This window comes from Empidonax traillii, unplaced genomic scaffold, assembly GCF_003031625.1.
Source record: "Empidonax traillii isolate 1590-97213 ecotype Southwest subspecies unplaced genomic scaffold, ASM303162v1 scaffold126:size1624879, whole genome shotgun sequence".
NCBI lineage: Eukaryota > Metazoa > Chordata > Aves > Passeriformes > Tyrannidae > Empidonax > Empidonax traillii.
The window spans coordinates 451,706-518,027 of NW_020955319.1; the positions used below are offsets into that span (position 1 = coordinate 451,706).

Consider the following 66,322-nt stretch of genomic DNA (forward strand, 5'->3'; position numbering starts at 1 on the left):
GCTGGATTCAAGCCCCATTTCCCTCTCCAAACCTGACAAGAAATATAGACCTAAGTTCCCCAGGGGGTCCTGTCTTTTAGGGACTGACCCCAAATTCTTGCTATATTAAGCACCCGAATAAGATTCTGACCTTAGAATTGCTGCTCAGGCTCTTCTTTTCCTTAATTGCTTGATTCCCCCAGATTTTAGTTAATTAATTTTGAAGTCACTTGCACAAATGGTCTCATAATGTGAGCCCATGGATTTTGTCCTGGTATAGCCAGCAATTCCAAGGAAAACCGGATGTGCATGTGCATGAGCTGAGGGGTAAGGGAGCCTGATGCCAGTGGGGTGCCCTGGGTCAGGAGACATTCCTCCCAGGTGTCCTCCTGGCACACAGCGTGGGAGGGGGAAGCTTGAATCTGAGAGAGCGTAAGACAGAAAACTAGACTTCTCAGGAAGAATTAGTTTCCACTCAAAACTGACCCCTATTAAAAGAAGAACGCAGGTGCTACGCACCGGGTGAAACACCGGTGCCTGCGTGCAGCTATGATGGCCCTTGAGAAAGGCTGATTCTACTGAACATGCAGTCCTTGGTGCTATCTCTAAGAGCTGAACAATAAACAAACAAACAAAAAATTTAAATAGTTTTTACATCCTACATCAAAGATGCCACTACAAAAACACAATAGCATCACACATTAATTAGTACAGTCTTAAAAATGCAAACCAACGCTGATAAGACTCCCATACATTCTGCATATCATATGTACAGAAGATAATAGCTTCTCAAGAGGAGAGGACAGTCATAGGGAGATAATCTGTTTTCTGAGTACGTTGCATAATACAAATACATTATCAGCATAAGAAAACTTTAACACTAAGAGTTCAAGAAAGGTCCTAACTGGAAGCTAATAGCAGGGGGAACCGTGCACGTGCTGGGGGGCACAAAACATACACAACCCTCCACCAAATTCTGCACCTCCTTCGGTGGCCTGATCATCTACTTCCATTTTACCAGGTAGGTTTCATATGTTGCTCTGCAGGCACAGAATCCCAAAGCATACAGCAGCACAGGGCCATATCCCCAAAAGCTGCCCCTGGTATGCCTGAAGGCCGCTCACCTCTGCACGTCCTTTCATGGGCTTTGCCTGGCGAAGAACTAGCTGGAGACTTGGAATACCATCAGATAAGCTTACAACAGAACCAGGGGGAAAAATTAACACATCACGATACCTATAGGCAACTACACGCAGGACACTAGCAATTCTAGACAGCCATAAGAAAAATATGCGGACCAAATTAATTTAATTCATAGTTGTCCCTCTCCTTTCTGAGTGGTAAAAGTCTTCCTTAGGATATGTAGGTTTGCTTACAAAGCATTCTTCTAGAGAGGTATCTAATTTTGCCAAGACACAGGATATGCTGAACTCCATGCTGCTGCAGTTAGTCTGCCCATGGTAGATTATTTAAAGTTTCATTTGGTATTTCTGTGCTGCAATGAGGCAACAGCCTGAGGGAACAGAGATGAGAAGCCTCTCCCAGTGGAATGGTCAGAGATTTAAATAGGAACTGTACACTTTGATCTATTCAGTTTTTGGCCACGGTTTGTCTCAATTTATTAGTTTTTACAGCATCAAAAGTATCTGCCCAAATTTAAACAAACAAATTGTTGTGGTTTAACCCCAGCTGGCAACTAAGTCCCACAGAGCAACTCCCTCCCTCCCAGTGGGATGGGGAGAAGAATTGGAAGGGTAAAAGTGTGAAAATTCATGGGTTGAGATAAAGACAGTTTAATAGGGAAAGAAAAAGCCCCATGCACAAACAAAACAAAACAAGGTATTCACTCCCCAGTTCCCATGGGCAGGAAGATGTTCAGCTATCCCCAGGAAAGCAGGGCTCTATCATGCATAATGGTGACTTGCAAAGACAAATGCCATCACTCTGAAAGTCCCTCTTTTCCTCCTTCTTCCCCCCTACATCTTTGCTTACTGACCAAGACACCATATGGTCTGGGATATCCCTGAGGTCACTTGGGGTCAGCTGTCCCGGCTGTGTTCCCTCCCATCTCCTTGTGCATCCCCAGCCCCCTTGCTGATGGAGTGGGGTGAGAAGCACAAAAGTCCTTGTCACTGCTCCACTGTAATGAAAACATCCCTTTGTTATTAACACTGTTTCCCGCACAAATCCAAAACTTAGCCCCATTCTAGCAACTGTGAGGAAAATTAACTCTACCACAGCCAAAGCCAGGACACAAATGTGTAACTATTTACTTTTGCATCCATCACATCATTCACTTGGCAATATTTAAAAATCAAAAGATATGAAGTACTTCTGTCAGAAGAGGAAAGTATCGGTCAAGGTTCAAGTGTGAAATAGAGATGAATAAACAAATATTAACTACAAAACTGCTTGGATGGAATTGAAACATTGGAAGAGCTAAACATATTGACGTGCAGCTCTGTTTCCTTGCAGCAAGTGTACAGACAAAAATAACCCCGAACGTAATTAAGCACTTTGCTTTTACCAGGCACGGTGAGCCCACCTTGGTAGGAATAGCTCAGACAGCTCTGCTCTTGGAATCATTGGGACTTTTGCATAAGAGCTGAAGGACCAATGGGGCTAAATATAAGAGGATCCAAGATAATGACAGGAATCCCAAACACACCTCAAACAGAAATAAGAAAATTAAACACAAAATACCAAAGAAACATGATCTTGCAGAGTATTTGTATGACTAACATGGAGCACGATGTCTTTAGTAATGTTCCTTAGATCCTTATCAGATTGAAACTCTGGTTTTGTTTTTTTGTTTTTCTTCCAGATACTAATAAAAAATATTTGGTTGCCCTGGAAATGGGAACAAGATAATGACAGGAAATAAAAAAGTGATGGTGGCAAGTTCTCCCCCAGACAACCACACTGGACCCATTAATCTTTCCTCTGAGGGCAGCCAATGAGCAGCACAAACAAAGTGTAGAATCTAAGAGGATTTTCTCAGGTGGGTTTACTAATCACCATCATCCCATCACCCTGTTTGATGGGGAAACATGAGGCCAACCCTGAAAACTGGTGAAACTCCTGTCCCCAGGGAGGAAAAAACCAGAGGTCACACCCTCAACGTGTTTTTGACAGATGGCATAAAGAGTTTCATCTGATATTACTGTGCCAGAATTATCTCCTGGTCCAGAGCATCTGGGTGCTCCAGGAAGGATTGGGGCACTACACGTTGAATGGTGATGCACAGGAGAATGTTGCTCCGGCCTGGAAGAAATCTCTCTGGAGCAAACCATGGAAGTGGAGAATGAGCACCAGTCAGGTTCAGTCTGCCGTGCCTCAACACACACATACATGATAATGAAAACCATGTTGTTCCAGTGTGCCCTTGAAATGTTTAATACTGCTATTACTTAATAATGGGAAGTAAACAGCATGGTTGGCAAGGTACATGCAGGTGGTTCAAAGGCTGGGAATCAAATCAGAAACTGTTCCATCCAACTGCATCAAACTTGGCTCCTCCAGATGTCAAGGGCTGGTGTATATTCACACAGACGCTAGGGATGGCAACTGGGAGGTGGGTGCAAAGACTCAAAGAGCCAGACACCCTGAGTGCATGCCCTGGGAAGGTGAGAACATCTTTGGTATAAGGTCAGGGCAAGAAGGGAATATCTAAAACATGTCTCAGCTGCACAGTAAGTGAACACTAGGGAGAGGGTGGCTGTTGTGTGCTTTGAAATCTAGGAAGCCCTCAGCAGGCCCAATAAGCTCAGCTGACCATCTCTGTGGCAGGACCCAAAGTCCCCATTCTCAGCACATGGGGACGTGGGGATGAAGCAGCCCAGGAGGTCCCTTGTGCTGGGCTGGTGCAGAGGAGCTATTCTGTGCTGACAGGATTTCACCTTGCAAATTCAAACACAGGACGAAAGGCAGTGATGTCTTTTACAGTTTTTCATTTATGTAGTCTTTTTGCATTGTGCACTATAACCCAAGCTTTTTTTTTTTTGGTCTTGCTTATTGTGCAATAATCAGCATTTTACATGTAATAGCTTAATCCCAACTGTGCATAAAAATAACGTGACCTGTGGGAACAATGAGGAAATCAAACCTGTACATGGCAAGAAGCCCCTCACACCTGGCCTTTCCAGCTGTTACTTGTTAAGAAACGGAAAATCCTCACCCCTAAAACAATTTCTCAGTATGGATGACTGGAAGAAACAGCAGCAAAAGCCAGGCTGGAATAAGAGGTGCTGCTGACTGAGACTCCCATAGCAGACAGGGATTGTTTCTGCAAGGGGCAAGGAGATTGACTTTACATCCAGCTGATCATTCTACCGCTCTGAAGGCCACAGGCACCTCATGACTTCTGCAGCTCTTCAGTGTTGGTCCCGGTTTCTAGTGGCACTACTCTCCACGACAATTTACAGTTCCCCCCATGTGCTTCAAACACAGCCATTCTCCCACCTTCCCCAGCCTGCAAAATGACACCTGGGCTTTGAGAGTCAACTGGAGCATTCCATTCTTTTCTATCATGACTGGGAAAAATGCTCCTGCAGGCAATGTTTTACCCTCAGTTACACTTAGGGAAAGCCCTATATTCATCCTGGGAGCTGTTTGTTCAACTCCTGCCAGGGCATAATGAACAGCTCTGCTGCTTGTAGGTAAGGAAGAGCAGAGTTATTCTACTCCTCCAGCTGCATGTTCATGCTGGAGGTATTTGAGAGTGTATTTTGTCAGTGCCTATGATGGAATACGCAGCAACAGAGCTGCTCAGATGGAAGGTGCCATTTCTGGTCTGGCCCTATCTCAGAGCACATCACACCACAAGTCTGATGTATCACTGCCTTGCATCTTATCTGCCTACTGCACAGTCAGTGGAAAACTCTGCATGCAGCCCTGAGCACTGCTCAGCTGTCTGGTGTTTGCCAAGTTTCTCTGAATTTCGAAGCACAAGTTCTGCCTGTGATACCAAGGAAACCAACTTCCCCCACTTTAAGACTCCTACGTGAGATCCCGCTCAGTTAAGATACAGAGCAAAGAACGCATCCAAATGCCTGTGTGAAGGGCAGGTGAAATATTCTTCTCCACTAGTCTTGCACCAAGTACCTCGCATCTAACTCCTGAGCCCAAGGACTGCCTTGCCAGGAAACAGGGAGCACCACGAGAAAGATAAAAGGAGGTGCTGGTGTAGTGGGTGTTCAGGAAGACTTGTCCAGCCCTCCCCTCTGATTGTTTCACTTGGCACTTGTACATTAAGCTTCAAAAGGAAACTCTTCTGCAGGATGCCTCCTTGACCCTGACACGCTATATTGCTATCACGTTGCATCTTGCTAAGAGACAAAAGAGAGTTTTAAAAGAAGGAGGCACCTCAGCTCAGGGCATTTGTTCAGAGGCAGGAGATTCCCTTCTCACTGCCACGTGTCTCTAGCGACCTGCCAGTTGTCACCGTGTACCCTGGTTCACATGTACTGAGACGTGTGGCCAAGGCCATCTTCTCATCTCGGTTTAGTCTGCAGATTAGAGCTTAACATCAAGTTACCACAGTTCACCAAGTTTCCATGAGTCAGCTGAGATGAGGTTCTGCCCACAACAGCTGAAAGGTAATGTGATTTAACCTGGTCTGCAGTGAAAGAAAATTAAGCTAAGCCGCATTATTGCACTTTTGCCATCAGTGAAGAGAGCACATGCTGAAAAGTCCTGGGGCACAGCCCCCAGGGGGAGTGTTCAAGTCACGTGTGACCACCTCTTATGCTGGTGTGCAATACCTCTGCACACAGACCTCATCCAGTTACAGAATTTACACACTTTTGGCTTGCTGTTTTAAGCAGCAGAAAATGTGGAGGTCGTGCCTCGTAGTACAGAACAACAAAATGCCCCAGCAATAAGAAAAATCCTACAAGCCTCTAAGAACAGCAAAAGGAATAGCACAGATCTGGGTACCTCAGGAACATCCACTAGTGGACTGACAGGGCTTCAAATAATGTTGAAACAAAAATATTTCTTCAGTCCCTCTCAAACTCTAAGTGCTCACAAAAACATGTGTGTTGGTTTTACAGGGGTAAACCAACCCTTTTCCCTTCCCAAAGTATCCTAAAACAAAGACAGTCTGCTGCAAAAGTCACAAACCATAGTCCTCACTTCATATCTTCTGGCACAGAGTTTGGCCAGCTGACTGGGAATGTTGGATAAATGGGACTGGCATTTTCCAGGGATTCGGTCTACATGTGGGATGTACTAGTTAATTCTTTTGGACAACATGTGAGGGAAGGTTGCCTCTTGCTCATGCAACTAAAACTGGCGAATGCATCCACAAAATTGAGAGGTGATATGAAACAGTATGTGCGGTCTGCCATCCTTCCTATATGACGACAGTGCTAAAGGATCACTTGAAAGTGACTTGTTGTGCTATTTCATGCAGGATATGCCACTTCACCTTCAAAAGCTTTATGAAGGCAGTTATGATTGCAAATGCAAATGGCAGCAAAGCAGAAAATTCCAATCTGAGGTACAGCATACCACTGCTGTCCTGCTGATCTGAGGTCTGCGGATGCTCCTATCAGAGTTCCAGCTATGGATCACTCTTTAAGTACATGCAGAGGCAGAGAAAGAAAGGTATAGTTAATAATTTAAAACAGTACCAACCAGTGGTAGTCAGGTAAAAGAATAACCTTAGTTCACTCTGCAAATATTTATACAATACTCTTATCTCCAGCTCTGTTCTCTGCAGCTGTAGCCTAATTCTTATTGTTCCAAATTTTGTGAACTGTGGCAAGAATTACATCTCCACTGGCCTGGGGTCATAGCGCAGGTTGTATTTTCAAACACATGTTGTATGGTAGTAACATATGAAATAAGCCTGGCCCCAGAACCCCAAAAACTTCTGAGCGAAAACAAACTGAGAGATTAGGTTCTGGGCTGGAAATATCCTGTAAAATGAAAAAGAGGTGGAATGTCGTTGCTTAAATTAAAGGCAATGTTTTAAAAGTTTCAGTCACATGCAAGTGCTTTTACAGCATCAAGAAGACGGAACCGTAGAAGGAATCCGAGTTCACCTTCAGTAAATGCCAGCTTCCATAGGTCTGGGCTGATTTTGGATGTGGGTGCCTGCACTGAGCTGGGAGATTAGAAGTTCAGCAGGGATCCTCTGGCGTCACCTTGTCCTGCTGCCCATGCTGGAGTGGTGATGGAGCACCCCAGGAGCAGCTGAGGCGGCGGGACTCGTCATTCCCGTCTGGAAGAGGGGGCTGTTGATCAGTGCATGCCCCCGACCTTCCTGCAGCAATCCCCAGCAGTCTGGCCAAGTTTCTCCTGCTGAAAAACAACCCTCAAAGCACTCAAGAGGGAACATAACTTTCACTATCCATGAGGTGATGGATATGGGAGAGAGGACCTCTCCAGATAAAGCAGAAAATTACCTTGAAGAAAGTAGGCATAGGCTCTCCTTTGAAGGGTTAGATTTGTGCACAGGATGTCTAATGAAGATTTGGGAGAAAGAGATAGGGAACATTTCCATCAGCCATAAGAATTGGTGCAAAACTTGTCAGTGATGCTCATAACAGCTGAAAGCACTGGGATTGAAATCTGTTTGCATCTGTGTTTGGGCCTCTTTTGCTTTCTCATTTTCCCCCACTCATCTCTGCTCAGTATTTTGATTAATGTGAGGGGAATATATCATCAACCAGATTTCTGTGGTTGTTTGAGACAAAGGTGTGTTCTTGAAGACGTTTATTGAGTGTAATTAGCCACTCATAATAATTTTAGTACAACCAATTAACAATGTTATTTTCAATTTATTTTTATTGTCTTTTAACATGCTTTGCACTTCACACCTGGCAAAGCAAAGGTATGAAAAAATCAAGTCTAGGATTGTTTCTGTCAGTTATTGTACATACTATCTAGTGTTCCACATAAAATTATTCATACTCAGCTACTTATTCATGACTTCTAATTAGTACTTAGCTAATCATCATCTGCAAAGCAGACTCATTTTACTTAGTTTATTTTAAATTAAGGCTACTGGGGATTAGCAACTAGAAGGTCACTTGACAAAACGCCAACCTTGCCTGTCAGACAAAGGTTACTCTAATGAGCTCATGAATTCCCAACACTGTGCGCTGCCTGCATGGGTACCTCTCCAACAGGATCATAGAGCAGACTTTAGCCAATGATTGGTTAATGCCAATTTACTCAGCAGAATGCCTCCTGTTGCTAAAGCTTTTCCACTGCAACAGTGCTTGTAAAGTCCCTAAGAAATCCTAGCATGTGTACTAGCTTTGCATACAGCAACTTTGACCAAAGGATAAAGTTTTGCAGCAGCAAATTTCAGAACTCCTGCATCTAGGCGAAAAGATAAACATTCAACATTTCTCTCAAGAGCTGATCTTTTTTTGTTTTAATTTTTATATATATAAATATATCATAAAGCGTACCATTTCCTCATTTCAGTACAGACTTTTTTTGAACTTTACTAAAATAAATGAAATATAAATGCTACAATTTTATGTTTAAAATGAGTTTTGATGAAAGCCTCCCCCTAAGAGCAGGCCCAGAAACTCTGTTAGCTATGTGGAGAGAGACAAAAACACCCCCAAAAATTTCCTCCTATGCAAGAGCATTCAGAATAGCAGATGTGCCTCAGCTGGAGATGCTTGCAGGTGTCTGTGAGTTTCTCACGTGAATGCCCACTCTCCTTAGTAGCAACTGCTTTATTACTAACCTGAAAATTTCACATTCAACATGTATCTCCCTTAAATTCATTGTCAAGACCCAGTTTTTCATATCTGTGTCTGCCTTTGCTGATCAGGATTGCAAATTGCTGAATTTTCAGATAAAGCCATGTGAATCCAACCACTGTAAACCTAGTAAAAAAATGTCAACCTCTGTTTTGTCCCTTCTCCTTCACAACCTGGAAAACGTTCACAGCATTGAAATAAGGAGGCATAGGAGTGGACAATATACCCCATACATTTTGCACTTTTGTACTTTTTCCCAATCTTGTCTTTGACCTTAACTGGTGCCTCCTGGACAGGTTCTAGCTGAATCTCATCCACCCATCACAACCCCTTTGGTTCAGCCTCTACAACACTTTCAGGTCCTGCAGGTGAATACTTAACAACTAAAGCAGCAATCTAAAATCTGTCAGTGTGTTTTGCTGCCAAGGGTTTTGTTGTTGGCTCACTCTTCCTCAACACCTACTTTCCAAAACCAGACACATTAAAACAAACAAACAAACAAAAAAACCCAAATAAAATTTTAAAACAATGATAACACCACAATATCTGTTTAAAACAGTACTGCCCATGCTCTGGACAAATTGATAAGAGCAATTCAGCATTCTTATAATTAATCCACAACAAAAGAAGCTATAAGATGCCACAAATAAAGGCATAATTGGCCATACAGAGGCAACACTACCATGAATGTTGTTTGGCAAGGAAAAAAAAAGCAGATACATAATTCATCCAAAGAATGGGTTCAGAACTGCCCGGCACTGCTGGGATCACACTGCAGGAGACGGACTATGGATGGATCACTCTTGGCGCCTCGGATGAACTCTTCCAGAGAGAGCTTTCCTAGAAAAGAAATGTGTTTACTTAGTGCATGCAGTGGGTCACAGCATACCTGACAAGCCTCTGGACAAACATAGTATGAGGAAGCAGGGGGAGCCCAAGGAAAATCCCTGGGAAATCAACCCTGCAAGGTAAAGTCCTGCCTGGCTGCACCCTGCTGGCCTTGTATGGTGGTGGCTTTGCAGGATTGTCCTGTGTGGGCGGGACACCCCAGCCACCCCCCCTGAAGGGTGCCTACCATCACGGTTGGTGTCCATCTGACGGAAGATCTTCTCTGTCCTCTTCTCTGGTGTTGACTCATCTTCTGGCATCTTCATTACAGATGAAACCATCTTATAGATTGCCTGTGTGATAGACAGGAGCAAAGAGCTGGTAAGAAACACATTATCTTAATGCAAGGGTATGATTACAGATATAGGCAGAAAATATCCTGGAAACATTGGCTGGAACCTGTTCTGGGATGCTGGAGGGCATTGGGTGGCACCAGTACACGCAGCTTCCCTCTTCAGTGAGACACTCATTTATGAAATACTGTGTTTCTTCATTTAGTCACGGTTGAACACCATCTGGATTTGGACTGAGGTTACATTTTTCCTTATTAAAACAGTCTTTGGATGAATTTAGCATTTGTGCAGCAAGTTAGGCATTGGCAGCTCCCAGAGCCTGGGGGAACAGTAAGACCACCGAGGTCATGTCCCATGCTGTGGTGTGTCTCTCTGCTTTGGCCTTCCAGGTTTTATCCTCGCTACATCTGCCTCCTCACCCTGCCTTTGCTTCTCCCCCATCTCCTTTCTCTCCCTCCCTGTGGCAGGGAGGGCAGTGACTCACTCCCTGCATTTGCTGTGTCTCCCAGATAACAAAGACTGGACCATCAAAGAGCTGGCCTTTTCCTTGGGGGTTGGTGTGCGAACACAACTCAAAATCCCATTCACAATTCGTTCTGGTCCCACAGAGCACTGGCACCACCCATAGCTATTCTCTGCACAGACAAATTCATTAGTCATGTTTGGTACTAGCTCCCCCGAAAGAGAGGTAATTTAATTTTAAAACAAGGATGAGGATCTGTCTCTGAAGTCCTTATCCAAACGTTGTCTGCAAACATGAGCACGCAGCACCGATAAACAAGTGGGTTTTGTGTTAGGTATCTTTACAGCGCCACAGCTGGGACAACAGCAGCAACCAGACAGCTTCAGGATGGTGGCCTTGGGTGATCTTCACGGCCACTTGGAGGGGCAGCACATCCCAGCCCAAGGCAGCACTGCCCAGGTCTAACCAGCTCCTTCTGCTTCCCACTGCAGCTCGTTGGCGCTGCACCGGGCATCACCTTGCCTGGCAGCTCTGTAGATGTGGATCACTTTCTCCCACAGATTCAAATGCTTGTTTTCACCCAATATGGTTTCTCCAGTGGACAGTTAACAAGTTAGTGAAGATGTGATTGCTTCAGTTAGGGAGCTGGGGGAAGGAGGCAACAGAGGAAGAGAAAAAAAGGAGAGGGTGGACATTAGAATTTACACCTTCCTCATCCTCATCAGCATGCAAGGCTCGCAAGGGTCAGAGCAAAGATGAGGCTTATAAATCTGCCAGTGTTTAAGCATCTGAAGCAGTCTGGCTTTTGTCTGGGGTAGGAAGAGAGGTGGAGGGGTCATTCCCCCACTATGGGTGAGAAGACAGCAAAGCAGAGAATCTGTATTGAAAGTGTGGGAGGAATGCGCCAGCCCGGGAGTGCAGGGGTGTTTACCCTGATCAAAGTAACCATAGTAAGAATATGCAGATTTTTAGGACAAAAAAAAGCGCTTCAGGATGACTTCATCCTACAGGGTCCTTTTCACAGAGGCGTGTGAAGGGAATAACAGATGAGATATTCTAGGAAAGCCAGATGGGAATAACATAGTAAGCGTTCCTTTCATGCTGAAAATGGTTACTCTGGACAAATTCTTATGTCCTTACTCAGAAGTTTAGTGGGAAGTTTTCCCAAAATAAAGGCCAGTTAAAGCTGATTAAGAATCTTGAGACTTGCCCCATATTAATTCAATGCAGCTACACAGAGCTTTTTATTGTGTTTGAAAGAGCAAGCTCTGAAAGGAAGTTGGTTTCATGCAATGATTATGTGGAGTTGGGCTGTACTAACCCCATGCTGGGACCTGGGACTGAAAGGCTGCAGGAACTCCACCCCACATGGAATGTGACTCCTCAGCTTCCCAGCACCTGGGCTGAAAACCATCAGTGGCACTCAGAAGGAGAAAGTTTGGAGGTTGCTGTATATCAGCAGCCTCATGAGTCAGGGTACCTTTCTTAGGTGAACTTCTGTCAGGAGCGCTCCTTACAGCTCCCTGGCACCCCTGAATGCCACCAAGAAGTGCCTCCAGAACCCTGTGTACGTCACTGGAGCAAGCACAGGCTCCAGCTTCATCTGCTGCCCTGCTGCACTCTCCCCTTTGATTTTCCAGCTGCCTGTGGATGAGCAGCAGTGGGTGATTTAGGGAAAATCTCATCCTATTCCCTGTACGCACTGGTTTTGCTCCCAGTCACTGGCTGCCACTGCTGCACTCAGGCCAGAAGCCTTGGTGAGAGCTGCATTTCCCTGTATACCGAGCAAACTGTCAAAAACCTCCTTACAGTGATGGCAGCAATGACAATATGAGTTTTCAGTCAATACTTTTTGCTCTGTTCAAATAAATTTTGACAGCTAAAAGTCTCATGAGGTGAAAAATCAGCCTGAAAAAAAATTGCTTTCCTCTCAATCTCATGGAGATTTTTGACACTGTCTTTACAGAGTCATATTAGCTTCTGCTTCTTCCCATATCAGCTTCTGTTTCTTCCTGGCTTGAAAATAAGATAGCCCAGCAAGCGAAACTTGTGTGCTCTGTTTTTATTAAACTGAAAGTGTTATTCTTGTCTCTCTGCTCAGTATTCTTAAGATGGCTTTTGACTCCATACAGTGAAAAAATGTATCCTTAGAAAAAGGTTTCCATCTCTTATTTGAACTCTTATTTTAAGAGACTGTAGCCAAATATGTCCTGTTTCAGCAAGGGGAACAAACGCAAACCTTCCAGCTGGTTTGCAGCTATTTTTGAGTAGACTGGGCTATTTAGATTATAGGTAAACATATGGGAGACATGAAAAGCTCGAGACATGAATTTAAGAGGAACTGTGGCAAGGTCTGTCAAGAGGGCAGGCGATGAAGCATCTTCCCACAGTACTTTGCAGATGTGCCGTGCCTGATAAGTGTAACAGTATCCCATGGACATTCTCTCTTTAGGCTCTACCACTGTCAGTCCACCACTGAAGTCCTTCAAGCTATATGAACCTCCACACTGTACAGTTGGCTTCTTGTGGGTCTCTAGGCAAGGCTTTTTGGAGGGATTCTCCTGGGCAGGTGTGGTGAGTCAGCACTGGGCTATGCCTACATGGTTAACTGCATTACGATAAATGGAGCTTAAGGGAATGCAGGTGCTTTGCCATCCAGCACATCACTTTGCAAAGAAAACAGGCTTCAAAGAGCTGTTAGGGACCATTCATGTTCATCTCCTTGGCAGCTGGTCAGTCACTAGGGCTCCTGTGGGGCATCTTAACCAGTAGTCCTGCTGTTTCAGTGCTGCTGCTGCTACCACTGTTACCTCAAGCTCCTTATTGCAACACTGAGCAAGAGTGCAATGATTGCATTGCATTAGTTTAGGCCAGAGCAATGGAAGGGAAATGCAAAGAACCATCTGCCTAACAGTGAAAATCACTGAGAGAGGGCTCTCAAAGCACAGAGAAAAGCAGACAAAAAGAAGAAAAGTGTGCCTTCTCCTATATTATTTAAGATACAGTAATCCCACAGTAACAGGGACAGTATTTATCTTTGAAACTAAGACTTTTAGTTTGATGGTGTCTCTTTTAGCATTCATTTTGATGTATTGTCTTATGCAAAAATCCAGTGAAATCATAATCCTGCTCTATCGATATGCAAATTTATACTAGATAAGGGATTTGTAATAGGTTCCTTTGAGACATATATCAGAGTTACAACAGAGTTCTGGTTTTCACTATCAGATTGTGACAGCTGAGGGCCCCCAGGAAGACATGTGATACAGAATCCTGTCATTCCATATTAAAAAATAATCATCTTTCATAAATGAAAGTGATAGTTGTTTGCTGGCTTTTTGTATCTAACCACTCTACATCAAAGAAACCTCTCAACAAAACAGGAAAATATGCTCATCTACTTCAGTTTTCAGATATCAGCTGTACACGGTTCCAGAGACTATACAACAAATCCTACCCCACTGGGAGGAGCTGTGGATGACCAGTGCAATATAGGGAGATCAATGCATCCAAAAAAACCTGAAAGAAGAGAACAGGGTGAGATCTACAAGCACATTGCCTCATGGAAGCTCCATCACAGAAAGGTCAGCTTTCCTGACTGGAAAACCGCTGATGTTCCATGGTACAGAAATAACTGTTGCTCAGGCTAATTGGGCTGTTCACTTCAATAATTGCTTTTTGGGTGATCCCCCAAAATTGAATCCCTCAAAATGAGGAGGGATTATATGAGAGAAAGCACCATGTGGTTGAGTTTCAGGTTCAATCTGAGAAGAGGAGAGAGCCAAACCTCCCAAGAAGTGCCGTGGAAGGGCTGGAGTGCCAGGCTGAGGGCTGTGCATAGCCAAAGTGCTGCTTGGGGTTGGATACACACATTAACAGAATGTCACCCTAGGCTGATCCCTAAGCTGCAATTTTGTTTGATGGCTGTAAAGGACAATGCTACTATTTGGTACCATCATGAATATGAAGAGAAGGCAGAGTGTTTCAGCCTCTAAACATGCTGGCAAGCAGATCTGGGATAACTGGAAAAAGCTGCCGGCTTTGCCTGTCCTTGTTTGGCTCACTACAGAAAATCCAGCCACCAATGTTTTCATTAAATTTGACATGAACAAGTTTGTGGCCTTGTTGTCCCTGTTTGTAAATCTCCTGGCCTGGGGTGTTTGTGCTGCCTCTCAGCTCACTGCCTTCCCGGGCTCCCTGACAGCAGCGAGGGGTCCTGCAGCACCTGGGGTGTCTCTTCCTCCTGAGGAGCAGGTGGTCACTTGGGTTTGGCTCCTTGTGTTTGCTGTGTGCTACGTTAGTTCTTTTGGGATTCTTTTTGTTTTCTCATGAGGAGAAATACAGCTAGAAAAACAATAATTGACAGGCTGTTTATCCTGCCTGGGGGAGAGGAAGATTTGTAAGGAACAGAGAATTGTCTAATGCAAATATTCCACGGGGTTTGTCATGGCACAGAGACAGGGAGGTCTCTGGATCTGAAAGCAGTTCTGCTCCTCAGCTCAGACACAGGAACACAAAACAGACTAAGTGAAAGACAACAAAGCAACCCCAGACTTGCAGCTGAGCTTTGTGTCTGGTCTTGCTGAAGCAGTGCAAGTGCTGGCATTGGCCGCTGTTCGGAGGGCGTGAGAAGAGCCCTGGTAGACACACAGGAGTACCACGTGTTAGGCTGACTCCCTACATGCAGCTTGCCACCACAGCCTGAAATTTGTGTGCATTCCTTTCCCTTGATTTCCAATACAAATATAAGTCTGAATAATACAGTACATTGTTAGCACATCAAAATTTCCAGGGAAAGGAAAGGATCTTGATAACAGCCTTTTCTTTTTTTTTTTTTTTTAACAGCGCTGCATTATACAGATTCAAGCTGTGTAAATACACTACAATATAAAAAATGTTTAAAATATTTCAGTAGAGTGATGTGCCTCAAGGGCAAAAACAAGTTAGAGAAAGCCAAAGTGAGGTCGGACTCCTCCCAACATCACAAGAAAACACAACCAATGGGGCTGTATGCGGAATCATCATCTACCCAGACAAGATTTATCTATACTGGCAACCTAATATGAAGACAGCTAGTATGATTTTAAGTACACAGACCTCACTGGAATTAAACACATAGACATCTTTAAAATATGTGAGCTGGTTCTTCATAATAACATGAAGTAAACATCAGTAACAAATCAAAGCACATGTTTCTTATTGTGGAGGAAGCCTGCCTTCCTTACAAATACACGGCCTGGTTGTTCTAATATACCTACTTTGTTCAACTGTAATTAATCATAATTAATTGAGGGTGATTACCCAGAGGAGAGAATCACATGTATCAGCAGGTTAGTTGCTGTGTTCCAGCCCAACAGAAATGCCCATGCAGCTTGTTGCTCAGGAAAAACTTGCAGTGGGTATCAAATGCTGTAGTTTGAATTGTGACACGATCTTTGCCAAATAAAATAGCATTTTGTATCCAAGCAGCTACACAAGATCATAAACTAATATTGCCATTTTTTAATTCAGTGTCTCATTGCAACATTTCTTCACAATTTGCTGGGGAGGAGGGAGGCCAAGGGGCGCCTCTGAGCAGCACATACCTGCACAATTTCCAGCATCTCTGACTTACTGATGTAGCCGTTCCCATCGAGGTCGTACATGCTGAATGCCCACTTCAGCTTCTGCTCCAGTTTACCTCTCGACGTTACGCTCAAGGCTATGATGAATTCTCTGAAATCTATTGTTCCGTCTCCATTGGCGTCAAAAGTGCGGAATACATGTTCCGCAAACTTAGAAGCGTCCCCATAAGGGAAAAAGTTTCCATATATTTTTTTAAACTCCTCCATAGATAAATGTCCGCTTGGACAGTCTCTCAAAAAGCCTTTGTACCACTCCTGGATCTCATGTTCTGTAAAGTCTGTACTTTCTAGCAAATCTTGCATGACTTCAGGGCGTAGTTTGCTGTTTTGCTTTCCCATATTGGAGTTAAAATATTACCTGCAGAGCAAAAACAAATGCATATGAATTATTATTAATACTGACTAGATTGGAGGCTGCAGACAGGACGCTATATTCTGAATTTTCTGATGACAGTTCACTCTTGGGAATCATTTGAAACTTTGGACAATGTTTACCACTACAGATATACTCTGAAAAATCAACAAGCCTAATTTACATGTTGATTACATAGTCTTGACAGTTTGGAGAACTTTGATTACATTGAAATTTTGCCATCCTACTTTGACCTTGAAAGCAGGAGCATGTTGCAAGGTGCAGCTGACCAGTAGCTGGGTGTTGCAGCACACCCTCCATCCCAGTCACCCAACTGTGTCGAGGACCTGGACTAATGAGAAATATTTTTTTGTACCTCTGGTGGAAGAAACCAGGCAGGTACAAAGGGCTATAATCCCTTGGTCTTGCTTCAAAATGGGATCAAGGTGCAACTGCTGTGTATGCTGAAATCAGGAGCTCCAAAGACCTTCTAGTAATATCTTTATAGTCAGAATCAAACAGAGCAACCCAGAAATTGCTTCTGTTATTTGGCATGGACCAGTTCCCATTTTACTTCAAAATGAAGATAAAATCTGAAGAGATTTTCTCAGTGGTGGATTCACCTCCCTCAAACTATTACTGTGTTTTTTAATTTTCCTTGTAACCAAAAACTGGATCTATTACTAAGTAATAGTAAACCAGGTGGTCACAGCTATTTGAAAATGACTCTTAAAAAAAAAAAAGGGGGGGGGAAGAAAAGTACCCAGATAACTGGAAATTCATTTCCCTTAAATTAACCATTAAGAAATATTTATTGGATACAGGCTCTGTCAAATCATCTTAATTATATCTAATTTAAGGCAAGTTGCTACATATCATATTGTACAGAAGATTTACTAATGACTAATGCCTTTGGGTTTCAAGTTTTGGAGCAGGAGTATGTTGGCTCCAAAAGGCAACATCAGTGTCATTGGAAGCTTACCATTATACCTGATTTGTGGAAAGCCATTCTCTACCGACAGAAACCTGCTTGAGAATTTGTCATGCAAACAACAGTCACAACTAAGATCCGATACATGGATAACTTAAGTGGAATTGCAAAATAATTTAAACAGGACTTTCACACTGTTGTCGGAATGAAGTCTCTGGGCCAGAAATGTATTTATGAACAATGACTGGAGAGGTTATTGAGCATTCAATAAAATGTCCTTTCTAAACCAAGGTTTAAATCATTTTTAAAAATTGAAGAAGAATACATTATTGATACATGTCACAAGCAGCTACTGAGAAATGTACCAGCATTTGAAGCTAATCTACTGTTTGGCACTTGGAAGATGAAATTGAGGCTAATTTTTTTTTTTTTTTTTGTGATGAGAAGCTCCCCTTCTCCTGAAGGAATTTGAACTCACCAAAGCAGCTAGAGGGCTGACTCCTTCATTTCCTGTGTTCTTGGATCACAATGACCAAAAAGCTTTATTTCTCAAGGGGAAAATTATGGGATCCATCCTAGATCCACCTGTGCCTCCACAAGTTCCACTGATGGCTGTCTAGTAACTAGATATCTAGTCTGGGAACTACCTGTCCTGTCTAAACTCATTGCCTACACAGTTCATGGAGAATAGGCTCCCCTGTTAACAGAGAGGAGGCTGGAAAGGGTGACAAGTCCTGCCTGACGGGAGCTTCTTCATCTCCTCACCATTTCAGGTCAGGAAGTGACCTGGCTGAGTTCCTTGATCCAAACAATACCTTTTCCGCCAAAGTGTCTCCAAAACACCTGAAAAGTGGAAGATACCATCTCAAAGGCAATTTTTTCTGCTGCCTTTCCTCCTTTTACGATGATCAAAACACACCACTGTACAGTTTTTAAGTAATCCAAGCTCTTAATGTCCTGAAAATAGCATATAGTCCCTGTTTTATAGGCCCAGTCCAACAGCTGCCGAGGCAGCTGAAGGTTGCGTGGCCTTCTGCAGGTGTTGGACGGGGCCCACAATAAACAACCTGGGAATTAGCTGAGCAAACAGATTACATTAGGGCAGCCAGAGGGCTTTATGTCAGGCAAAACAAAACTGTCAGGGTCTGCCAGTGGGATGGAAAAGCAACTGGACAAGTGAAGTGGCTAGGCTTAGTTTAGAGTGGCATCAGTTTGACACAAAAACCCCCAGTATAATCCCCAGAGTAGGTGGCAGCTGCCCACAGCCCCGGTCGGCAGCTCTTCTGCAGCCCTAAGGGCAGCACAATTTCCTGACCACTAGAGTAGGGAGGGAAGACTCCTGACAAAGGTGCAAGCCAACTCTGGTAGGAGTGAGCTGGCATTAGCCATATAATTCCCTCCTGCTTTTTAATGACTTGAACATTTGAAAATGGAAAACTCTACTTGCACATTTCCAGTCCAGAGTCTTCTCAAAAATAAAATAGTGAGGTAAGCTGCAGGCAGTGTCCTTCAAGAGGTGGCAAATAAGATTGTGTTTCAGTCCAAAAAATAATGCCTTCATAGCCACACAAAGTTGTAGGTGCAGCATATTTTTACCAAATAATAAAAAATACAGAAGAGCAGAATGCACTGCCTTGCAGAACATCACAACCAGAAAAATGTGTGTTCTCCAGGCAGAAATGGAGAGCTAACAACTCGTGACTTGCCATCCGCAGTTGAAATCCACAGCCACTGTGATGCCAAATGATGCAGTCAAAACCAGTAGCATTATTTCTGAGTCCACTTGTGATGAATTGGTATCATGTTCTTTGCCCTCTATACCGTTCCTTATTAATAGGTGGTATTCTGGGAACAGTCAAAATGGGATTTATTGTGCCCATTCTATCAACAACAGATCAAAATGCTTTTGCAGTCCAAGTACAGAAAATCCTTGAAGGCACTTGAAGATCCTTATAATTGCTTCATAGACTGCTGCCTTACTCTTCAGGACAGATTAGATTATGGGCAGAGTGCAGTGAGCTAAGAGAATGTCAGCTAACAATAACAGCAATAAATGCACAGAATGAAATAAAATTTAACATGATTTTAGGCATTTTTTTCCCACTTTTTCACCTCTGTAGATCTATCAAATTTCTAATATAGGACTAAACGTTAAAAATACAGCAAGTAAATAGTGAACAGCAATCACAATGGCAAAGTAAAATATTGACAATACTGAGAAATAAATTAGGCATTTAGTAATTATGTTTAACTGCATTTCTACAGTTTCTTCCTCTGATACAATGGTGTTAGACAAAATATGAATGACTTGATAGATATAACAACACATTAAAATATTAAGGTCCTGATTCTTAAGGCAATATTGTTTGGTAAAAAGAATGTAATGTCTTTACGGTTTGAAAGGTTGATTCCATTTCAGCCAACAACCACATAAGATCAGTAACTAAAGTATAACTGCTGTGCAGTTGCTATGGAAAGAAACCCTATTCACTGATTGTTGTAGGTAATGTCATAGGCAATGCTCCTTAAAGGAAATACTTAGAGCTTGCTCTATTCAGGTCTAGATGTGGCGTTTTTAAGATGAGACTGAAGACACACATGTTGGACAGACAACAGGCCTGTGACGATTCAGCATAAATAGCCACTGACACTGCACTGACTGGCTTTCCCTGCAGGGCAGTATGTTGTGTGCAGGCAGGACAGTGATGCTGTTAAAGCCTTCTCAGACAGGGAGGACTGACTGGACAGAAAGGCAATGAACACCTATTCCATCATGTGTCTCTTTGTCAGCAGCTTGCTGCTGCTCACAGAGTTGTTACCCCAGTCTGAAACCCCAGGGTAAGACAAACGTATTGTTTGGTTAAGCAACATCCTCACAGGAGCTGGGAAGCTGCAGCAGCCACAGGCACGCAGCTCTTGAATTGCTGCATGAATGCAATGCAAGAATCTGAACGCACTTCCTTAAAAGAAATAATTTTTTTTTTGTTGAAGGTTCGCTATAATAAGTCCTGCCTGATCTATTTCCAGTGGGAATAGCAAGGCAAATCACACCATAGGCTTGGATATAGACACAAACTCAGTTAGTGAAAGCAGAAAACTTTTCAGAAATAAGCAATAAAACTTCCTTGTTGTGATTTTTGTCTTCAGACACTGCTTTCTTAGTTTCCAACACACACAGTTCGACCTTTTTGTTTCCAAAAAATAATCTACTTACGGGTGCAAGGCTGTCTTTAATATTTCTAGCACATAATTTGAGAATTTTCCTGAGACTAGCAACTGTGGGATTTCAATCTTTGCCAAGCAGCTGTACAAGTTCCTGATGATTGCTGGAACAAACTAAAGGCCAAGCAGCACAACAGCATCACTCTGACCCAACTCTGCTACCTGGCAATGGTGAGAGAGCAGCACTCCAGCATGAGTCAGTCCCTTGTGGCAATGCCTAATGACTTGTCTATGGTACAAGTGCGACTCTCCATTCACCATCACCGTTGTGTTTTTTTCCTCCAGAGTAATGGCTGATTGTTACTGAAAACCTGGATGTGTGACAAGTGGACTTAGACACATCATCTACCTCTCAAGCTGTCTACAGACCTGCATACAGCAGGGATCTCACCTTCTTTCATGTCCTACCCACCAGCAGTCATCTCCTGTCACTGTCTACCAGCTTCACAGCACAGCATATAGGGCTCCTGCAAGCGAAATTGTCCTGCCACCACTTTCTGCCACTCCTACCAGTTCGTTCTCTGCCTGTCACTGTGCAAATCCACTGTGTCACAAGCTCAAAGAAGGAGTGCTGCTCTGTCCTAGTTGACCAAACCTTGGTTTGACTCTTACCCTGCAATAAGTGGGGGGATGTCAGGGGAGACTCAGAGCATCTCAAAGCACAGGACTTTGCCTGGGGATGTGTCCCCAAGGATTCCAGGCCAATATTTTGCCCTTTTATCAACACTTCACAGCATCAGAACTACGCTCTTCCTTCTCCTCTGCCAGCTGCTATCATTGCTTGACAAAGCTTCAGATACCAAATACCAGTTCACCAATTATAGCATGTGGCAGTCTCTGCAAACAAAGTTGTTATTTGTGATCCAGTGTATCTACAATTCCAAATGCATCTCTTGTTCATCTATGTCTGTGCCCTTAAAAAATAGAAGTTATGTGCATTTACAAAAGCCAAGGCCTTGGTGAACACATTTTGGTATAAAACCCAAATTTCTTTCATAAAGTCACTTATTCCTTTGGGCTGTAATACTGTGAACTGCTGTACAAGCTTTGTAATGAGATAGTTCAAAGCAACAGTTATCTCAAATGATACATTCTCTTCCCATCTGCATATGCTGTTTCCCTGTGGCTGGAACACCGATGTTGCCATGGCCTGGTCCCGAATGCAAACCCAGCAGTAAATGTGGGCAAAGCACCGTCTGTCATCATTGAGCTCTTCAGCAAGACTCAGGTGCTCAAGGCAGGGACATGGGTCTGGTGATCTCTGATGTGCTCCAGCACCAGGAAACTCTGTGACCATTCCCTGAGCTCCTGAAGAGCAGGATGGCAGAGCACTGCTCTTTCACACTGCTCTTGTTTGGCCCTTCTGGTGCTCACAACCTCAGAGCCACCTCCAGCGCTGCTCTCCACTGTCCCACTGGAAATTCCAGTGCCAGTGCAGATCCCACTAGTGGAACATAGTGCTTTTGGTTACAGCAAAGTGTTTTTTGATTACAGCAGCAGCACTGGGAAGACTAAATTCCCCAGTTTTAGCTTCCTGCCACGAAGCGTAACTGTTACCTGATCAAGAGATTTTATTTTTTATTCTCCATTCCACGGAAAACTACCCCACAAGCTCTTGGAAGCAGCCACTTTGTTTCCCCCTGGCCATTTCTGGTTTGTTTTCACACGTTCATCTGAGTAACCAGTGTGGAAATGCTTGCCAAGAAAGGCTTTTGCCTAATTTTTTTTTTAACAGCATCTTGGAACATATTTTTGAAAGAAAACCAAACTTATTAAAAATCACAGAGGGACTTAGCAAAAAATAACTATATGCAGAATAAAATTTTGAGCCTTGCCACCCTCCATTTATCTGTTTATATTGGCAAACAGCAAACACCGGATAAAATTCATGAGCAAGATTCATTTAAAAAAATCTAACATTCTCTTATTAATATTCAGAAGGAGCAGCAGTAAACAGATTTGCAGTGTAGTATAACAAGTATCCAAATACTTCTGGTTAAAACTGTAGCTGACATCAAAGAACAGGAATGAAGACTAATGCAGAAATTAAGATGAAAAAAAAACCAAGGAAAAGGTGTGGATGGGATCATAATTCAGTATTTATGCTTTATTTATCAACGGGAGGAACAAAGGACACATGTGCCATCCGGATGCCATTTGGTACTTCATAACCTGTTCATTGCAATGAATTTCACTCATTTTGTATTAGGATCTCAGTCTGATTCCAGGATCAGATTTTTCTGATTTTTTTCACTGCTGTTACCGTTTTGTTTAATGACACCTTCCTGCTCCTCCAGCCCCTTATTGGGGATCTTTTCCCTACCAAAGGTGGCCCTAATTGCTCCTTTGACAGTATTTGTTCTCTGCTTTCCTGCTACCTTGGAGAAACTCAAGACAAAAATTAAAAGCAAAACCTTTACAGGTCTGAGTTTCAGTTGAGGTTGCAGTCCAAGCAGGAGAAGCAGGAGCAGCTGCATGGACTTCATGTGTTTTAAACTTGGAGGCACTTACGGATATTGAACTTCAAAAGCCCAGGCTCTTCTCCTCCTAGATTTGCTCTGGCAGAGAAATGCTACAGCTGTTCCACATTGTCTCTTACTCCTCTTCATAGTAATTCCTTTTTACATTTCAGCAATGAGGGCTGATACAGGGGTGAAGAAGGGGGAAGCAGAAGAAAAGGCAGTGCCCTATCGATAAATGTTACCATGTTAGTACTGTGGTCTTCAGTATCTATGACTTAACTAGATAATAGCCTAGTGCTTATCACGTTACTCTCAGCACAGCCCAGGGTCTCAGCTGGAACTGTTTTGAAACCAATAAGCAGAGTTTTAGCCTCGAGCAGTGAAAGGGTTGATGCCTTCCCACGCCCTCACTTCTGCATCACCTTCAGCATCACTGGGGCTTCCAGAAAAGGTCTCTTGTTTCTGAAGCATTTCCTGTAAGGCTGAGTGTGTGCTAGGAAAAGAATGACTAGGCATGAGTATTTCTAATGTTGGGAGCCGGGGAAAAGAGCATGTTCCATGCATTTGTACAGTGCAGCACATTGTGCAGTGACTCCTCTCACATTCATGGCTAGTAACTCTTTCCATCTTAAAGCCCCGCATTTAGGACTCGGAGATTGTTTGTGAAGCTGCTCCTGAATGAACTTTGGTGCACATCTACCCATCAGAGAGGAGAGCCTGTATTTGCTCACGTCTGTTTGCTGCACCTCCACTCGTCAGTTTTTGATTCCATGGGGAAATCAGGTCTGTCCTTAACCTACTGGCAATCAGGTACTTGCTGATGCTGTGCCGACAGCCTGGCTGTCCCCCAACACAGGGGAGATGGAGCTCACTTGCTTAAGCACAGATCTCTGCTGCTTCAGACAGAGCTCACCTAAGCATTTTTAGGAAGGTTTGCAGCTCAGTTAAGGTGTAACCTCAGGCCAGGGTAGGCAAACAATGAAGACACCCAGAAAAAGGACTGCTTGGAGTTCCATGCAAAGCAATCAGTGTTCCCAAATTCTACAGTGACCCTCCAAGGTGTAAGTGAGTGTAAATGTGTGCTACCCTGTGCACACGGTGGGGAATCTGGCAATCTAACCTTTCTCAGTGTCCCAGACTTTGTCTGGAGTGTTTTGGGAAGTGATGCCGCCACCCTATGAGCAGTGTGAAAAATGGTCCAGTAAGAGTTGGACAGTCATTCCCCACGACCAGTAAAGACTTCACCCACCCAGAACAGCTTAAAAGTAACTTTTTCCTCCTCAATGAGAAATGGGAAAATAAAAACGAGAAACTAGACAAAAGAGGGAGAACTCTTATAGTTATGTTTAAGCCTTCTTCTCACACTCACAAAAGGTCTCACTATTTAATTTCATTTCTTCCCAATTCTTTTAGAACTCACAAAAATAAAAACCATACTTATGTTCATGCACTTTTTTGGTTCATAATCATTCATTTGTGAAGTTGAGAAGCAACAGTTCACGATACGCTGTGTAAGAAAAAACCCCAACATTTTGCTCATTAATCCTGCGTAGAACCATCTAAGGTCTTTCAAGTAATAAACTCTTTGTCTTGGCAGATTTCAGATGACTCTTTTGGGAATTAGATATATATTTATGTATTTCATTTCTTAAAACTCTATGGAAATAGTATTTTTGTAAAAGTATGTTTGCCTTTGCCTAATTTTGTACGGCAAAGGGCAAGAGGGGCTTTGGTAACAGTACATTAGGACATCCACCCCCAGGAGGCTGCTTTTTCAGATTTTACTGCATTCAGCTGTTTCCCTAAGCTCAGGACATTTGCAGTATTTATAAACATGGGTGTTAAGCTGACAGCAGGGGAGTTGGCAAAATCTCTCACCTGTTCCAGCTGGAGGTGACTTTACCCTGAGATTAGCTCAGTTAGTTAGAGCATGGTGCTAATAACGTCAAGGTCATGGATTTGATCCCTGTACAGGTCATTCACTTAAGAGTTGGACTTGATGATCCTTGTGGATCCCTTCCAACTCAGAATATTCTTTCTACATGACCCATTGACATTCTTTCAAAAGAAGACTGTATATCAAGATCCACATGATAGAAATTTTCTGCAGTTACTGTGTCTCCTATTAAGCAACTTGTGAGCCTAAAGTCTCTTTGGTTAACAACCCATTTCTGGACCACATTTCCTAAAATACTCAAGGTCACATTTTTCCAAGTGCCCAGTGCCTACAATTAAACTCTGGCTTCTCAAACAAAACACACCTTCCATTTGGGCACCAGTGTAATAGGTAGCTTCTCAAAAAGCAGCTGTATCCAGTAAACTGAGACCTACCAGAAAATAGCACCACTGATTTTGGTATCTAATGAGGGCATGAGTGCTTTAGAAAAGCCAGCCTTCCTACACACCTGCGTCACTGCTGTTTGTCTTCATCCTGACACTCACGTGTCCAGCTATGTCAAACGCTGTTTTATTCTACTTTCTTCTGTAGGGCTTCTCTCCTTTGTGTAGGGCACTCATCAGTAGTAACATAATCTTCCCCAATGCACCTGAGCACACCAGGCATCAAACTCATCTAGCAGACACTTCATCCGGTTTCTAATCTGTCCTACATCTTCTTTGGTCCTTTTATGTAACCATATATGCAATACCTTAGTGGAGGGTAGTGGAAACTAAAGCAGAAAGCTACTGTTGCACAAAGTAAGACGAGAAGCTGATGTGAATTCATGATCTTGATTTTTTTATCTTTGTAAATAAATAGCATGTGACTCCCAAAGAGTGACATTTGTGCTTAGTCTACCCTTAAAAAAAGTAACAGATGGTCTTCTCCTATCCCACAGCAAAGACTTGGTGTTGACAGAAAAAAAATGAAAGCACATTACTGGAAAAAATTGAGCCATTAGCTGGCAAACTGAATATTTTTAAAGATGTTCTTATGATAGGAAAAGAAATTATTGTGGATGTTCCTACCTGGAGAGAAACTGTAAGTTTTTATTCCATACTGAAGAGAGTTAGTGGAACTTTCTCCAGGGAAGAAGGCAACAGGAGAGTGGGAGTGGGAGGTTCTGGCAGCCAAGACCAGAATTTTGCTAAGGAGATGGAAACAAGATGCACAAAGATAATGTCACAGTTTACAAGTTCATAAATATGAAGGTCCACACCAGGGATGATTTGTCCAGCACTTAGCACTGGACACAAGGGACTTAATAAAAGAGGGGTCTGGATGACTAAATATATTTTGTGGGAGTTGTAGGAGTTTTTAAAGCAGTCTTCAAAAAAGTTTCTAAACTGAAGATATTGCATTAATTTTCTCTTTGTGCATGTCTTATTTCTGAGCGTTTTTACATCCTTGAACTTGCAAAATGATCCTGTGAATTACTGGCCCTAGACCAACAGCATTGTGTGAACATTTTTTCAGTAGAACCCATTTCCATCAGGTAATGCAGCTTAACTGAAATCAAAATGTTTTGTCACATTGAAGAAAACAAATTCTGGGAAAATGTCAGACTTGATTGTTTCAACTTAATATTTTCCTTTTATCAAGGCAAAAAGGTTTCAGTGTGACTTCAATAATTTTGTTTTGGCATTCATATCAGATACTAATTTTAGAATTACAGTAGTTTGATATTACTGAGAAAACAATTAATTGCCAAATAACAAATAACAAATAACTCGGTGTTTCCAGTTCCCTTTTAACTTCCATCCCACTGGGAAATTTTGATGTTTTGTTCCAATTTGCAGTGAAAACAAATATAAATGTCAAAATTTCCTTTGGAATGGGAATTTCAGATTCTAACCAGCTCTAATCAACAACAAAGCCATCTGCTTTGCATTAATGACTTAGGGCAGTATGTAATGCTGCAAAACAGGGTGATATTCTAATGCTCGGCATTGCTCATGGCACTCAATGACATATGGCAAGTTTCTAGCTTTAAATTGTCTAGGGGAGACTGAGGCTAGCCACTTCTATTTTATTCTTCATGCTCTATTGCCAAGTTCACGGAATTCATCATTCAAATCCAAGATTTTCCTGTGAATGTATGAGAAAACATCCTCCCAGTGGCATATGGCACAGCCTGCAGCTCCTACATCTGAAGGGAACTTGTAATTCCCAAACTGCAGTGCAGTAAGCTACTTCTATTTTACAAAGGTTTTAAAATGATAATTTAAATAGAGTATATGTTCCATGATAAATGCCTGATTTTGAATATTAATAGTAAAATAAATCTGTTTGATTTCAAAGATAACTTCAACCAAGGGAGTCACAATATGACTTGTGTTTGAGAAGTTTTGTTGACATGAAAGACCTTAGCACAAACAAAATAAAGCAACATTTTAATTTTGGTTTAAGACAATGTCTTTGCTATTTTCCTAAAACTTCTTTGTCTTCACAGATATAACCTTCATGCTGCAGCTAAGGTACGGGAAAACCACATAATTGCCCCCAGGCTGGCCCAACAATACAGTCACCTTTCTAAGCTAGGCCATGGACCCCAATTCTGATGCTTTGTTGCGCCCCCTGAAAAGTCTTCCATGGAAAAGAATGGGGTTATCTTTGGTGATGATGCTCTCTCTTCTTTTTTTTTAACAATCTGATGATTACTCAAACCACCTTATAGCACCTGCTTCTTCCCCACTCTACCAAGACACCTGGCCTGGGAGGGCTAGATCTAGGGGTGTACAACAGGCATTTAATGTGGAGATGCTGCTTTCTTTTCTCTCTGAGCATCATTTGTGTGCAAACCTGAAAAAGCTTAGCTTGGGAAACTTAGCTTTGAGATAATTTATAAGGTTACTGGATGAAGATTTTGATTTTGATTTTTATACACCATGAAAGTCAGAATGGCATCTAGTCTTGACAACATGCCGTGAAAAACACAGACCCGTGTCTTACCCAACTGCTATTTCATGCATAACACAGCGTGCTGCCTGATTTTAGAAATTACTCAACAGGAATGAATTTGGGAGTTTGAACAACATGGTAAAGGTCGGTAAGCAAACTCCCTTAAGAGGCATAGAAAAACATTTGACAAATTAAGTGCAAAAATAATTTGCTGTGCTCCTTTATCTGTCTCTCTCACACATGTAAAGAAATGCTTGTATAATCTTGATATTCTTGCTATTACTTGCTAAAAAAACCAACATCAAGTGTAAGTAGTAGCCACTCATATAAACAATACTGTTTTACAAAGGAACCTTTGAAATGGCAATGTATCATACAGTCATAATCAGTGTAGCAAAAAGATTGTTCACAAGAATTCAACAATAATTATCTACAAGTTCATAGCATTACACAAACTGCAAAGAGAAATACTGTATAAAGCCCAGGATCTGGATGGAAAAATATGAATTATCAATTGAAAACTCTTCTGCCATCACTGACAATTTTCTGTAAATTCAACTAAGATGAATTCCTCCACAAAAGAACGGGTTAACAGCACTCTGCCTTCACGACTAACATCCTCTGAAGAAGTAAACAAAGTCCATCAGATAACTGTTTTCAAACAAACGAACTGTTTTTTCTCCTGTCAATAACAATTTGTATTATTGTTGTAGAAAAGTAGAAGTGGCAGAACCAGAAAACTTTTTTCTAAAGTTTAACTATAGGAAAACCAGATTTTATCCAACATGGAATAAAATGTCACTATTCACCACTTCCTAGTGACTGTAAATAAACAGAAATGCTGATCCTATTACACTTTTAGGATGGTTTACTTTTGCCTCTATGCTGTTCTCAGGATGTCAGCGTTTCTGAGATTTCTTGTATGTGACTTCTAATGCCTCTCTCCATTTTTCATTTCCTAGGACTTACTCATTGTGTTAGTCTATAAAACTTTGTCCTTTCTTTGATGTTTTATTCATCCTTTCCCCTTACCTCTTACTTTTCACAACTATTTCTTAGCTCCCTGAAACAAACACAACCTTTTTACTTTTTCTATTATCTTTGAAAAAGTCCATGTCATAAAAAAAATTTCCCTTAAATTTTTCTGTGTTTACTATGTGTGTCTATTCCTTCTATTAACATTTGCAAATATTGGCATTTTTCACACCTTACCCTGTGTCAAAATAGTATCCTAACAATGAAATATATTACGTCTGAAGCAACAGGGTTTGGAAACCTTGGAAGGATGCCATCTATGGGCTTAATCTCTGCGTCTTTTTCTAATTAAATCATCCAAAAGAAACACTTAAGGAAGATGTATTTGCTATCTCATGACTAGAAAATTATTACCATTTCATCTACCATGATTTGCCTTGCTGCATTTGCCGTCATGGCAGAGATCTGATTCTTTTCCTGGGAAGCATTACTTTTCAGACATGGAGAGGAGTGGAGATGTATGCAAGTATGAGAGATGCTGACTCTAATGAGAACATTTTGCCTGTAGCTAATGGAAGATTCACCAGTTACGTGATGACCAATATTTCAGATCCCTTCAGCGCTGTATGTTCTTATGTAATCATAATCTCACAGATAGAGACTTCTGTCTCTGGCATTATTTATTCCAGTATCTTTTCTGGCTCCATATGCCCCATATGGCCCATTCTTTCTACAGTAACCTTAACTTCTTGCATTCTCAGTATCATGCAGTATAAAAATGTATTCTAAATATTCATATATAAAAATATAAAATAAATTACATTTTAAATGTCTCCCCCTCCCTGCTTGCTACATATAGCTCTTAAGATGTCCTTAAAATATCTTCAGCTGACAATTCTCCCTTCCATTTCTTCACAAATAAGTTCTGTCCCAACCCACTGCCCAGACATTCCATACTTCCTCTTCATTTCATGCATCAAATATTTCCTAATTCTCTCCTCTGCTACCAATGTTACGAAAACCAGTGAAACTCCACTGCTTAGAAGCAAGATGAACACTGAAGAATTGTTTGTAAAGCACCATATAAAATCACCATACAAATCACTTATTCAATAATAAAAGCACATCCTGTTCCACCAAATATGTCTCATATCTTGATGTTCTAATGAATTCACTGGAAAATCACAGTGAGCAAAACAGGGATCCTCCTGTGAATTGCCAAAGGAATCCTCCAAGAAAGATTAAGAAATTGATAACTGTGCAAATATATATAAAAACTTCTGATTTTCTACTTGTTTTTTTTTTTCCTTTTTAAAAGAAAGATGTATCTTACAAGGCTCACTGCTTTTTAATGAATGTTTTAGGAAAGGGAGGCAGTCATAAAGAAACAGTACAAAGTTCATTGCAAGGTGCTGTAAAATGTAACACTTGGTTAAATTAAAATAAGGATGTTCTCACATTAGTCTCCACAGGATGATAAAACAGTCACTTACCAACAGTTTACCACCCAGCCTTGGTATGATCCATTTGATCTCACTCTAAATGAAAGATGTAGCTATCATCATATCATGAACACAGTTCAAACCCACACACATTCACTCATGTGTGATCAGATGGGAACTGGTTTCAGTGATCTCATACTGATTAGTGAAACCTCCTATTAGCATATATTGTCATTACTCTGATTTTTAAAAGGTTGACAGTAAAGTTGGCTTTGGAGTTGGTTTCCAGGCACTCAAATTAAAAAAAGAAAAAAAAAATCCCACACAACATCTTTGGGAGAAAGCCAGAATTTTCTTGGAAGTTTCCCTGATGAAGGAGTAGGAGTGGGATAGAGCAATATCCTTGATTTTGGCAGCAAACCTTTCTTCTGGCAACTTCATTAAAAAGCCATTCCACTTTATGAGCTATCAGCAAAGAGCTGGCATTTTTGAGTGTGACTGATGGTCCTCCCTCTGCAGACAAAATTAGAAACATCAATAATTCTTAGATTAATTGCTTAGAAAATTTCCAAGAGGCAAACATTTCCTTATTTTTAGACCCTTGTTTTCTTCGGTAGTCAAAGCAGTGGAGGCCAAAGTTCAACTACACGTACTTCACTTAAACGATGAGATCTCTATATTCTGAGTTTTATATGTGCACAGAAACAAGTGGGCATCAGTGCTGTGTGGGTGGGGGTGTCCCATGACGAGCCCTCAATTCCCAGTCCCTGCATAAATCCCAATTTATCTCACAGAGACCTGGAAGCAGTCTTCTTGCCCACGTATCCATAGAACCTTCCAAAGGAGTTGAGGACATGGACATACTAGGACCGCTAGCAGGGGCTACCAGCTACCAGGAACATGAGTACACGGAGAACAAGCCATGCTCCATGATGCTGGCTAGCCATAATTAGGTTTAGCATGTGGCTAGCAAGTGATAACAAACCTGTATGGGCCAAGAGGTGCAGACACCAACTGGCAGTGACATGCTCTGATGGAGCCCTACCACAGGAGTTGTCGCCACCTCAAGCACAAAGTTGAAAGCTGGGGAGCTGCTATGAAATAATGAGTGTCTCATCACTTAGATTGTTCCTGTTGCTTTTGCAGGGAAAAAACCAGGCCTTTCTAAACAAGTTTCATGCACCCTTCTCCACCCACTGCTTAGGTATGCACCTGGAAATCCAGTAATGGGCTTCCTTTCTGACTAGAGGTCTATTTTAGTGCTCCTGAGAGGCCCCACGTGCTGCTCCTCAGCAGGGACCAGCAGGTAATTCTCACTGGCACAAAACTTGGGTGTCTTCACCAAATTTTGCATGTGATATGGACAGAAAAGGCGAAATATTGTAGAACTGGATGAGAGAGGTTAAATACCACTGCTAAGAAGCTGTGTTTGTGAAGGAGAGTCTTTGACCACCTGATGAGTTAGCTCCAAACTAAACACAGGAGAGAAACAGGTGGCTTGTAAATTTATCACTGCTAATGCACTACAAGCTGACAGAAAAGGGTAATTAGCACATTTGGAGCAAAGCAGGATATTAGCGGAGAAGGAGGTTGTCATTAACCTCTGCGGAGCAGTCTTATCTTGAAAACCTGCTGGTTTTGAAGACTACCAGGGGCTTTGGAAAGGCTTGATTTCACCTGATGCTACTTGGTTCTTGGGACAGTTGAATTCAGGTGATGAACTGGGCAAGGATGGAGGCTACTTGAAGCCAAGTGGGAGACCTCAGGAAAAAATTTATTTCCAGGTGACCTCATTACAGTCTGGGCAGAAATTCTTTACTGATTTTTCTAAGTAGATGCCAGCCTGTAACACTCAACAGTGTATGCCAAAGGTACATTCTGCTTTTTCACAGCATATGAAACTAATGTAATAAAATATTATCTCCCTTACAAATCTCTTAAACTCTTAAACCATCATGGTGACACTTGTTCCACACTCTGTGGGGAGGTATGTCCATGCACACATGATCACTTGCCTAATTCTTGATTGATTACGATGAAAAAAAGGAGACAGCAACCCCGAGAGCTGTAACAGGGCTAAACACACACACCTCGCAGACAAGCAGACGTTCAGTTTTGCCATCATCTTACCAGCTAGGAGGTCTGAGTTGTTCATCTACACACACATGCAGAGGATTTCTTTCTTTCTTCCCCAAGGTAGAAGGCAGAACTTCCAAACATGTACCCGCCACTTAAGGACATACCTCCAAATGCCCTCTGTGCCAGGCAGCATGTGGGGCCTTACACTGAGCACAGCATGTGCTGTTCAGCTCCCCCTGGAAAATCACAAGCATGGACATCCCAGTATGTTACACATTTCACCTAGAATCTAATTTTACTCTTTATTAAATACCAGTCCTTTTAGGCACAGCTTTGAAGTGCGCTCAAAGTAAACAAGGGTGCTCAGGGAAGATCAGACAGCTCAGGTTTATCTTTAAAGTATTTTTTCTTCAGAATATGCGTGAGATGCTCAAAGAAAGGAGCCCCTGTATGTGAACTTTGAAAGTAATCTCAAATAAAAAAGCATCATTCTGTTGATTTTTTTTCTGCAGAAGTCTATCTCAGCAGATTACCACTCTCGTATCCATTGAATGGCCATTTGAGACATCAAGGTTTTCATCTGGGAGCTCTGCAGCTCTTATATATTCCAAACCCATTCATTTACAAAGCTAGCTGACAACAGAAGCATGTTTAACTAAAATTTGACTGAAAAATATCTAGAGTTGTTCATCCACAGAAAAACATCCACAGGAAACTATGGCTCCTCAATGAGATGATCTTCTAGAAACGCACTGAGACCATACTGAAAGGTGCATTGTAATCACCATGGAACAAGGATGCATCTTCTTTCTGAGAAAGACACACAGATTGGGTTGTTCAAAATAGGAAGCTCTCCAGATAGTTCTTGAGATAGTTACAGGACCACACACAATTAAACAGGAGAAGTTACACTTTATGGGATAGTAATGAATGGAAGGCCCTTGTACACTCAAACTTTTTTTTTCTGGGGGGGGGGGGGAGTTGAGATGCAATGCAGGGGAGATTCCACCAATTTGCAAGATCCTCTCTACATCTGAGGAAGCACTGAATTAAAGACTCACAGGTACGCAGCTTTTGAATTATAAGTAAATTCCCCTTCTAAAGCAATCTTCCTTATTCATAAAGATTATCCACTCTTGGATTTCTGCAACTACTTTCCAAGGGGGTGTCACAAAAATGAAGCATAATGGGAATTAATACTCAACTGCATTAATATATATGCTCTTATTATATGAAAGTAGATGCAAACCAGAAGAGCTGAGAGATAAAAGCACAGATCATCTAAATTTCAACATTTCCAACCATTTGACTTTGAAAATTCACCTTTGTCTTTTCACACTATGTATGTATATGTACATGTATACAATAGATGTGTATGTATAGAGCATTAACGTCAATAATATAGAAAGATGGATACACTTCCCGAAGGAGAAACATGACACCTACTGATTAGGTTACCAGGTAGGTCAGTACAAAGCCAGAGTGGGAAACAGGCTGCAGAAGTGGGATGGCAGACTGAATTGTGAATGCCCTGAGGAGAGAACCAAATGGGTCCCTCAGAACTGTTAGACGGGACAGATCCGAGGTCAGCTGTGAGAGCTGCTTTGCACAGAACCAACAGCACCTTCACATGACCTTGGGGCTGCAGCTCTGTGGAGCTGCTGCAGTAAGAGATGTGATCAGTCATGCATGGAGCGTGAAGCAGATGTTGGAAGCAAGGCACTTGCTTCTCTTCCATCACCGCAAAATAAAAATGTGCCTTAAGTAATGGATTGCCTAAGAATGTGCTGCCCGCTGAATGGACGCCCTCCTGCCTCCTGTCCTGCTTCAGGGTGATTATGTTTCTGCTCTACGTAGGTAGCAGGCTGTTTCTGTCCTATACCGACCAGCCAGGCTAGGTGGCTGAGTTGTTTAGGATAACTCACCAAATTATTCAGAATAAGTCTGTAGCATTATACTACTGTTGTAGGAAGAATCAGTTCCTAAAGCCCAAAGCTCAAGCCCTCTATCAGCTGGACTCACTGCCACCACGGAAATGACACTGACACCTGTGAGAAACAGGCAAACGGGAAAAACTGTAAGGACATGGAAGTTTTGGATAGTGGATAGTGCACTGCAGGCATGATATAATGAGAGGGGACATATTTAATTACAGAGGCTGCATAGACAAAAGCAGCTTTTTCAGCAACACAAGGGATTGCAACTTAGCAAAATAATTGCACAACCAAAAATAAAGGCAGCATGACAGCCAACCACGGTCAGAGGGGGCTGTTGGGCAGCCAGCCTACTCCCCACCATGGCTGAGAGGCACATCCATTGCTGGTCAGCTCTTCCCCTGCCTGCCCTGCAGCAGCTGTGCGGGTGAGATCCTGTAAGCATTACACGGTAGCAGGGATGGGGAGAAGCTGCTGGACACTGACCACCTCTCTCATTGTGTGACTTTCTGCAGCCACTGGCCTTGACCTAAATTCCCCCTCTCGGCATCTCTGTTTCCATTTGGGGTTTCAGTGAGAATTCCATGCTGGGTTTCCCTTCATAGCCTGAGGTCTGCTTTTGAGGGAAAGACAGCACTGTTCTTTGCTCCAGTTTGCACAATATTAAAATCAGTGTTCATCAGCATAATCGTTGATGAGATTATGATCAGCTTAGTACACGAATAGCTTCAAGTTATTAACAGTACTAGCTAGAGCAAACTCCACCGCCAAGAGGAGCTGAGCAACAACAGCAAAACAATGAAATCTCCTAACTTGTCAGAAAGCTGATATCTAGCAGCTCCAAGTCAAGAAAATACTAAAGAGAGAGTTAAACAACATTTGTCTAGAGCAACTGCCTGTGGAAGGGAATGGGAGAGCAGCCTGAATATGGAGATGTGAATTCACATCTCATGATGCACTTCCCTAGGGCATTCACCTTCCCAACACTTCAGTCCACCAAGGAAGTCTTTGGTGAAGAGCTCAGGCACAGAGCTACAAGACACAGATCTAAATAAGTTTAGATAGTTAAAGTAAGAGAGGAATGAGAAGTAGGATCCCTCCATCCAAATGTGCTCAAGCCAAACATCCAAAAGTGCCTGCTCGCAGCCATTTTTCCCTGGAAGGGTGCAGACATCTGAGGTTATGTTTTTGACACATTTCTCGGTGTAAACCAAGTTACATACCAGTCTCAGTAGGATTCAGCACATCATACATGATCTTTCTTATGATCAAGTTGTTCCTTTGGCCTGAGAGAGTCTGTCAGGGAGGTGTGCACAGGGAGATGCCAAGGCATCACATTCATCACATACTGGGATCACCACCATTAGAGACAAAAACTTAAACTTAGGCAACTCTATGTCCAGAAACCTTTAATGAGCAGATCTTCTATACTGTGACACAAGTGGTAACAAATGGTAACAAGAGGAACATAGTATGAGCACTCCATGAGAGATCTAGGGGACCCCATGTACTGCAGTCCTGTTGGCTGAGCAATCTCCTAAGTAATTACTGTCTCTCGTCACAAACCATGAAATGCCACAATGTGGTGGAGAAGAAGTTTCTTGTGAGGTCTTGTGTTTTGGTAAATCCCAGAGGATTGTATGCACAGTGGGGACACTGAGAGTGTAGCTACAGTCATAACACCTGAGCAGCAGGGCCCATGCAGGACTCTGCTGGTGATGTGCAAGTACATGGAGACAGGGGCTCTGGCTCAACAGTGTCTCTTTGGATGGAAACCACAGTGTTCAAATGCTCGGTCCTTTGGGACTGTCAGGGGCCAGGACAAGAACTGGCAGCTTCTGGTCTATTTCCTACGGCATGGCTTTCACTTATCTCTGACTGCTGCTGATACCAGTCTAATAATCAGCCTTTAAAATGTCAAGAAACTGGTTTCCTCACCCATACTTAGAATTTGTATACAAAACGCATACTGGCACATATTAATTAACTTCTTTCTATTTTTCCCTAGGAAAATGATAAACAATAAAAAAGGATTAGTTTTTTTACAGAGAAGTCCTAAAATGTCAGCTGTACCTAGTGAATGGAATAAGAAGAATGTAATTAAACATCTGTTCTTTCACTCCTAGTAATGATTTTAAAATAGCTAGAAAATTCTGAGGGTTGTGGCCATGGTAACAGACACTAGCTTAGGAAAAAGGAAATATCTGCAGTTATAATTGAACATAAAGATTGCTCATCTCCTTCTCTGATCTGGAAGTTTACAATCAAAGCTTCGACGTGTGTGCTGGTCCCTCTAATATAATTTCATCCTACAATAAATGTGCCATGTGCCATTTATTGTGAGAACCTACCATATGTATAAGAATACGTATATGTAGTTCATATTCTACATTCACTCTTATTTGAAGGAAGAAAAACTGCTCTTTTTTTGGCAAGGGGCTGGAACAATTCCTGGTAAATGCTTTTGTGGAAAATGGCAACGCAGCATGATGGAAGTGGGCCAGATCCTCCCCTAACATACAGCTGTCTTCCTCCCTTAGATCAGTGAAGTGATAGCTGCTTACGCCAGAATGAAGCCCAGCAGCTACCAGCAGCATTTCTGGAAGATCTTGAAGAACTGTGCCTGGAGAACTCCTTGGCTTGGCTGAGGGAGACCTGACAGAAACTGATGTGATTCCTTAAAAACACCTTCCCTTATCATACCCTACTCGTTGGTCTGCTGCCACCAGTGCCTCTTCTAACACCGTCCTGCCTGTGGCCATGGCTTGGATTGTCCACCCCACCTTTCATCCCACCAGACATTGCAGATCCTCAGGCACAAGTGGAGGAGAAGACCATTAATCAAACAAAGCCCAATAAAATAAAAATCACAGCAGATAGGGGCAGGATAAGCTGAGGCAAGGGGGGAGGGGGATAACAGGGATGTGTTGCGCACAGAACTCATAACCAGATGACTGGAACCGCTTGCACCAAGAGCCAGCACTGAAGGAAAGGGTTTTTCTGAGCGCTTTATACACCTGTGTGACAGCTATTTTAAATGGGAGCTTGTAAGCAATGTGCCTATAGGCCAAAGAATCCAGACAAAAAGCATTTGTCCACTCAACTTCCTATTATCAACAGTGGTTCATAAAAAAATTGCAAACACTCCTCTTTGAAATACGCATGGTGAAATGAAGATATGAAAATAAGCAGACAAAGGAAGGGCTGGGGAGGTGGTGCTGCTGAACTCTACTGAAACCATCAACTAGTATTTTTGAAGACTTCCTGTAAACCTTGTCTGAGGTTCACATAGAACTGGGGTGAACTTCAGCTGCTGGCTGGAGACCAACTGTTAGGCTGGTACAAGTAAATAGGCTGGTGCATCTTTCTGTGCAGGCAACAATTATGGGCAGGCCATGAGTGCCTGAGAACATTACCTTTTTTTGTGTGATTTCCCTTTGAACTGCACTGTAAGCACTCAAACAGCACAAACAGTACTAATTTATTTGGATTTTAGTCATATAGAAACTATGTGTATTTTTTGTGCGGGTTTCCAAATGAACAAGATGCCACTGTCTCCTTAACACAGATGCTTTTAGCACACTGTTCGGAGCATTGTACATTTTGGCCTTCAAAAAGGAAGACAACACACTAACACATGGATATTTTTTTGTCCTGATTAATGATTTAAAATCATGTTAAACTAGCACATACCAAGAACGCTGCTGGAGCCTGCTATGTAAATGCTGCCTTTTCAAATGTGAAGACAACCAATCGCTCAGGGAAGTTTGGTGTAGCTTGTGAACTTCCCTTCCATGGCCAAGAGAAATAAAGCAATTGCCACCAGTATTACATGGGCTTCATGCCTGTGGTTTCTAACAATGCCATCCTTACAACATGGCCAGAAGAAGAATTTAATTCAGTGAAGTTGCATAAGAAATTCTGGTCTCACTAGCAATGCAAGGCAGCTCAATCATGAATGAAAATCAATGACCTGTTAAGACTTGGGGGTTGGACTAGACGACCTTTAAAGGTCCCTTGCAACCCAAACTATTTTCTCATTCTGTGACTTGCAATGCCTTGCGGGGGTGGGGAGCACAGAACACCTGACTGCCTCCGTGCACAGCTGCCCTATGCACACGCAACCACCTCGTCCCCTGGGGCTTGACCACACTGTGGTAGAGCCATTTCCACATCTGAGGCTGCAGAGATGGACAACTTCAAAAGTTCCCCTGATGAGGTGTGAGCTGCCATCCAGCCTAAAATGCTCAGCTCTTGGGGTTTCCTTACTGGCTGCCATCTCTGTCCCTCTGTTGCTGCCACAGGAGGTCTGTGGGTACTAAGCAATCCCCAGACACCATCAGACCTTCTGCGATGCCCAGTGCATTCAGCCCTCCCTCACTCCAAAACATGAACAAAGCCCTAAGATGTTACCCAGCACTGCTGTGCCACAGGCTGCTCTCTCCCTCCTCCTTCTGATGCTGAGGTACGACAGCCTGTGGAAATCAGCATCTCGTGTGCCACCGGAAGCTATGCCTGTTTCCAGTTCAAAGGTCCAGGGACTGGACTGGCAGTGCTTGTGGCTGTGCAAAACTCATGGGGAGAGTAGGGTGGTCAGGAACTGAAGTGGGGAGGGAGGGGACAAGGGGAGGCAGGACAGCACTCCTCCTTATTTTACTCAAAGGGCTTCTCAGAGCCCTGCTATGTATGACCTCTCACGTGAGCTGCAAAGAGTGACAGCAGATCCTGGTACCTAGAGGGAGGAAAGATTTAGTGCTGCTCTACTTCCTTCCCTGGAAGATTTGCTTTCAGAGGAGGAGGTCAGAGGTGCAGAGCAGCAACCTGAGGGAGGGCTTTCTTGCCTGCTCCCCTGAAGCACTGGAAATTGAATGGAGTGGAGTGTGCCATGAAGCCTCACTTCACTGGAGCTTTTATCTTTTAAAATTAGGTTAGGAAATTTATTGCTATAGTAGCTTAATCCCAGAGTGCATTATCTGTACACATGATGGACTGGAATATGAACTAATTCTGTCAATAAAGCGACTGCCTGCATCTCAGTTGTCAGATACAAGGAACTCAGTCTTCCCTTTGAGGTGCTAACCAGCTGCTGTCTGGTACAGTCCCCTCCCTGTGCTTTTGGTTTGGATGCTTCCTACATCCAAGTTTCTCAGCAACAGATGATGCCCTGGGAAGGGAGTAAAGGGAGAGAAGCTTGGCTCCAGGCACCTGGGTGCACACTGTGACTCTGCACTAGCCAGTAGGTTGGCTTGGGGGCTGCAGATCCCAGGGACATCTCTGACTGACACCATGGGCTCTGCATGCACTGGGGACCCAGCTGTCTGGCTCTGCTTATCCTCAGCCTGTGTCTTGTATTGACAGGAGAGATGGAGACCAGCAAAAGTGTTCCCTTTGCTGGGTTCAGATCAGAAGGAGCTTCCTCGAAGAAAGGGATCTGCCACTGGGCATTCACAGCTACAGCCCCCAGTTTTGGCTGAACAGAGCAATGGGGCTAACTGGGTCAGAGCACGTGTGCAGGCACATACTGCATGCTTTGAATCTAGAATTAACCTTTAACAAGTTACATCCTTTGACAACAGCTCAGGAAGGGATCATTTTAATATCAAACTCTCCACATTAGTTACCTACAGAAAACTCTGGATTCAGAAACCTAAAGTTTACTGTCTCTATACAAGCTGTGGAAATCTAGCCAATATCATCTCTGGAGTCCAGACAGTGACTGAGCAAACTCCAAATTCGTGGTCTGGTGTCAGGCAGAAACAGAAATATCGGAGGCTAGTCTCACAAAACTGCTTAAGGAGAATATGGTCTCAGTTTGCTCAACATCCAATGTCAGATTGAGTCATGTAACTTCTTCTTGATGTGGAGTTCCTTCATTTTAGCAAAAATAGCTGGAAAAATGCAACCTCATGCCAAAATAAAGCCTTTTCTACCTGATCGCTCAGCAGACAAATCTTCAAATCAATTATTATTAGAGCTGCATCCATGATAAGCAAGTCCACCAAGTAAGCACAGAGAAGCTTGGGGTGTCACAGGAGTATCTGATCCTTGGCTTTACAACATCTCAGATGCAGCACTAAGTCAAGGTTTTTCAGCCAGCCCTCAATATGCAAAGATGAAAGCTTATTCTTCAGATCAGACAAGGCTATAATATTCATTAAAAAGAGCTAAATTATAATTCAGAGGACAAACTTAACTAGACTGAGTTTATATTTCTGAAGGTTTTTTTCCTCTTCTTTTTCCCCTTCCATTTTCCTCTTCTTTTTAAAGGAACTAGTTCTCATTCAGTTAATTCAGTTCTAATTTATACAACATACTCAGAAGAATTAGCTGCTAACACTGAATATCCAGAACTTGAACTGCTCATGGAAAGGAGGACAAGGACTGCTTTTCGTGTCATCAAAAAGGCAGCTAAATATTCAGTAATTTCTTCTCTGTGGCTCTATTTGAGCCTAAAAGAGAAGTAGCTCTGTTCTTTGGTTTGTGGGATGTCAGCACCAACTTCTCAAAAAGTCTCTAAGCCCTTTTGCACAAAGAAGAAGAGAAGACAGTCAGATCTTTGTTAGGAATCACAGGGAGATGTTGCAGTAGTATCACAGTCTTAATTGAAGAACTAGAAGGAATGTTTTAGGACTACAAGATATTTATAGTCTCACATGTTTTTAATGTAAAGGGTACAAATATCATTTTTGGTATTCATCTGCAGGCAAAGATCTGATGGACACAGGCCAGAACACAAAAGAATTTTCATCCCATTCCAAATTCACATTAAAAAAAAGTTACCAAGTCTGAAAAATAAGTGTAGTCATTTGAATCTTGAATTTGGCTTCATAATCCACTGGGAGACTGAAGCAGAGCAAAACACATCTGCTCACACCCCGACTTGAGTACCACAATTGGCAAGTGCTGCTAAAGAGAGATCTCAGACTAAAGTTGTAGAAATGTTAAAGGTTAGAACTGAAGTTTTCTTGGCAGAACTGACCTTATATGGAAACCCTGTAGAAAGTCTGCCTGCTCTGGCTTTCAAACCAGCACATAAGTACTCATTTTTAACAGGTATTTAGATCTATTAGATATATTTGATTAAAATCAAAGCAAATCATTTCTCTAGAGGATGTGCTAGAAGAGTCACACAGATATTTTCTCTTTCAGAATCATGGATTGAAATGAAAGGGGAAATCTCACGTGAAAGGTGATTACAGTAGGACTCTTCCAAGATGAGTCTTGGGATGTATGCAGTTGCACTTTTTCATTAATAACCATGATGCATAATCTCAAAGTAGTGCAGTTATCAATGACACCAAGGTGAGAGGCACCATCAGCTGGCAAGCTAAGACTACCACACAAGAAGAATGGGATAATTTTAGCACTGGAATGGTGCAAAGAGAAGAAATTCATTATTGCAAAATGTAATATATGAGGGACCAGTAGGAAGAATTGATGCTTTTAACTAGAAATGATGGAGCAGGAAGAAGAGCTGGAAATCTTACATAGTCATAAGATAACAGGAAAACACAAATGTGACATGTCATGCGGGAGACACGTAATGCTTTCTAGTGTACCTGTTGAGAGTGATCTGGTGAGTCCAGGGATGGTGAAGTACCAATACTATTAATGAAAACACAGCAGGTTTTGGAAATATGAGGGCTCACCTGGATTACCTTAGTATATGGTCAGGAAAGCATGCTGAGGAACAGGGATTTTGGGCTACAATGGCTGCAGAGCAGGGCTATTAAGCCAAATAAGGGAATGGAAAGCCTATGCTCTCAGAGGAGACCAAAGGCACTCAGCTGTTTAGCCTAGCTAAAGAAAGGCCAAGAGGGGATATGGTTGTAGTCTATAAATACATCAGAGGGGGTAAACACTAGGGAAGGAGAAAAACTGTTTAAACTGAAGGACAATGCTGGCACAAGAACAAATGAGTATAAACTACCCATAATAAATTTTGGCTGGGAATGAGAAGCAAATCTCAAACCACTGGAGCAGCGAAGTCTGTGGAACAGCCTTCTTCAAAGATCACAAGACAAACAGACTAGCTCGTGTGAAAATGCAACTTGAAAAATCCACAAGTAGGGTCTATATGACATAGATACCTGCAGTGGCCTGGAGGAGTCAGAAGGTCATCTACTGTCCTGCCTTCTGGAAAACAAGCTAGCTTCTTACAGTGGGCAGAGTCTTTCTGGCACAAAGGAGAGCCAAAGGCAGCGACATTAAGTAAATACGTTTGCGATATCTCTGTCTTGTCTGCAATATGTAATCACCCAGCACTGCACATCAGTCAAGGGCAGTGGTACGAATATGAGTGGAGGTTTATGCAAGCAGAGGAACGAGTGCCAGGACACAGCAGACAGGTCAGGAAAACCGGCCAGCTCTGTCAGCTCAAGCAACTGACAGAACTGAGAGCAGCAATACGATTACTGCAAAAAATGTAACTGAAATTAAGATTTACTAGTAACCTCAATGAAATTCACAGCTGATTGGGTTTAACCTTGAAGTCAAGAGGATTAGCAGACTATGTTGTCCAAATCTTGAAATAGCAAGTTTTTAATTTTCTGTGAAAGGGAGTTATGTGACTGTTCTCTATTCAGTATTGATAGAGTAGAGTAATTCATGTTTTCTACAAAGTTTTACTTCCTTATTGTGATCCCTTTGTCTCCTCTAGGGAACATAATAACTTATTAATACCATATATTTTTTTTTTCATCTGAAGACTTCTGACCACAAAGATTACTGGTTGATCGCTGCATTTCAGTGTTGACTGAACTGATGCACAAGAAGAGGGAGGAAACAATTTTTTTATCCGTTTGACTTTTTGTATCAGCTAGTCCTGTGCTCCCGAACCAGTTGAAGTCAGTTTTGATGGTTCCTGGGTTGGCAGAGACTCACAGGGGAACGGCACAGAACAGATTCTCATCAGATACTTGACCCTACCAGGGCACAGAGGCTGTAGGCACTTAAACCTCCTGACAGCTGTCCTTCTGCCCCAGGGCATACCCAGGACTGTCTCAGTTGTGACAGTGGGAAGGCACCATGTTACCCCATGTTGCCTCCCAAGCCACACTATGACAGACATGGAGGAATCCCTCTCCTTATCAAACCTTCACTCAGTTGTCAGATGTCCACTTAACAGGGAAGAACACAGTGGCAGGGAGCTCTTCCTCTAGGATGTCACCTTGGACTGAGCTTTCCTTTTTCTTCCTCAGAAAATTGTCTGCCCAGGATGATTTACTCATTCTGGTGAAATACCAGTAAAGTACAAAACAGTGAATGGCACCAAAGCACTTCACTCTGTAAAACAAAAACAAGCCATGCATGGGTCTGCAAGCGAACAGGACCACCACAGTTCTCTGCTATCAGATGAACTTCCAGAGGGCAGCACTGAGTGCAGTGAAATTGGTTAAAGAAGAGATGAGGAGATCAGCAGTCCATCATCTGAACCCTCTGCCTACCTTTGGCTATCTCATGAGTTTCCCCAGCGCAAGAAAAAAATGCTGAGAACAGATACCACAGCACCTAACAAATCCATCTAATGCCAATTTCTCTTGGGTGTATTATAGTTAACTGCTCTTCCCATTAGAACTACCAAATTTAATTACTTTATGTAACCACATTAGATGGAGAAGGTGCATGTTGCTGCTAGTTGCCTAGTGGGAACATAGAGTAGATCTTTCTTTTGTTCACTTATAATTAAAGTAATCTTCTTTGTATATTAGATTCAGTGGTTTATAATGAAATGCAATAAAGATTCCTTGAGTAAATCACATTTTTCTTAATATGTTTATACAATTTTATGAAGTCTTTTATTGATTGGAGGAGGAGCAATTTCAGGAACAATATGCCTAAACAGACATGACAAACTATGCAATTACCCAGCACTTCTCAAGGCTAATGCCTGAAGTAATGAGCATGTCCCACAGCGGCGCCACTTCCATTTGTGCCAGACACCTGAGAGGCAGCGATCATAAACCTCTGCAATGGATTTGGTGGGGGATCTCAGCAACGGCTGGGAGAAAAAATTCTCACTGTATCGTCTGTGCAGACAAATTTAACCTGCTGTGAAATCTTGACCAAAATTACCCACCAGCAGAATTAGGTATCCAACTTTAAATAGCAAGGAGTAGGGAGTTACACCCAACTGAGCAGCAGCAATTTGATTGGATTCAGGACAACCCTGATTCTCTAGTGGAAAGATTGAAGAAAAATGTAAATTATGACACAGAACAAGAAATGCAAACACTGATGAAACACACAGATGGTTGAATAGACTTTTATTATCAGATGAAACAACAGTGTCTTAAAATAGGATCACATTTGAGTTAAAAAGTTAACAAAGTCAAGGAATTGTAGATTAGAACCAGGTGCTTAGTGGAACTAGAAATTTAAGCAAGTTTTTTCTATTATCTGATGATTCTTGGAAGAAACCCTTGTGTTCATATTCGTGAAAGAAATATTTCCTGTTGTTGTACTTTCTTTTGAAAGACATATTTCTATTTCACTACTGAGAGCAGTTGTGGAGCTATAAATGCACAGTAGGCTGCGCAAGACAGATCTTTAATTATACCTATCCTTCCATGAGTTCACTGGGAGCTGACTGCTCAAGGCTAATAAGGATTAAAACATATTCAATGACTGAAAAAATGTCTTAATGCTAGTCTTCCTAAATCCCCTGTATTATGTGGAGCAATACGAGCAGCTCCTGTTTGCAAGTGAAAGGGGAAAACCTTATGCTTTCACACAGTCCTGCCCAAGTCCTGCTTTACTACCAAGTCCTGGTCACATTTGTCTGACCAGGACAGCCACAGACACTAAGTGATTTGCCTGGGGTGATAAGTAAATCTGTGGAGGGGTTTAAATGAGGCCCCTTGCCTAAATCGTCTCAGAATGACAAATTTTCCCATCTGCCAAGTGACGTAGCCAACCTCTGCTTGGCATCTGTTACATGAGCTGCATTTCCAGCACATAGGGAGGTGGAAGGCAAGTTCCATTCCACCAGGCACAAACAAGGTCACAAAGACAGGAGGCTGCTGCACCAGGACAGAGGCATGGGTAGCCAGACCTGACTGGGAAATCCAGGGAAAAGGGAAAACACTCTATGTCTAACAGAGGAAGTAATTAAAACAAACAAACCTACCTGAAAAGCTGCAGGCAAGGAGATAAGCAAATGCTCCCCTGGCTCTCAAACCCTACTGACATTATGCTCAAGGTCAACATCATAAAGGTTGAATTCAACAAAACCAGAAGTGCTGGGAGAAAACTGCAGTCAGAAACCTCCTTTGCTTTTGACCTCTTTCAACCCTGAAGTTTTATGAAGAGAGCACCTGGACACCACTTCCCTCTTTGTAGAGGGAAACAAGAAGTACCTGGCAGTGCCATGTGGCAGAGACAGTGCTGAGTATGGGGCTGGGGGACTGGGTAGGTTCCTGAGATGCTGGGAGGGGCATCATGCAGTGCACAATGCTCACTTCAGGCAATGAAGGGTTTGGAAAACAGATATTAGGCATGACACAGCATTAGGAAAGTGGATTATGTTGGTCTCTCATTGAGAAGGTTAATACAGATGATAATTTACTCATTCTGGAGAAACTGCGGAGCAGAAGAAGTGTAGTATTGGATACTGACCTCTGCAATTTTCACATCTTCAAATTAAATGGATTGTAAACTAGGAAAGGATTAAAACTGAACCATACAGGGGGAAGTGTGTGTACCAAAGTACGAGATGAAATCAGCATCAATTCCACACTCGATAAAGAGTCAGATCAGCAGTGTACATGATAATGTCCCTCTGTACAGACAGATGAGTAAAGAGCCTGATTCTCTGTAGACCAAGGTTTTTCTTTATCCTTCCTTCCAGCCTGGTTCCTTACTTCCTCCACTTCGGTCCTATTAGAGCTCCACTGCTTTGGTTGACAGACTAGAGCTGCCAGCCTTTTTGTCATGCACCAGTGGGCTGATTTCCTGCTGGTGGCCGCGGTAAGAGCTTGAAGCTCATGAGCTCTACCTAGACCTAGGCTTCAGAAAAAACACTTTTCTATTCTTAAGGCTTTTTTTTTTCCTCCCAGGATTCCCACCCAGTTACGCATGATGACATTTACTACACCACCTGTGACTACAAAGTAAATGTGTTTGGATGCCTTCCTGGGCATGGAGGACCAACTGGAACAGCAGTTCCCTCACCCATGGTATTGAACTCTGCACCCTCCTCAAGAGAGACCATGCACCATTTGCCCCATGGAAGAGGCCCAGTGCTGCAGGCTGGGAGGATATGAACTGACTGAGAGCTAAATTGGGATAGAGACCACTGCAGACAGAGAGTGGTTCTGAGTATTGAGCTCTTGCTGCTGGGGTTGCTCCCTTTTTCATGCAGTATGGACATAGCCAGCAGCCGTAGTACAGACACAGTCATTATCACAGGAAACTGGATAGCTTGCCACCTACTTGAATGTCAATGCCAAATCAAGAAATATCAAGGCTTGGGGGAAGCAAACTCTTGCCAAGTGGGGGATATTGAGAGGGGATTATAAGCTAGATCCAAGGTCCAATCACTTGGTGCATGGTCTGCAAGTGGCCTTGGGCTCAGTGATGTGCTTGCTGTGGCTCTGAAGTGGTTTCAGGGCCTTTGCACACCAAGGAGCTGGACTGAATGCCAAGGAGGGCCAAATGCCCCTGGGGCTCCGTCCTCGTATACCCAAATACCAACACTGGTAGGCTTGACCCTTGCACCCCATATCCCAGCCCCTGTGGGCTCAGCCTCCACCTGCTCTAAGCAAACCTATTGCTTGGGGTTATTCCTGATCTCAGACAGAGAGGAGGCTGTGGTTCAGCTCTCCACCACCCCATACTTGGACAGCAGCATCTGTCCAATAGGCATGTGACTCGTCTGGGTCTGGCCACCTCCTGCTGGCCTTTCACTATGGCTCTGGGGATTTCCACAAAGAGGCATGTGCTGCTGGTTCTGGTGGGTCCTGCGTACATGCAGCCAGGGCCAGGGGCAGCTCACCCTCATCCACCGACAAAGACCTCACAAGAGCTGGATGATCTCCAGTGAGGGCAGTGAGAATGGGATGCTCCTCTGCTCCTGCTCATCGCTTGGGCGTCTGGCCAGCCATGGTGAAGATGAACTGCTGGGAAGTGGTGACAGCAAGCTGCTGCCATGAGCATTTAATTTTTAATTCCTCTCAGGACTTCTTTTCTACCATCCCTTCCTACAACCCCAGGGGAAGGTTGCTGGCACCTGTTTCTGGAGCTCATGGTGTTTGTGTCTGGCTGCATGCCTGACTGTGAGGAATGAGTGAGGGGTGTCCCCGGCCAGCCCTGGTGTGTGCTGTCAGGATGCCCCTCCAGAGCAGCTGCTTCCCCAGGCCAGCATTCAAGAATGCGACACACAAGGTGCTTTGAGGGCTGGACCTGCATCTTGGCTCAGTGGGATCTGTCTGCATCACAGGTCCTGGGGCCAGGATGCCTTAGGCTTATTTTCCAAAAAAGCACCCCTTCCTTCTCCTTCAATGGAGCATCCACCAGAAATGCCCCTGGTCAAGCTGAGCTACAAAAATGCTGGACAGTATGAGCATGCTGCCTGAAAGACACCTTCCCACCCTATGCTGGCATGAACATATCCCCCTGTAGCATGAATCCATTTGGATGTGTTCAGGCTTCCCCTTTGAAAGAAGAATAATAAATGTTTCTCTGCAAGGGCAGCTTCAAGCTGTGCGGGGCTGAAGCTTGCCCCCAAGAACCACCACTGAGAGCTGTCAGGAAGGAATTACCAGACTTGCCACTGAGGAAGCAAAATTGCCTGAAAGACTGAAATATCCCTCATTGCAGACACAGGAGCATGCAGCTGTCCCGCTCAGGCTGCAGATCTCCTCCTCTCCCCACTGAAGCCATTCCTCTGCTTAAAAATGTTATTTTGGGAAAGAGATGAATAATGGGAACAGCACTGTAAAAGCATGGGGAATTCAGCAAACAAAAGAAAAGCTGCTATTTTTGAAAATGTCTCAAATTGGAACCGTGGCTTGTTTTAACCCCTTATCTCCCAGCTGCCTCTCCACTACCCTGCTTGCAATGCCATCCACAAGTATAGGGGGAGCAGCACAGAACGGGTCTGTTCCACTACAGGCTGTCAGTACAGGAGCAACACCACAACCTGCTAATAACTGGCACATACTGAACTAATAGTGAAATACACTTCAATTTCTAATCAGGCACTTTGAATAGAGGTGGGGGTTTCTGCAAGGGCCTCAGTATCTAACAAAAAGAAAAAAAGGGAGGCAAGCAGTCACCCTGTTTCTATCACCTGTTGTCACCTCTGAAGGAATTATATTTTTACAACTGAACCATGAGAAGCATTATGTGTCCATGGTGAGCACTGTAGCTCACTGCACCTGGTTCTCAGAGAAAAGGCCGTCACTGCAAGAAAAGAAACTGAATCTGCTGGGGCTGCAGATCCAGGTAAATGGTATAAACTTATCTTTAGTAAATTTACCAAGATCCCCAAGGAGTTGGTATGGAACATGTTATATTGCTGTTTTATCAGCTCTTGTTTATTCTTGCCACCATTGTGACCAGATCTGCAAGGTCTCTTTGCAGCCCTGGTCAGAGCTGGCATGACTCTCCTGCCTGCAGCAGCCTGTGCCAAGGGAAGGCACAGGTGACATCCAGACCACCACTGCAGGCAGCTCTGCAGTTCCTCCTGACAAAACCAACCAGACACCTTCCCCTGTGGGCTAAAACCGAGCAGAAGAGATGCAAAATGGGAAACAAATGTGGTGGAGCCACTGACTCGATGAGGCTGGAGGAAGAATGACCAAGGTCTGAGCTCATGTTTTCAGTTCTTAAACTGATCCTTTTCTGCTTGAGCACTGCTATGCATGTTGACCAGAACTCCCAGGGATGCCATGGAGCCAGCAGCAGGGACAGGGGCTGCTCTTTCACAGGCAATCTCATTTCTGAATTGTCAGAGAAGAGTTCATTTTGTTTCAGAAAGAAGACTCTAAACACTGCTCCCTGGATTTTCCTTTCCAAGAGAAGTATGAGAAAATAAAAATATGTTTTTTGTTCAGAAAGAGTTCCTCTTTGCCCCTGACCTTCCCAAGTCCCAGTACTTCTGCCTTTCACCAAGCTCTGCTTCTCAGCTTTTACCTTAGTGGTGACAAGGGGGACTTCCTTGGCAGGAATCACTCGGCTCCTTCATCAGGCTCTGACAGCAGAAGTAAAGCAAAACAGGAGTTCCCACTACCCAGCAGCTCTTCAATAACTCAAAGATCACAGAGTTCACACAGACCTCAGAGCTGTAAGTGGTTTAATATCATGTGCCATCAGACATTACATGCCTTGCAACTCACATTGGGGATTTTGATTAAGGAAACCCTCCAACGTAGCAAGGAAGAGCTGTGAATTCTGATAATGTTCTCAAATTTTAGCAGTAAAGTAATTGAAAATGGAGGGTGAAGTGAAATAATTGAAAGTGAAAGCTGTGTGCTGTGTCAAATCAGCAATAATGCTCAAGCAAGAGGAGAACGTGGCTAGACTTGGAGATGTATCCTTGGCCAGCTGTAATTTTGTACTCTTCTTGCTCACATCAGCCTGTGAAATAAGTCTTCAAAAATGCAGGCTACCCTTCCGATGGGATGGTTTCAGTCGGGTCAGAACGACTTTACGTGAAAAGCCTCATACAACATAAACAGCGATGAATAGGACACTTGACAGACAGGTCCAGAGGACAGCAGACAGTGCTTCTGCTGAGATACAATTGCTTTAATTGGACCTGGGCTCTCTAAGATGGTAAGGCTAAAGAGGACTCTGCAATCATGCTGCCATTCTGCACAAAAGAATACTGTTGTGATAGGAAGCACACAGCAGTTGTGGAAATAATCAACGGCTTTGTGCTCGCTTCACCCTGGTATCTTGGATTTGCGATTAGGAACATGCACACAACATGAAGTGAATATTTTCTTTAAAGGTTCTTGGGGCTGAATTGCTTGATGAAGTCTCTTTGACTGTTATTCAGTTGAACTTAGACACTTCAAATGAGCTGGATCCATTGTGTGTTTGCAGTCCTGGAGGACACACAGAAAGGTCGTCTGAAGCATAATCTGCCTGCTCTTGGAGCAAGGGAATTCGGTAAGGAAAGAAACTAACTTTGACCTTCTTCAGCTGTAATTTGTCTTCTCTCAAGTGATAGCCTGTAAACCACCTGGTCTGCTTGTCTAATAAAACCTTTGTAGACGTAATCTTGGACATCTTCAAAACCTGATCTCTTCTAAAATACAAGAACAAGCATGAAACTATTAAAGACAAAGCCTCTGTCCTCCGGTAGCAGCTACTGCACAAGAGTTGACTGTGCAGCATTCCTCCAGCCCTACTTTGAACCAGCGCCCAGCAGAGAGAGCAGCCCTGTAAGCCACTGTTACATCACACAGCAGCTAAACAGGGCACCACTGCTAACAGAGGAAGCATATTTCACTCTCCCATCTCCTTCAGACAGCTCTGTTCCACACAAATCTCGTCTGGCCTGTTCTGCAGATGCCCAGGGACATGGGGCAGCGCTGCCAGAGCTCCCTGCATGGGCAGACACAGCAGTGCAGAAACAATGACAATAGCCTGCCCTGGCTGCATCCTGCCAGCAGCCGGTCAGTTAGTCCTGCCAAGGGCTCTCCTTCCCACTTTGTCCCATCCCTCCTGGTCCACCATGCCAGGTTGGACAGCCTGGCTCTGGCCCACTCCCTAAGTCACATTCTCTTGACAATGAAATTCAGCACCCAGCTAAGAGGCTTTGTGACAAATGCGGCAGGTATAAACCTGTCTCAAAGCCTTTCAGCTCCCATGTGCAGACAAAGCCGGTTGAAATACTGCCTCCTGCTCCTCTGCAGTTTCTAAGTAAATGTGCAAAAATGCGGATGTGATGCTCAGGAACTGCTCATGCCCCATCAGCACTTGCACCCCAGGTGAGGCTACTTGTCCCTAAAGAGCCAACCTAGCTTACTGCACCCTCCCTAACAGAAATGGACATCTGCAGTGATGCCCTGAAGCTCCTGTCCTGTGTTCACAGGCTAGTGGGATGTGCATCATGCAAAATGTGAGCGACAGGACAGACGTCCTCCCCAGTACCCAATAAAAATGACAGCGCTGAGTGCAAGTGGGTGCAGGAAGATGGCCCTGGGCAACCACAGCAAATGGTCTTGATCCTCAGAGCACGCTGTGGGTGACAGGTCCCTGAGTCACTAGGAACCATGTCACCAGCCAGCCCATTTATCCATGCAGTCCTGGGTTCATAGGTCCACACTTTCCTTTTTCCTGTCCTGACATTTCCTCTGGTATAACACTGCAACTGTCTCTCAGCAGGACTGTGACAGATGTATGGGGACATCAAAGCATCAAATATGCCCCACACTCAGCTTCTGCTTCCTCACAATGCTAGCTTTGCTTTGTGTATCACACGCTTAGTTCCACATAGGGACCTGCCCAGTGCCTGAACGAGGTGGTGGGAAAAACTGGCTGTGGATGATGCTCTCCTAAGAAGTGTTTGTCTCAGACAAAAGTGGATGGAATTTATCAACACAAGCCCAACTAAAATAGACGTGACGTGTTTGTCTCCGGCTAGTGTGCCTACGATAAGCTAAAGATTCTAACGAGAATAGTAAAAACCCTAAACATTGACATGAGTGAGTTTTATACAACCAAAACTTTGCACAATGCCGTGAACATGTATGTTGAAAAACCCTGAATTACAAAAGGAGAGAAACAGAGCTAAACTGAGACCCATCCTCAGCTCTCTTCTGTGAAAAGAGGCATTGCTGGGAATTCCGGGTGCTGGGCAAATGAAAACCAGCATTTCAGACCAAACGACAAGCTTCATGGCTTTTCTGCATGTAAATCAGATCCTTACATTATCTCAGTGTCATTTTGTGGCTGAAAGCAATTCAGCAGCTATCAGCACAGTCAGACTGAAATTTAGCAGAACAGGATCTAAGCCCTTCAGCTCTTAATGATTAGATGTTTCTGTGGAAATGAATCTTATGATAAAATGAAGTTCGGCAGAAAGTTGACAACATGTGGAGATCACAGAAGGGACAGGAACTTTACAACTCAGCCTTCATATTTTCCACCTATAGGATTTCAACATTTGCTAAAGTTGTAGTGAGGGCAGCTTCTTCACAGTGCTCCCTCTGGGAAATATCACATTCAGCAATTCCTGAATTACAGTTTCTAATTATATTTTTATACTGCAATGCTGTCTGAAATGCAAATTTGATGACAGAATAATTCGATCCATATAAAATAATTACAAAATTACTGTTTCTCAAACCTCAACTCATACTCCCTGCTATTTAAGAAGATAAATTTAACAGCAGCAAAAGTACAGCCAAAACATAGTCTATTTTTTAAACTGTTATCTGACTATAACTGTCTACATAGATTTTGGCTCACCATAGAAAATTATTTCTAAAATATGACTACCAAAAACATTCCAGAGTTAGGGTTTTTGTTGCTTTAGCTTGGAACCAACAGCCAGGTCAACTTTTATTTTGCATTCAGATTACACTATGCACGGCATCTGTGTTTAATTGGAAAAGCAACTGTGGGTTAAAATGCTAAATCTCTAATGTTGAGGCATTAAATTAGCACAATGTAATGATTTGTAGCAGAGTGGAAACCAACTTAAGCAATTGTAACCAACCAATAAGTAATTTAAGATTGTAAAATTGCATACTGAAACATCAGTTCCCCCTGTCTGACAATTCCACGATGCCCAGAGGCTTTTATTCCCCCAATGAATATTGCCTAGGTAGAGGCTAGAACCTTTAAAAAGACAGCAGAAATTGCATTCTATTTGAAAAAATTCAAGGAGATGCGTTCTGCATTGCAAAGTTTTTTTTACTGTGATTCTAGCCTAAATCTAGATTGTCACTGCCCATCAACTCAACCAGATCAAGGTAGAGCACACTGAAGGCTTGAGTGTGTTATTATTATGAGGCGAGAGGCATCAACATCTCCCACCTGTTTTTAATTTCCCTGCTGTATCCAGCTGTGTGAGAAATGACATGAGGAGATCTCAGTCCTGCTTTTTGCCAGGGTCTCTCCTAAGGTGAATTCCCTCAGGAATTGCTGGTCTGCTCGCCCTTCACCATGGACAAGGAGACTGTTGGAAGAGATCATCCCCTCCTCATGCCAAGCCCATGTACATCTCATGTTTTTTGTCTTTATGTCAGAGGATTTCAAGTCCAAGCAATTTGGCAGTGGCATGGTTGTGGTGCTGGGCAGAAGGTGAGGGATGGGCTGCAATGACGTTCCCCTTTCTTGGTGACTGGAAGGAATCTACAGGCTGTTGGTTCTTTTCTCATGGTAGGTGAAACCATGGCAGGGCACAGACGGCAGGATGCTTAGTGTTACATTGCCTGGCAACTTTACACACCGCTAGGGCAAAATTCAAGCCCTTGTCAAAAGGGTTTGGTACAAAAGTTTTCTGTTTCAGCAGAAACAAGAGCATGAAATCATCAAGCAGAGGCATGCAGCTCCAGGATGACTCTCACAGACCCTTCCCTGCTCTTCTGCTGAGCAGGGACCTGTGCCTTCTCCAATTGCAGACTCTAGTGTTGCCTGTGAGCTGCCTGCCTGCCTGCAGCTCAACCATCCCCATCTCCTGGACTGATGGGATGCCCAAAGCCCCCAAAGACTTGTCGAGAGGGGACAGAGCTGTCACGCTGTGAGCGTGTGAGTAAAAGGCTAAAAGCCTGTGTTACAGCAATGCTGCTCTCTCGGCATATTTCAGATAATTTTTCAGGAAGCTCTTGATCCTTTTCTCTGTAAACACCACATAGTCAAGAGCGCTTCGTGACCCAGGAGAGGGGCAGAAAGCCTGGGGAATAGTAGGGTGCAAAGACTCCATGTGCACAGCAGGTCGCATCCCTGTGCAACCTCAGTGGCACTCACCAGCTTCCCCTGTAACACTGTCTCTCAGACCTCCTGCCACAACATGTCTGGGACCTTTCTGCTACAGCGTGAAGCAGTTTATCCTCCTCCTCTGTCAGGTCAAGTTAGGATCTTTTGAAGACTTGCTCAGTATTGCTAAAGCAAGATATGTCCATTCCATCTGGATATGAGGAACCTATTTTAAAAATATTTCTAATTAATAGCTCTTGAGCAAAAGTTGCATCAATTATTTTTCCCCTTGAAGGTGTTTTCAAAGCATCAAATGCTACAGGCATTACAAGCCTAAACGAATAAGCCCCAGCACACAGAGCATCACTGCCACACTGGCAACTCAAGTCAAGCCTGGCAGGAGACTGCAGCTACACATGGAGGAAAATCCTTCAGACATGAGGGTGAATGACTTCCCTTGAATGGCAGGTGCTGCTCATTTCAAATCTGTCCTCATACTCCATGTCCCAGTCCCTCACTGGACTTGCTCTACCAGTATAAGCTGGTGAACAATCAGATCTCAGAGGGTCATGGGTCACATTGACCACATCTCCCTGCCCTCCCCATCCACTCTGCTGCCCAGAGTCTGGGGGAACGCACATGTGGGTGGAGGGGGATGGACTGCTGTCGGCTGAAACATAGATCCCTGTGCCAGCTGAGCAGAAGCCATGCCCAACTCAGCCCAGGCGGGTCACCCTGGCAAGGACAGCGAGAGCCCCACTCCCCAAGAGAAAGCTGTACTTGGGGTGCTACAGCACCTCTGCACCAAAGCTGCAGGGCTCCTGTAAACCTTGGTTAAAGTCATCCATGAGGAGTCAGTGCAGTGGCATCAGATGAATAATTTAATACTGAAAAATTTTAATATCTCAGCCCCTCCAAACACTGATGTTTTAGGCAAAAGAGTTGAACTGGAAAGAACTGATAACACCCAGTGAAATGGTTTAAGGGTTTCAGATGCATTTATCCTTGTTGCTCTGCTAAGAATGTCAAACGCAGTGAAATCCAGAGCATTAAGCCATAACTTTCCTTAGAGAAGTGCCTTCAGTTTTAATGCCTGTCTTGGCTGCCTTTCTGAAACAATTATTTATGCTTCATTTCACAACATTTGTATTATTTTAATAGCATTTTTTAAATCTTTTACTGCTCTGCGTTTTGAATTGTTTTGTAGCTCCATGATTGTTTCAGACAGGCAGCTGCTTTGGAGAATCATTACCATTATCAATAAACCCTTTGAACTTTGGGAGGAAGGGAACAGGAGTATATAATTAGAGATGATAAGAACGATCTAACATACTTTTCCAGGAAACAACGCACACAATGCTTCAGCTGTAATCTGTTCTTGAAATGAATCTATATGTTCCCACACAAACTCAGCCCGTGGCACTAAACTTCAAGAGCTCTGGGATCTCCCTCTCCACAACAGCCACCTCGGAGTAAGTGCAGTACAGAAACAGACCCGAACTCCCTCTTGTTTTTACAAAAAGACACAAATAGCATTTAATTTTTCAATCACTGTGGTGATTGAAAAATCATGCTGCTCACGCTGTGGTTCTTTTTTTTTTAGCTATTCTAACTGGTCTCAATGCACAACAGAAAAAATAAGGGGAAAAACGAGCCTTGTGTATGCGCGTGAGAAAAAGGACAAAAGCCTGTGTTACAGCAATGCTGCTCTCTTGGCATATTTCAGATAATTTTTCAGGAAGCTCCTGATCCTTTCCTCTGTAAACATTATACAGTCAAGAGTGCCGCGTGCCGCAGGAGAGGGGCAGAGATCCCGGGGAGCGCGCGGGGAGCAGGGACTCCGTGTGAACAAAGATGATTTAAATGCTCGAACTTCGAGAGTTGGATTTTACGCTGTTCCTAGATGCATTGACTGCTGGCTTCCCCCTCACTGAATACACCGGGTACAAACCAGCCTGAATTGGGCAGCATTAAAAAACTACAAGTTCCAACAGAGGTATAAAAAAGCTGTATGGATGCCCAAATCAACACAATACCTAGACATCATTTCTTTTAACGTCCGAATGCATTAGCCTAGGATTACTCGTGTTCATTTATATTCTTAAAGTGTCAAATGAGAACAATATCATTTTATTCTCCTTTCATGGATCATTAATCTAAATTTAACTCCGCTTTGCAGTCTGCACACAAAATTAGTAACTGGAAGCTACTTTGCATTTATCTGATAGTGCTGGGCTTGTTCATCAAGGCAAACTTCCAGCCAAAACAAACAAGTGAAAAAAAAATATCAGTCGCGATAAGCTGCTTTCTATTCTATTCTTTTTTTTTTTTTTTTTTTTTTTTTTTTTTTTTTTTTTTTTTTTTTTTTAAGGAATAAGAATCCAAACCTGATGAGAACGTAAAGCAAATGGTTACCTCACACTGCAGAAATGCAAGTTTTTAATAGTCCATGCTCTGGCAGCCCCTGAGACTCAGCAGCGGCGGCGGCGGCGGCGGCGGCGGGGATGAATCCAGCATCCACCGGGTTCTCACAAGGCTTTGACTGCGCGGCCGGGACCGCAGGCTCAGCCTCCAGCTGACGTCAAGGCGGCCGTCACATGGCCAGGCGCAGGCCCAGGGAGCACTGGTTGTCCTGGCAACCCCAGCACTGCTCCGAAATTATTTCAATAGGTCATCTGTCATACTGCGCGCACATTGGAGCCATCACGGGCGCCCGGACAACCCAAACATCACGGGCTTGCTGGAGCTGGCTGCGCCGGGGGCTGGACCCATCGCAGACGCTCTCTTAACCCTGTCCCTGTAAGAAAACGCTTCTCTCTTCCTCTTCCTCCTGCATCCTCAAACTCCAGCAGAAAACAAAGCATTATACACCTGGTTTGCCCAAGCAGAGGGGCACAAGTTCCACCCTTCGAGTGTGCTGGGTCACCTCAGTGACATGCAGCTCAATGCTGTGCTGGGCTAGCTAAAATTAGGGTCTTTCTCAATGACACACAGCTGAAGTTTTATTCATAGCCACAGAGACACATTCTTGGTCACCAACATCTCTGCCCAGATTTGGGGCGAGGCAGTAGTGGTCCTTGCTGAAGCAATGTGGGGCAGCAGCCATGCAGAGCTGTGAGCCGGCCCCCAGAGCTGCCTGGCCAGCTCGGCCTCGTATCCCTGAGCCTTGGTATCTGGTCCCTCTGCTAGCCTGCCCATGATGCCTCTCCAGCTGCTCCCAGCAAAACATTCCAGTACGGGGGACAAAGCACTGTCTGTTTCCGCCTAGTTCTGACTAACCTCTGAAGCTTTATCCTACAGGAAGATATCATGCCAGTGTCTCTGATTTCTTTGTAACTTTAGCTAAAATCCACTCCTTTCTCAAAATTTCCTTTTCTTCTCTTTGCACTTCACCTTACCAGAGCCCCACAACACATGCATGCACCAGGGACAGGACACGGAATACGCTGGAGAAGGGAAAGACTTTCATCTGCAAGAAGCAGGGAGGAAAGATAAATTGTCAGCAACAAGAAAATATTCCTGTGCTTATCTGAGTCAGTGATGGTTACTTACCAGTTCCCAGGATATGAAATACCAGGAACCAACCTCAGTGTCTCAATGTCTCTGGTGAAGGTGGAAGCAGATGTAAAGCTGCATGGGATCTGCAAATGCCAGTAGCTGAGGCATCCCCAGCCAAAATTTGCTTTGGCCCCTTTGCAAGAGGGGAAGAGAAAATATTAGAAATTTAAAGGTAACCTGAGATGGGGCATAAAGGAGTTCTGGGGAGGCCTTCCCCCCATCCAAGGCAGTGGGAGGATGGAGAGGACATGGGACTGGAGAGGACATGGGACTGGTGGGTAGGGAGAGGACCACTGAGCCCCCTTGCCTTCCTCTGCATCTCTTTCCTGGATGTGAGAGCAGCAGGTATTTGGGATATTTAGCATCATGTCTGGATGAGTGGATGGTGAGGTGGATTCGGAACTGTCGGAACAGTGGAGCTTAGAGGGTTGTGATCAGTGGCACAGGGTCTAGTTGGAGGCCTGTAGTTCATGGTGTTCCCACGGGTTGATGCTGGGTCCAGTATTATCCAACTTCTTCATCAATGACTTGGATAAAGGGACAGATGCCTTGTCAGCACGTTCGCTGATGATGCAAAACCCCAGAGTGCCATGCTGTCATTTAGAAGGACCTTGACAGGTTGGAGAGATGGGCAGAGCTGAACCTTATGAAATTCAACAAAAGCAAGTGCAGGGTCCTGTACCTGGGGAGGAATAACCCCCTTTACCAGTACAGGCTGGGCTGACCTGCTGGAAAGCAACTCTGGGGAGAAGGACCTGGGGGGTCCCGGTGGGTAACAAGCTGTTCACGAGCCAGCACAGTGTCCCTGTGGGTATCCTGGGGTGATCCTGCTCCTGTACTCAGTCCTAATTAGACCACATCTGGAGTGCTGTGTCCAGTTCTGGGCTTTTCAGTGCAAGAGAGATGTGGAGCTCCTGGAGAAGGTCCAGCAAAGGGATACAAAGGTGATTAGGGGACTGGAGCACCTCAGTTATGAGGAAAGGTTGAGGGAACTGAGCCTGTTTAGCCTGGAGGAATCTGAGAGGGCAGACACTCAGTGTATACAACTATCTGAAGGGAGGATGGAGGATGGAGCCAGGCTCTTGGTGCTGAACAATAGGATGAGAGACAATGGGCAGAAAGTGATGCACAGGAAATTCCACTTGAAAGTGAGGAAAAACTTCTTTATTCTGAGGGTGACCGAGAACTGTAACAGGCTGCCCAGACAGGTTTTGGAGTCTCCTTCTCTGGAGGCACTCAAAAGCCTTCTGGATACAATCCCAAGTATTTTGCTCTGGAGTACCCTGCTTGAGCAGCGAGGTTGACTAGATGATCTCCAGTGGTCCCTTCCAACCTTACCCATTCTGTGACTCTGTGGTAACAACTTCCATTTCTGGTCTGTGCAGCATTTAGTGAGAAGGGCATCTCTAACCAGCACAACTTATAAACTACCACTTCTGCACTGGGGCTTTCCAAGGCAGTTGGTATTAGGGGGCAAAACCCTCTGAGATCCTGAGGTGCCCCCTGGGTCTCAGTGCAAAGGAGTGATGAGGGCTTGAAAAGTTATTACAATAGAATAAAGCAGCCCCCACTGTCTAAAATTCATGCCTTAAAAAGAAAATATTCACAATTACTGGGAAACCTGTGGCTGTTTAACAGAACAAGAATAATGCAATGAATTTTAAAAACCCCACTGATTACTACATGTGTTGCACATAATCCCACATATTAATCCAATATAGAAGGCTGAAACTTCATGTCAACACCCACCAATAAAATTGTATCATAACATACAGATGTATTTTTTCACTTAATGGCAATGTTTGTACAATAGTGCATAAAGTTTGGGTTTGCAGTTTAAAAATATATGCCTCTTCACTGCATAGTGCATTCCTTTCTGTTGGTCTGACAAAAATGTGTGCACCTGGAGGAGATTGTAATGTTTCTGATTCTTATAAAAGCCCTTTCATAAAAGTGGACAGTGCAACACATACATTGTAATGGTCACGAAACATTTCAATAGCCATTTTGCTGATGCCCTAAAGGGCTGACAGAGATAGCCAGGCAGGGTCATAGAACCGCAGAATGGTTCAGGTTGGAAGAGACCTTAAAGATCATCTACTTCCAACCTCCTACCATGAGCAGGGACACCTCCCACTAGACCAGGTTGCCCAAAGTTCCATCCAGCCTGGCCTTGAACAGTTCCAGGGATGGTGCTTCCACAACTTCTCTGGGCAACCTGTTTCAGTGTCTCACCACCCCCACAGTAAATAGTTTCTTCCTAATAGCTAATCTAAACCTGTCTTCCTTCAGTTTAATGCCATTGCCACTTGTCCTGTCACTACATGCCCTTGTTAAAAGTCCCTCTCTATCTTTCTTGTAGCCCCCCTAAGGTACTGGAAGACTGCTCTAAGGTCTCACCAGAGCCTCCTCATCTCCAGGCTGAACAGCTTCAACTCTCGCAGCCCCTTGGGAACCTACATCTGCTCTGCTTCCATGTAAGCCTGATCTCCACACAGAGATATGGGTGTGGAGAGCACCTTCATCCTCTGGCATAAAAGTAAACCCTTGCACTCACCCTTACAGGATATTTCTGCTGCCAGACAAGAACTTGAAGTTTTTAAACCATCCAGGGTGTTTATAAGGGCATACTAATTATATCTTGAGAAGGTTATAATTTTCAGCCAGTTGAAAGATGCTAAGGGAAAAAAAACCCAACCCCCCAAAAAAGACCAGTGCTCTGAAGAACATATGGAAGTGGCAGCATAAATGTGGACAGTCCTAGTTCTTAGGGCTTGGCAGAGGCTTCCCTGCACCTCCCCAGGGATGGAGGCTGGGGATGGCTCCTCCACAGGGAGATTTTCTGGATTTCTAACTGAAATCCCTACTTCTTCCCAGCACTTGCTGTAACATTCAAATCTTTGAAGGACTGGGGTCAAGGGAAACCTTATACCATGTAGACAGATGCAGAAATGAAAGCAATGGCATCTGTCCATCAGAGAACCAAGGTATCCTGCTAGAAATGGCAGAAAAACCTATATTCCCTGATTGAGCTTAAGTTTTCTATGATAAAACCCCAAACATAAAACCAGTTTCCTCTGTTATTTCAATCAACTGAATGAGCTTACAGCAATGAAACATGGGCACTAACTGGAAAAATACAAAAAAGGTATTTTATGTGGAGAAGGACTTGGGGGTGATGGTTGATGAAAAACTCAACATGAGCTGGCAGTGTGCACTCATAGCCCAGAAAGTGTCAACCGTGTCCTGGGCTGCATCAGAAGGAGCTTGGACTGCAGGAGGAGGGAGGTGATTCTCTCCCTTTACTCTGCTCTTGTGAGACCCCCACCTCGAGTACTGCATGCAGTTCTGGGATCCCCAACACAGGAAGGACATGGAACTGCTGGAGCAAGTACAGAGGAGGGCCATGAACTTGGTAAGAGGACTGGGGCATCTCCCCTGTGAAGACAGGCTGAGAAAGGGCTGTTTGTTATGGAGAAGAGAAGGTTGCTTGGAGGCCTCATAGCAACCTTCCTGTATCTGAAGGGGGCCTACAAAGAAGCCGGAGGGGGACTCTTTGTCAGGAACTGTGGTGATAGGATAAGGAGTAATGGGTACAAACTGAAAGAGAGGAAATTTAGGCTGGATATTAGGAAGAAATTTTTACTGTAAGGGTGGTGAGACACTGGACAGGTTTTCCAGGGAGGTTGTGGATGCCCCAAACCTGGTGGTGTTCAAGTCAGGTTGGATGAGACCTTAAGCAGCCTGGTCTAGTGAGAGGTGTCCCTGCCCATGGCAAGGGTGGGGTGAGACTGGATGATCTTTGGGGTCCCTTTCAACCCTTAATATTCTATGATTTAAAAGCTGAAACCTGGTAAGAAACAAATGTGTTCCATCCATCTGGTACCATGATACAAATGCAATCTCCTCCTGCTACAAGAACATGATGCCTCATGGAGAAAGGTTTCTGACCTACATTAGGGACCACCTCTGTCCCTCCCACCCCTCCAAGTCTGGGGCCCATAGAGGGCACTACTAGGGAACATGGGTTGGCTCCCTCCTTCTTAGATGATGGACAGTCTGCCAGAACTTCACTGACTGCAGCAAAGTGTGTTATATCATAATATACTTATAGATATCTCTAATGCCTAAACCTATAACATATATGTATCAGCAGTGTTATAACTTACACACAAATACAGTGTTACAAGGTAGCTACAAGGTAGGACACAATCCAGCTTTTCCTCCTGCACTGCTTTTGGCACTACAAAGCTAACAGTAGAAAATGTTTGCCCATAAAATGGAAGACACACAGGGAGCAGAAACTCTATATGGGTTGATCTTTGAACCCACAAGACTAGATCTTCCCTGGCATTAATCCCTGCTCTCAGGAAGAAGCCACATCCATGCAAGCAACTGAAAATCTACTCTTGGCTTTCATTTTGCCAAAACAACACTTAGAAAGTGTTTCATCTCAAATATTCATGACTTTTTAGTGTTTTTAAAAATAAAAGGAAGGAAAAAGGCAAGTAGGCATGATGTCAATGTAATAAATATACATATAAAGAACAAACCACATGTGTTTTGCTGGCCTCTGCAGCTTGCTGTTTGAAAGAGTGGCTAATGTTTCCATTGGCATCAGTTACATAGATAAAAAAGAGACAGAAACAGGGCTCAGCAAAGTTGTCATGTTGACTTTTGTTCTTGTAGAAAAACAAGGTGGAAAAAAACCCACAGGAAAAGACATTTTAGTTTTGATACAGCTGACATGACACTACCAGCACAGGGGACTTCAAAACAAAAACAAGAAGAGGAGGTGGTTCAGCCCACCTCATTCACTGATGGTGGCCCAGTGAAAGGGTTATTGTTCAAGTCAAATCAGGTGGAAGATGGTTTCCCAGGAATGTACCACTGTAAGAAAATCCTGTGCTCTCTGTACATCTGTCATGGCTCTTTACTGCCACTAATTCCTGCTCCCAGGGAAGGTGAATGATTCTGCTTTCCAAAGCAATAATTTGTGTTTCCCTTACAGCACCAGTGGTTTGGGGATGCCCCCAGCACCCTTCCTAGCAGTGAGAAGAGCCACCAGACTGAAGTTCTGGGAGGATGTAAGCATCAACAGTGAGGACCTGTTTCCAAACAAAGACCCCTGATGGGTGCTGCTGAGGGGCAGGGAATAGCTCTTGCAGTCTGATTTGCCTTTTTGTGATATATTTTGTAGAAAGGATCACTTGGTCTGCAACAACTGGCATTTGAGCATAAATAATGTCATCATATTTCCTTAGGCAACATTGCATTGGTTTTGTTCCTGCTAAGATGTGCAACACATTCTCACATGATCCTTTAAAACTTTTGCTTGCACCTGCTGCCTCACAGGAGCTGATCACTTTTGGGGCTTGCACATCCCTCCTGCACCTCATCACCTATGCCAGTGTCTCCACATCCTCTCCTTTCTCTACTCATTCTCCTGGATTTCCCTTGCAATACTCTCACCTTCACTCTGTACTACTTGTTGGTTAAAAGTGAACAAACAGCACCTTGAACCATGAGTAAGATGAAACTCGCCTTCTGCTACCTTTCATATCTTTCAGGACTACATCTACTCTAAGCTAAAAGGAGCTAAGACTCATTCTGTGGCCCAGAGACTAGGTCACAGAACCACTGGAGCCTACAGCAGTGAACCTGGAAAAAACCCCCATAGTCTACCAATTACAACCAGGGACTCCTAAGGAATCAGCCAGAAGACTGATTTTGCTGCTGCATGTGGATGCTTTCCATTAATTGATGCACTTGAGTTGTATGCACTTATCTAGGGACCAAACTGAAAGAAAACAGGAAAAAGTAATTTGGATCAAACAAGAATTGATTACTTAGCAACATGCAGGGAAAAAAAAATGCACTTTGGATCAAAGAAACCTTTTAGGGCATTTTTAAAACAAATCAAGGATCTTTGGAAACAAAGGTCTTCATCTGTAATGGGACTTCAGCAAAGACCTGTGTGGGCAGGAGGGGCCACCACTGCTTGTCCTGCTTCTGGTTACCCTCCCTTGCCCATAGAGCCTGTTTGGTTGGGAAGCATAGACCTCCCCTCTCATCTCAAACTCTGATATTTTTATTGTTTATCCTAACCTGGTTCATTTGGATTGAATTTGCTGGTTGCTTCCAATGCCCAAAAGCAAGACTTTCTGGAGAATAATTGATTTACCAATTTTTCATCTAGACTGAAATAATATTTCAGGTAGCAAATTATTCCCTGAGCCCCCTTGCCAGGATCTCTGTGGTCTCACAACAACATTTTCTAATTGTCTGGCTCTTCTGCGTCTCCTCCTTACTGTGTGGAAGTCACATCTGAGCTGCAGAGATATTAAGATCCTGACCCAAAGTCATCTAAGCCCGTGGATAACCTTACTCTGGCTGGGATGTTACACGTGTGGTTAAGTATTTGCTGGATGAGAGCCCAAGTGCCTGACAGCATTGTGGAAACCAACCGTGCACACAGTGATAGCGAGTGCAGAAAAACAAAGAAACAAGATAGAAATACCCTTTTGCTCCCAAAGAAATCTTTCTCCAATAAGGAGGAAGAAAGAGAAATCAGTAACAGGAATTCAGTCATATGTATTTAAGTCCCACCTATATTAAAAAGGAACCTTTCCAGTTTTGCAAAAACTCTTTGCAGTGTTAATCACACTTGGCAAATTTCAAATGTTTTTGCTTTTTTCTTTTTTTTATTTTCCTGTGCTTTGACTTCCTCTTTTTCCTCCCCCTTTCCTTGAGTTGCTGCTGTCCACTTCTGTGTAGTTTATCTTATCTGAGTAGCTGCTAGTATTTAATTTGTAATAGCAAATCACCAGCCTGCAGTCTCACATTGGAAGTATATATCACAATTCTGTTAAATATACCAGCCTGAATCATAAAAACCTGAGTTTGAGCACACCTTTGACATGGTGTTTCACTGCCCACTCTCAGGAATGAGAGTGTGACATTATCCTTGCTCTTGGCATTGGAAACCTCTTTTCCTCTCAGATTCAGAGAGGAAAACGACACCATCAGCAGATGGTGGTGTTTTGCAGCCCACTCCAAGAGCCCAGCTGATGCCTGTGTGTACACCTCTCCAAAGGAAGCCGCTGCTCACACACCATCCCCAAAAGAAGCAAGGGAAGTGGGGCTTTTGGGCTGCCCTGGTCACTGCCTCACCCTCCTCACCCAGCCCCAGGTTGCCACCCAGGCATTATATGGCCATGGGGAAAATTTTACCTGGGTTGAATTGGGACACAATAAACAACTCACTCGGCTTGAATTCCCTGCCAGTCCTGATCAGGACATCTCCGTGTCCTTCCCAAACACCTGGTGCCTAGCCAGAAGCTAATCTCTGTTCCTCAGTGCTAGGTGGGTAAAGACTAAATTGCCATCTTTGCCTTCCTTTTTATCAGTGGGCAAGCAGAGTTCAGAGTGGAATGAAAGGTTGGTTCAGAAGAATGCTCTGGGAATGGAACTCGCTGTCCTTGCAGACATTGTTATACAGCATCTCTGGCAAGCACTTTCTTGACTTGTTCCTACAGATAATACAGAAAGGTTTCCTAGTGTCAGTAACTGCTGAAGAGATAGGAATGAAAGCATTTTTGGCATCTGTTTTCTGGCTTACGCCAAGTATCTTTGCCCTCTCCTTGATCACTACACTTTTCCCCTTTCTCCCTTTGATACCCAAAAGGTAAGTGGTGATAAATTTGTCATACTGTTGTGGTTTTGCTCTGGGTCAATTTTGCCTTCCACCCCCCCCACAATTACTACTAGTTGAGAGAAGGTATTTGCAGACAAAAGAGAGACAGGACTTGGGGAAAACAGTATAAACATTTATTATTAGTAAAATAAAAACTACTAATAAGTTAAAAACTAAAGAACTATATCTATAACAATTTCTACTCAAGTTGAAATGCTATATATACACAGAAATACTTCTTCCCTTTTTATACTAGTCCAAGGAGAAGAAGTAGTCTCATTCTGTATCTTTGGAGTTCCAGTTCTTTCCTTCTAATAGCAGATCCTCAGCAGCAGCACACTTTCATTGCAGTTGGAATTTCTTCTCTCTCCCTCTCGTTTTGTGTTGGCTTCCAGGGCTGGGCTTACCCCCCTCCTGGGCTAAGACTGAAGGATGGAGATTACTCAGGTCCCGAAGGGTTTTTTCTTCCATAGGCTTGCAAGGGGACACTTGCTTACTATGGATCTTCTTCCACAGGGTTACAGGGGCTAATGGTTTAAGAGTCCACCCCTGTTTCCTTATGGAGGTCCCTCTCCATGGGAGAACAGTCTTCGATAGACTTCTCGACATGGATTTAGCACGAATCCACACACACACGGATTCCAGCATCTCACATGGGCCGTCTCGCTCCAGCATGAGATTTTTAGAGTCACAAAATCTTTAATAGTAGTATAGATCCACACACGCACGGATCCAGTATCTCACCTGAGTCATCACTGCTTCAGCACAGGTTTCCCTCAGGGTCACAAATCTCCACCAGGACTCTGCCTCACTTCAGTCTTCTTTATGAAGTTTCAGTTCTCTTTGGTACATCCACAGACTCCTCTATCAGCCATATGGGGGGTCTTCTTACTTCAACAAGCTTTTACAAGTAGCAGGGATTACTTTTCAGTCTTTTCCCTGCTAAGGAGAGAGAGCAGAAAGGCAGGGGGGAAACAAGC

General features: G+C 43.5%; 1 protein-coding gene across 2 annotated transcripts; it reads right to left on the reverse strand.

Moving 5' to 3' along the window:
* Positions 1-9,405: 9,405 nt before the first annotated feature.
* Positions 9,406-56,655, reverse strand: NCALD (neurocalcin delta). 2 transcript variants are annotated; one of them, XM_027883393.1, is made up of 6 exons: positions 25,923-25,934; positions 24,250-24,255; positions 21,822-21,828; positions 15,938-16,336; positions 9,784-9,889; positions 9,406-9,548 (listed from the first exon to the last, which is right to left on the reverse strand). In XM_027883393.1, exons 4-6 carry the CDS (start codon positions 16,313-16,315, stop codon positions 9,451-9,453), a joined length of 582 nt encoding a protein of 193 aa, XP_027739194.1. In that variant the 5' UTR covers positions 16,316-16,336; positions 21,822-21,828; positions 24,250-24,255; positions 25,923-25,934; the 3' UTR covers positions 9,406-9,450. The 2 variants fall into 2 exon arrangements, with proteins under 2 accessions (XP_027739194.1, XP_027739193.1); XM_027883392.1 differs by lacking the exons at positions 21,822-21,828; positions 24,250-24,255; positions 25,923-25,934 and adding an exon at positions 56,504-56,655 and having other exon boundaries at positions 15,938-16,334.
* Between the last annotated feature and the right edge of the window lie 9,667 nt (positions 56,656-66,322).

What these genes read in the sequence shown, in the direction of transcription:
- NCALD (XM_027883392.1), bottom strand. Translation starts at nt 16,315, where the DNA reads ATGGGAAAGCAAAACAGCAAACTACGCCCTGAAGTCATGCAAGATTTG. An exon ending in AGATGCTGGAAATTGTGCAG is followed by an intron (nt 9,890 to 15,937) that starts GTATGTGCTGCT and finishes TCTATCACACAG; the next exon opens with GCAATCTATAAGATGGTTTC. An exon ending in GATGGACACCAACCGTGATG is followed by an intron (nt 9,549 to 9,783) that starts GTAGGCACCCTT and finishes TTTCTTTTCTAG; the next exon opens with GAAAGCTCTCTCTGGAAGAG.